The sequence below is a fragment of the Hemitrygon akajei genome, chromosome 11, assembly GCF_048418815.1.
Source record: "Hemitrygon akajei chromosome 11, sHemAka1.3, whole genome shotgun sequence".
NCBI lineage: Eukaryota > Metazoa > Chordata > Chondrichthyes > Myliobatiformes > Dasyatidae > Hemitrygon > Hemitrygon akajei.
Window position 1 is genome coordinate 45,310,693 of NC_133134.1, and position 72,089 is coordinate 45,382,781.

At 41.6% G+C, this 72,089-nt stretch overlaps 1 protein-coding gene across 2 annotated transcripts; it reads left to right on the forward strand.

The window, feature by feature from the left end:
- The first annotated feature begins 25,849 nt into the window (after positions 1-25,849).
- Positions 25,850-51,103, forward strand: lfng (LFNG O-fucosylpeptide 3-beta-N-acetylglucosaminyltransferase). Of its 2 annotated transcripts, none has more exons than XM_073060751.1 (8): positions 25,850-26,413; positions 39,762-39,810; positions 40,872-40,974; positions 42,702-42,855; positions 43,104-43,189; positions 43,964-44,129; positions 44,231-44,316; positions 49,112-51,103. In XM_073060751.1, the coding sequence occupies exons 1-8, from the start codon at positions 25,949-25,951 to the stop codon at positions 49,176-49,178; spliced, it is 1,176 nt and encodes a 391-aa protein (XP_072916852.1). In that variant the 5' UTR covers positions 25,850-25,948; the 3' UTR covers positions 49,179-51,103. The 2 variants fall into 2 exon arrangements, with proteins under 2 accessions (XP_072916852.1, XP_072916853.1); XM_073060752.1 differs by having other exon boundaries at positions 40,875-40,974.
- The last annotated feature ends 20,986 nt before the right edge of the window (positions 51,104-72,089 follow it).

Below are 72,089 nucleotides of genomic sequence, written 5' to 3' on the forward strand. Positions count from 1 at the left end.
CCAGGTAATGTGTATCTAGTGGTGGTGGGGTGGGTTAATGGGTGGAAGCGACGGCTTGGGGGAAGTAACTTTTTTTGAGTCTACTGGTCCTGGTGTGGATGCTGTGCCAGACATACTGATATACTGAAGTTACTCTCATTCTCGAGCATTCAGTTTTGTTCTGGTTTCAGCTAAGTGCAAATTTAATCTAAATATGATTAGTTAATTGTGCTTCAAGCAGTGTATTTTTCCTGTCATGGGATTATAGAAATGTACAACACAGAAAGAGTCTGAAATAAAAAGAGAAAATGCTGGAAAAACTCAGTAGATCAGCACTGGAAAGGAATGGGGAAGAAACCATAATAAGAAGGTGGGAGGAGGGGAAGAGTACAAGCTGAAAGGTGTTAAGTGAAGCAAGGTGAGGGGGGAATGGTAAGTGGGGGGGGGAGAGGGAAGAATGAAGTAAGTTGCTGGGAGGTGATAGGCGGAGAAGGTAAAGGACTGAAGAAGAAGAAATACGAAAGGAGAGGAGATTGGATCGTGGGAGAAAGGGGAGGAGGAGAGGCACCATAGAACAGTACAGCAAACAAACAGGCCCTTTGGCCTACAATGTTGTGCCAGACCAACTAAATTAGTAATCAAATGGCTAACTAAATTAATCTCTTCTGCCTACACAATGTCTATATCCTTCCATTTTCCTCACATTCACGTACCTATCCAAATGTCTTTTAAAAGTCTCGAATGTATCTGCCTCTGCTACCACCCCAGGCTGTGCATCCAGCCACCCATCACTTGCTGTGTAAAAACATGAAATGGATTGAAAGAAAAACATATGGAAACTGAGAGAGCATGTACACTTCATTTCTTTACTTTAAGCGAGGTGCACGTTTATGACATGGTAGCAGAATGACGTATGCCGTTCACATACTTTTACATATAACTCATAATGAACTATACCAACAACAAAGAATGCTCAATCAAACAATACATCTACAATACTACTCAAACTTTACTGAGATATTAAACACACAACTCTCCACTCTGCTTAGCTATAAATTCCAACTCAATAAAGAATGCATCTCAACTTATATAAATATATTATATACTATATAATACAACTACTATGTAGATATACATAGGAAGAAGAAAAAGAAGAAGATAGCCCTTAGCTCCGAGTGGAGTCATTGGGATGCCATCGTGACGGCTTTCTTATTTTTATGAGGCCAAGTTGCTAGCTTGATGCTCAACCCAACATGGATGGAAAGTGTGCACGGGAGCCGGCTGGATTCAAACTCGGGAGCCTTTGCTCCAAAGTCCAGCGCTGATGCCACTACGCCACCAGCCGGTATGTCCACAGCAAAGTAAATATTAAATTTCCCCATTCAGGCCTAAAGATTTTGTTGCTGTGGAAGATTTCTTATTCTTGTGGGATAATGTCTTTACTGGTGAGGTTGGATTCACTCTGTTTGGCAGGAGAGACATTTGGTTGTGAAACAATCCCAGGTTCTGGGGCCTCCTCTGTGTGGTTATACTCTTGGACTAAAGGAAGTAGCCCTGACAGCTGGGCACATTACTGTTTGGCACCCCCAACAGTGCAAGGTAGGCAGCTCAATCTGCTGATCTATCACAGGCCACTGGACAAAGCTTCAAACCAATAATTTTATTTTGATCTTGCCTAATGACCAGCATATAGCTCCTCCAAAACTTCAACTCTCAGCTTGGATGGTATAACAATTCTCAATCTCCACATATGGCAAACCCTGTCAAGAGCAAGTTCATCCCAGTGCTGGTAAAAATGGGGTAAGTGGAATTTCTGCTACACATTCCATCCATTTTGTGTGGCCATGTAGACCTGACACAAGTGAGGTCTTTGCTGGTTTCCATTTGAATCATCTCTGCCATAATAGGGAGACTTTTGATTTGCATGAGGGTGAATACATCAAGAGGAGTGTCCTCTTTTGTAAATTGTTCCGGTATTTCCTTTTCCTTGCATAAACAGGACAATCCATCAGCTTTACCATGATTAGTCAAACTCTTGATACAATCTTGAAATTGTGTCCTCCAAAAAATGATGCTCACACCTGCATTCATACTACTGCTTTTAATGGAACACCCTTGTCTGGTGGTCTGTAGATTGAAAATGGACACTAATAGTTGATGATCTGTAATGAGGGTAAACCCTTCACATAAAAGAACTTTCTGGTTGAAATGCTTTACACCCAAACCAGACTCAACACCTTTCTGCCAATCTGCAGCGGTAAGGGAATGTGATGCAACGATATCGGGTGTTCACTTCCATCACTCATAATGCGACAATAATCCTCTAATCTTCTCAACACTGTCTTGGGGTTTTGGAATAGTTCCTTGTCATCCTGTTGGATAATCCTACAATGATGTAATCCAGGTAACACTCATCCTGAGTGCCTGGGCAGCCTTGTAACACTGGGCCCATAGTGTTCTGCCAGAGTGCAGGTATAGGTGGTATCCAAAATAAGCCTATCATAGTGATAAAGCCCTTTGTGAGTGTTTAATGTGAGAAACACTTTGGACTCTTCGTCCTTCCCCATCTATAGGTAGGCCTCAGCTCAGTCCACTTTCTGAAGTGTTTCCCTCCAAAAGAGTTTGCAAGGATATCCTCTGTCCCGGGCAGAGGTCACTTATCTACTTTAATTCTTGGTTCATGGTGACCTAAAATGACCACAGATCCTGACAACACATTCTTCTTGGCTTCTAACACCACTGGCATTGCCCATGGGCTCCACTCAACCATGGACATAATACCTTCTGCCTCCATGTGGTCTAGCTAACTACCTACTATCTACTTTATCATGGATGGTATAAGGAACTGGATTGGCTTTGTGAAACTAGTGTGTGGCATTTTCATTGAACATCATTTTAATGTTTGAGTTTTCCAATGCCATCAGCCACTCACGACAATGCTGGCCCTCCTGTTTTCACCACATACAAACCCAATTTGCCTTGTTGGTTGTTGTATTTCACTGTTACAAATGTCATTGTCAAAGGAGTTATCTTTTCTCCAGTATAAGCTCTTTGTTGGATATCTGCAGATTTTAGTTCGGTATCTTAGAAATGACACCGTCCAATTCCATTTAAATTAATTTGTTGTTCATTTCTGATATAAGCCATACTGCTTGTCTCTGATTAGTTTTTACACTGTAAATCTCAAGAATACTGAGTCCTGTATCATTCTCATTATTATCAGATTTTTTCATCAACAGCATGCAGATTAGTGCTCTTTTGGAAATTGCAACTGGACTTTTCAATCTTTTTCTTTTCTCTGTGCAGTCCATTTATTTCTGTCTGCCTGATATGTCCTTTGTATGTGTCCTAATGTGTTGCATTTTATGCAAGGTTCACCCTTAAATCAGCATTGGTCTGATGTATGTGAACCCCTGCCACAATGATAACATAATTTGTTCAGTCAGGCAGGTTTCTGTTTAGAAGTTGCAATTTTTCACATACTGACTTACATTCCTGAATACAACACAATTGCATCTCTCTATTCAGTTTCCATTGATGCAGTGATTTCAACTGCTCTTTTGAATGTGTGTTATGCTTCAGATAGGAGCCATTTTGGTTGTTTTTGTTTAATATTTCACAAACTAAAATATTTCTCAATGCAGCATTAAGCCAATCAGTGAATTGACAATGTTCAGACAATCTCTTCAATTTAGTCACCGAATAAGTCTCCCCTTCCTTTTGATTGCATTTATGAAACCTAAAATATTCTGCAATCAACATTAGTTTTGGTTCTAAATGTTCTTACATTACTTTTACGATATCAACAAAGCTCATTTCAGCTGGTTTCGTTTGGAACAGGCAAACTTGGTCGGAGCAGTAAGCAACTCAATGCCTTTCCATCTAATGTACTCAGCAAAACTGGCATTTGCTTTACATTGACTATTTTGTTTGCTTCAAAATATTGCTCAGCTTGCTCAGTATACCTATTTCAGTTATATCTTGTTCAGTCAAATGCATCTATCTTTCCGATGTAGCCAGCTACTTCAGCTTTTTTAATATTAATGATTATTATCGCCAGGTACTTTCTGTTTATGAACCACTGAATGTATCCATTTTCTGTCCTTTTTTATCTCGTCCAACTCTGTCCTTTTTTGAAGAAACATGTGTTGTGTTTTTTTTAACTCAAACAATTTGCTGCTTTTTTTAAAACTTGAATGTCTCACTGTATTTCAACAGGTGAGCCGTAGTCTCAGGTTTATTTAAAACTTCTTCATCAGTACTATTATGTTCTGCAACTCCAAAACATGAAACTAATTGAAAGAAAAATACTGGGAGATCAAGAGAACATGGCAGTTCCTTTACTTTAAATAAGGCATGCACTTATACATGGTGGCATAATAACATATGCCATTTGCATACTTTTATATATAACCCATAATGGATTATGCAAACAATGAAGAATGCTTAATTTAAAAATATATCCACAATATTACTCAAACATTACTGAAATATTAAGTGCACAACACAAATAACAGGCAACATAGACAAAGAATAATTATTGGATGTTGTTTATTTGTATTTTCAGATTTGAAAGTTGAACTTGGTTACCACAGATCACAGGGACAGTTTCATTGACTGGATATTTATTCTTTGTATTTCAGATCGTACCAATTAATGTAAATATTCAATATTGAGTAGAAGCGATAAAGGTCATTGGTGCTAGTTTAATCTCAGAACACAGGAAATGGAAGTCCATGTAATAATTAATGCATGATATGAAAATACATAGAATGCATAGAATATAGAATATTGGGTGCAACTTTATTTAATGCAAGCTGTATGGGACCTCTCATACTCCCTGGGATTTATGTGGGAATTACGGTTACACTGCATTACAATACAAGGTTTAATGAAGACCAACACCATGTTGGAAAGCAGCAGTCACAGAAAGATTGATCTTGCTTACTGGTGATCAAACCCTGTCAGACATTGTGCTGAATTGTACTGTTGGCTTAAATTATTTTACCAGATAAACAGTGAGTTAACTGGTATTTGTCTAACATAAGATGTTTTAAAAGGAAAAAGAGCAGAATATGAAGACGAGAAAACTTGTTAACTTATGAAAACACAATCTATATTCTTAAAATACCCATCTGACATCATGTTACAGAATTCACCCAGCATTTTTAAGTGTTCGTTGCAATCCCATATAAGCAAACTTTGACAAGTTAATCAATTACCAGTTACCTATGCAATTGCCCTTGCATGCTGCTTGCCAGTAGAGATAGCCATGCAAACCATGGGCACGAGCAGCTATTTAAACAAATGGCAATGAAGCCCAGTGAATTACTATTATTGCTATTGTTAATATTGCTGCTGTGGAAGAGTGTTGGTGCTAGAACAGACAGATAAAATTTGTAGAAGTGACGATGCAAGAGAAAAGGTTTTGTCCAGTGGCTCCCACCAAACCTCTACTGAACTGTTTGATGCTTGCCCTTTCATTGAGGCTGCTGTGGAGATCAGAGGGGTTCCAGGATGTTGTAGCTGCATGGAGAAGATACAATGCAAGAGAATTCACAGAAATTCTTACCCCTGAGTGGAGAACAGAGCCATGAGCTGTTGTCAATAGTTGCGTGACAATTAGTGTATAGGAAGGCTGTGCTTTGTGTGGAGAACAACATCATCTGCTGCAGGAATAACTGCAGACAACCACAAGGTCAGAAGTACAGTCCAATGCCACTTTATTAGCTACATCCTGCACCTAATAAAGTGGCCACTAAGTCTGTGCTCGTGGTCTTCCTCTGCTGTAGCCCATTCACTTTAGTGTTCGAAGTGTTGTGCATTCAGAGATCCTTTTCTCCACCCCACTGTTGTAACTTGTGGTTATTTGAGTTTCTCTTTGCTTGGATCAGTTTGGCCATTCTTCTCTGAGCTCTCTCAGTAACAAGGCATTTTTGCCCACTGGATTTTTTTTGTTTTTCACACAATTCTCTATAAACTTTAGAGTCTGTTGTGCATGAAAATCCCAGGGGATCAGCAGATTGTGACATACTCAAACAACCCCATCTGGCACTAACAATCATTTCATGGTCAAAATCCCTGCTCTGATGTTTGGTCAGATCAATAACTGAACCTCTTGACCATGTCTACATGCTTTACTGCATTAGGTTGCTGCCACATGATAGGCTGATTAGGTATTAGCAATAACAAGCAGGTGTACAGGTGTATGTAAAAATGTGGCAATTGAGTGTATGTTTGCCAATGGCTCTTAAAGTTACTGTGACCTTGAACATCTGTGCTGCAGTCATTCAACACTATGGAGGTTATGTCTCCATAGCCAGCAAAGCAGCAGTGTTGGACTGCAGCTGCTTGAAAGCTTTACCTTCTCCTTCTTGGGCTTTTAGCTCCCAGTGGAGCATGGTCCATTGATGACCTCCCATCTTCAATGTCCAAAGTCGGTGGTATGGTTGGAGTTCATCAATGTTTCTGTAATCTATTGTATCCACTATACAGGGGATTGGCCTATGCAGCTTCATTGGCCTTACCCATTTCTACTTCTCACGATGGGGATGTAGGGTTGGACTTTGAGAGACAGAGTCAGCTCCGTACTTGAAATCTTGCAACAGTCACTACACTTCAGAAAATACTTCACGTGGTGCAAAATGCCTTTGAACAAACATAGGCTTTAAAAGGTGCATTTTACAGCTCTTCCTTGTATCTCTGCGCCCTCAAATTCTATAAGCAGCAAGTCAGACCCTGGGCTTTTCTAGGTTTTCCTCAAGTGCAGGACACAATTGACTCTGTTGGTGGTCTATCGAAAGGGGCTGGCACGTACCTAATGAGAATGTAAACTTAATCTTTGTATGATAGTTGAAAGACAGATATACAATATTTTTGCTCTAGGGTTCAGTGTTCTCTGATGGTCACAGTATAACTGTATGGGACAAGAAATCATGTACATGGGTAGGCAGTATAATAGAAAATGCTGAAAGGGGATAGAGATGGATAAGGAAACAAACAAATATTGTGCTTCCTGTAAATTGGTTCAGAAAAGGTTTGGTCGACCATGTTAATCTGGACTGAATTAGGAAATGTCGTTCAGCAAAAGCATAGATACAGCCGAGTCACAGGGATTTTAATGGATGGACAGAAGAGAGTACAAGCAGTGTAGAGAAGCAGGCTGATATTTTAATGAGTGGGTGGCAGAAACACACTTCTGTTTTCTTTCCACTGCCCTTCAGGTTTTAGTTTGAACTGCATGAACTTTTTTTTAAAAAAGGTACAATTCTTGGAGTTTATCATATCATCAGAAATGCAGTGTCAGGTAACTGATGGCAAACTTTCCGTTTACTTTCATGTTTAACTGGATAAACTGCAGTAATTAGCCTTACACTATTATCTATCATGCTTAATGATAATTATTTTTATCAACATTACACAGATCATCTTTCCTATGGCTCAGTGGAACAAGACCATCATGGTACCGTCAAGATGGCTGAAGAGCCTGTTCCTGTGTTTTTCTGTTCTATATTTTACAGTCTTGGACCAGAAATCTCCATGTGGGCTTCCCTATTTCTCAAGATCATGTCCTCTCACCTGCTGCTATTTCCATTTCCCTCTTCACTCATCTGCACGGGGCTTTTCTTTAAAGAACTTTGAAACATCTTACAGCAAGGACTTAAAAAAACGCACACTAATTGTGCCCACAATCTTACAGCAGCATTTCCTTGCTGTAGATGCACCAATAAAGTTATACTGCTGCCAGCTGTGTCAGTAGAAAGGTGGGAGGAGGTTTACAGCAAAAGAGGAAGGAAGTCAAATCAATAAAACTTTAAACTTTTAACCACCACCAAATAAAAAGAGTATAACATTTCAGCAATACGGCATTGAATGATCGATTAAAACTGTTTCATCTTAGAAGTTTCAGGCCTTTGTAAGTCTTATCTATTCATTAAAAAGAAACTCAGTGAGCAGCAGATCATGTATAACAGAACACTGAGAACATTCCTGCACAAAAAGGTAGATTGAGAATAAACAGCCAAAGCTGAAACCCAGTCTCTTCACTCCCTTGATACAGACATGTTACAGTAGTTCTGGGACATTCACTTTAATTGTTGCTCAATGAATGGATGTGATGGATTGAGGCTTAAACCTACATTGTTTGGAGATACGGTATTGCAGAATTCCCACAGAGGTACCTTACAAAGGGAGACATAGAACTTTCCCTGGGGATGAACATCTAATATGGGAGGTACAGTAGTAAAACCTCTTCACAGAATAGCAAGAATGGAAATCTTTCCAGCTTACCCATTATCAGATGACAAGTGAGACTGTGTAGGCCCAGGCTGATTTGCTTTCTACCCACACAGGCCCCTCAATTATACAGCACATAAAGATGAGCTGAATACAATTATCAGGGAGGTCAGTGAGTGTTTTATTGTCAGGCTTTGATATTTAAAGTTTGCAACATAATCCTCAAAACTGTACTTCGTACTATATCAAACTCTGGCACGCCGTAACATTGAAACTACAGTACCAGGAACAGTATGAAACAGCTCAGGAGATTATAACCAACCGGCCAAGTAACACTAGAGCAAAAAGGATAAAATAGTCATTGAGAAATTGATCTTAGATCCATTTAACAGTAACATTTTGTGTAGACTGAAGATTCAGTCCAACTTAATTGTAACAGATTGGAGAAACTAAATGGAGGGGGAAATCAATGGTTTTACTTATAAGGCAAAAACAAACAGTACTCCATACTCTTGTCAGATGAAGATGAATTATCAGAAGCTAGTTAGTAAAGGAGTGATTTTTTTTTAAATCAGTTTTGCAAAATAGGTTCATTCATACAGCAATAAATAAATAAACATCAGTTTACATGGTCATTCATCTCTCTGCAGTTTGTGGGACTTTGTAGTTCCTGGTAAATAACGGTGATTGTGTCTCAGTAACATCATATGAATGCACTATTAATTAGTAACAAAAAACTTACAGTACTGTTATTTTCATTGATTTGCTCATTTGACAAAGTGAATACAAGCAGGTGATTTTATTTGTGTTAAAAACCAGAGGAAAATACATTCTAGTGGTTCCATCCTACTTTCCAGTCAGCTGTGGCATAAACTGGATGTGTAGTGCAAAGAAAGTAGTGTGGAATATTACATGGGTCCTCATGAGTTTGGGGGTTTGCAGCAGTGGGGTTCCATGTAGCTTTTCCATTACAGCACAGCTCTGAAGAGTATTGAGGCTTAAAATGTTTTGCTTCCAAACGTCAGCTTTTGGCTTAGTTGATTCATAGGTTGATTCAGAATATTGACTGATTATACCCACTCGGCTCTGGATTTAAAACCCAGGCTGCCCAGCCATGAGAATTAACCATAAAACCACAAGACACAGAAGCAGAATTGGGCCACTCAGCCCATTGAATCTGTTTCACCGTTCTTTCATAGCTGATTCATTACGCTCTCAATCCCATTCTCCTACCTTCTCCCTATAACTTTTGACACCCTTACTAATCAGGAACCTATCAACCTCTGCTTTAAATATACCCAATGATTTGGCCTCCAATGAATTCCACAGATTCCCCCTCTGGCTAAAGAAATTCTTCCTCATCTCTGTTTTAAAGTGTTGTTTTTGTATTCTGAGTCTGTGACCTCTGGTCTTAGACTCCCCTACTTATAGGAAACATCCTCTCCATTTTCACTCTGTCTAGGTATTTCAAAACTCAATAGGCTTCAAAAACATCCCCCCCACCCCACCCCCACCATTCTTCTGAACTCCAGGGAGTACAGGCCCAGGGCCATCAAATGCTCCTCCTATGGTAACCCTTTCTTTCCCTGGATCATTTTCGTGAATCTTCTCTGGACCATCTCTAATGTCAGCACATAATTTCTTAGCCCAAAACTGTTCATACTACTTCTACACAGTCTAAACCAAAGCCTTATAAAACCTCAACATTACATCCTTGCTTTTATATTCTAGTCTTCTTAAAATAAATGCTAACATTGCATTTCGCTTCCTTACTACTGACTCAACTTGCAAGTTTAGGGAATCTTGCACTAGGACTCCCTCGTCTCTTTGCCCCTCTGATTTCTGAATTTACTCCCCATTTAGAAAATAATCTACACCTTTATTCCTTCCACCAAAGTGCATGGCCAGACACTTCCCTACACAGTATCCCATCTGCCACTTCTTTGCCCATTCTTCTAATCTGTCCAAGCACTCCGGCAGAGACCCCGTTTCCACAACACTACCTGCCCCTCCACCTATCTTTGTATCATGCACAAACTTGGCCTCAAAGCCATCAGTTCTGTCATCCAGATCATTGACATATAATGTGAAAAGAAGCAGTCCCAAAACCGGCCCCTGCAAAACACCACTAGTCGTCGGCAAAGCTAACCAGGAAAGGCCCCCTTTATTCCCACTCGTTGCCTCCCGCCAGTCAGCCAATCTTCTATCTGCTGGATATTGGATGAACTTGATGCTCAAATTCATATAAAAGATCCTGTACCACCATGATGAGATTATCAGGAAATTCTACAGCTGCTCTGCAAACATCATCAGTAAACCATGGTGCGTGGTGAATCATGTAACTGCAGAATCAATACACATTCCAAGACTTGACTTGTTAGACCTCACATTGGTGGACATGGCTGCAGTCCAGCAGACAAGAGATTACAAAATGCATGAAAAGAGTATGAGTAAGCGAAAGATCATTCTTTCACTTCTCTTGCTGTTTTCCTCTCCCTCTGAATTCCTCTCTGAATTCCTCTCAGTAATTCATTGCTGAGCCAGATCATTATTGATACAAGTTAGCTTTCCAAGCTGCTATCTGTGAATCGGAGCAGAAAGTATGAATGGTGTTGTTTGACCACAGGGACTATTTCAGCTGAGCCCAGCTGGAAATTCAGGCTTGTGTCCATCCACCAAAAGCGGGACTTCCCAGTGGCCAAACATTTTAACTCCCATTCCCATTCCCATTCTGACATATCAGTCCATGGTCTCCTCTTGTGCCAAGAAGAGCAACACCTTATATTCTGTCTGGGTAGCCTCCAACCTGATGGCACGAATATCAATTTCTTTGCCAATAATCCAATTTCTTCCCTCCGCCCCCCCACCCTTTCTCTGTTCCCCACTCTGAACGTTTTTACCTCCTCACCTTCCGATTTCTTCCCCTGGGTCTCCTCTTCCCCCCTTTCTCCTAAGGTCCACTCTCCTATCAGATTCCTTCTTCTCTAGACCTTGACTTCTCTACTCCCAGCTAGCTTCACCTATCTCCTTCCAGCTAACCTCATTCTCCTCCCCCCACCTTTTTCATTCTGGCAATTCCCCCCTTCCTACTCAGTCCTGAAGAAGGGGCTTAACCTGAAACGTTGACTGTTTATTCATTTCCATTGATGCTGCCTGACCTGATGAGTTCCTCCAGCATTTTGCATGCATTGCTTTAGAAGTTCAGGCTTGTTAACATTCAGCAAGAGCAGCTTTGACCAACCCACTATCATGAGGGCATCCTCAAATGCAGAAGGTCATGTAGGTAAACAGCACAGAAACGGGCCTTACAGTCCATGAGTCCAAGCCAGAATCAGAAACAGGTTTAATATCACCAGCATATGTTGTAAAACTTGTTAACCATCAGTCATACATTTAAACTATTCCTACACCAATCCTAATTTGTTTTCCCTAGATTCTCATCAACACCTGTAGAACTGCTACACATTAAAGCCAATCTAAATAGCAACTCACGTTATTAGAACTTGGGAGAAATTGGCAGAGCAGACTTGATGGGCTGAATGGCCTAATTCTGATTCTATGTCTTATGGTTTTACAACCAGGGCACCTGGAGGAAACCCATACAGTTCCAGGTTGAATGAGTAAGCCTCACATTGAGACCATCCAAGGTCAGGATTGGACTCAGAACTCTAGAACTGTGAGGAAGCGACTATGAGAGGGGCACAGTAGCATAACGCCTTTCAGCATCGATGATTAGGATTCAATTCCTGCCGCAGTCTGTGAAGAGTTTGTACATTCTCCCCTTTACTACGTGGGTTTCTTCCGGGTGCTCCAGTTTCTTCCCGCATTCCCAAAAGACTTAAAGGTAAGTTGTGGGCATGTTATGGTGGTGCTGGAAGCATGGCGACATTCATAGGCTGGCCCTAGCACATCCTCGGACTGCGTTAGTCGCTGATGCAAACAACACATTTCAATGTATGTTTCAATGCTTCAATATACATGTGACAATTCAATCTAATCTCTTTAATCTTCTCATATTTTACCACTGTTATGGAGGCAAACACCACAATTCAAAGATCAAACCTCAGCCTTCCAGTCTTCCCAAAAACTATGAAGAGTATTCTGGAATAACCTACGACAACTGTCCTTTTCATTGCAGACTATCAATCGTTTATCTGTGGCCTAATGAATTAGTGACGAATAAACCCTCTAAACCATCAAGAGAAAAGAAAACTTTCATTTGCTCACTACTTTGTTTATTTGTTTTTAAGTAAAAATAGATGAACTCAGTGCATCTTATTGGGTCTGGAGTTCAGTTTTAATGATTCTTAGAGTAACTACGGAATGAAAGAAAATCTCAACTCCCGTAGACCGTGCTTTTGGAACCAGCTGAACAATTAGTTTTGTGGAGTCCCAACAGAACTATAATTCTGTGTAATAACTGCAACAATCATTACAGCACCATCAGTTCTCAGAATGCAGCAAACAGAGATTGCTTGATTAGTTATTCTTCTCCCCTCCTGTGATGTAGCATCCTCTCCCAGAACCAGATGCCATCTGCCAGTCCCACCGAGAACAAAGCACACTTCCAACAGCAGCAGGTAACTTTGAATGATGACAGCACTATAATTGTGGGAATTGAAATCCACAGAAATCCTACAAGGAGGAGTTTAGTGAGTTCAGTGACTGGGCCGTAGCATTCCTGTCTCTTCAATTAATGTGAATTCCAAAGCTTTTTAACAACTGTGACCATATCAAGGAAGAATGCAGAGTTCCAAACAACTAACAGGACTTCAGCAAGTTGAGCACTCGCAGACCTGGTAACATCATTTGATACGACCAAAAGAAAGACTTGCATTTGTATGGTGTCTTTTATGACTTCAAAATGCCCCTGAGGGTTTTACAGACTTATGAACTGCAGTCACTGCTGAAATATAGAAAGCCTGACAGCAAACCTAGTACAGTAAGGTCCAATAAACAACAGGACATTTGTGTCTGTGATGAATGAAGGTTTAAAATTAGCCATAACATTCAACAGAACTTCAAAACTCCTCCAAGAAATTGTGCGATGAAGTTTTTTGCATCTGCTGGAGAGGGCAAAGAGGGCATCAATTTCAGAGAATAAAGCACGAGAAAGTCTGCAGATCCAAAGCAACACACACAAAAGGCTGGAGGAGCTCAGCAGGTCAGACAGCATCTATGGAAATGAATAAACAGTGCTAATACTTTGGACTGCAAGCTTTCTTCAGGACTGAGAGGGAAGGGGGAAGTTGCCAGCATACAAAGGTAGGGAGAGGGGAAGGAGGCTAGCTGGAAGGTTAAAACCTTTCCTAGTATCAGTGAGTCAGTGAATTATACTTATGTATACATACATGGGCCCGTTCCTCTTTTTTCATTTTGTGAAATCAGCCTGAATCCTCACCGTAGACTACTAAATAAACCATTATCCAGTGGGTCAATCCTATGTTCATCATCTCTCTCCCCATCCAAACTAGAAACCTGTGGGTACTTTGCACACAATTCAGCAGTAGTCACCAAAAAAAAAAAAGACCCAGTTCTCACTGGCTGGGAATATTTCCCACCATCACCTGGTTAAAATCTAACGCATGGTCTCATTTAGTTCATCTTATTGTTCAGCAATTCATATGGTGCACTACCAGACATGACCATGCACCCCACAGCATCTTATTGAAAGCTTCTTTATTGCATTTTCAAATGAAGCAAGCAATAGCAGAAGGAAACAATGTGGAAGAGGGTTTACTCTCATTTGACTTGAGATATTGTTTGCATCATAAACTATGTCTGAACTCAGATTAAATTACAATCTTGAATTTACTCCACAGCATTTTATTTAAAAGTGCATATAACTACCATAGTTTGTTACCATTCTGCAGTATATTTAGCTATTTTCATTCGACATAAGCATGATACACACTGCAAAATATTTTAACAATGTTTTGACAATGGCAGTGGTTTTGATGAATTTAAAACACTGTGGTTTAGCAGGCTTAGCAACTTCAGTAGACCATTACAAGGCAATACAATGGTGAAGCTCTCATATTTAACTTCTCTGCTTTTAGGCATTTTGTCAAACAGATAGATGGTGGTAGTTCCTAGGATCTAAAGTAATATGTGACCACAACAAATGAGACCATTGTAGAAACATACTTCCTGTTTGCATGCCCTTGATACAAAGTATTGCTGTTTGAAATAAGCATGTTCTTCTCAGAATGTATTCATTTCAGTACCTCCTTTCCATCTTCGCCCAGTAATGGATAATGACTGAGAGTAATATTGAGGACATAGTAACAGCAGTAAACCTGGGCAATGCAGCAGAAAGCATCCCAATTGCTGTCTCAGGCTTCTTCCCATTCCTCAATGATGAAGGAATTTGTCCTTCAGTTTTCAACACTCTAAGCATTTGTTTGCACCAAGATGGATTTATGATTTAGTTAGCATGAAATTCCTATTTGCTTTGTTCATAATTTTGTTTATCAATAAACTTTGGGTTATATTTTGGAATTTTTCTGACGTCAATTCTTATTATGAGAAATAAAAGTATCTGTGATTAATTCTATGGAAACTAGGACAACATGATATTATCAGCAATTAATATCTTTAATGATGTATGTTCTGTGGTGAATATTTGTTGTGCTTAAATAAAATTTTAAACACTAATTTATCATATGCAGACAAGTGTGGACATAACTCATCACAATGCAAAGTGTAGACATTTGGAGGTTAAAGTACTGAAAGCGGTCACTGCGGGCTAACGAGCAGGTGAAAGCTTCATGTAAATAAGGGCAAACAGAGAACCCTCACAGCAGTGCATTCTTCAGAAGCGACAATTTTTCCATTGGATGCACTTGACTTGAATAACCATTTCACAGATCCATTCGGTCGGAAACATCGATAACAAAGATGTTTAAGCTATTTTGGGGAGAGAAGTGTCTTTCCTGAATAAGATGGGGAAGAAATGGAGATGTGTTTTCCAATGACTAAATACACTACACTGAAAAAAACTGAAGCAAATTTACCTTTATATCCTTTTCAGTTTTATGCCATTCACAACCATCTAATACCTTTTTCTAGCATAATCACTGCAGGAAACATGCAGCCAATTTCCACATTGTAAGCTCCCACAAATAATATTACTGGTATAACATCCATACTGACCATGGCCACTTAATAATTAGGATACCTGTAAACTTGCTAATGAATGCAATTATCTAATGAGCCACAGTTCCTTAAGGTTGTCATACCTGAAGGAGGTAGTGAGGATAAACTCCTACTACCTATTAAATACTGTCTATGCCGTCCATCTCAAATAGCCTCTGACAACCAATACCAACTCCTGGCCTTCACGTGTGGCTTAGCTACTAAGTCCAGCAGAATAATTTCTATTGACAGAAGAAGGTGAAAGGCCGATTGCAAGTGCCTTAAAACCTGTTGCTTTGGGCAGATGGGGCTCAACTAGAAGGAAAACTCTGATCTCATACCTCCACTGCCTTGTGGCTATATCCACTCACGGGGAAGGCTTCGGGAGTAAACCCTAAAGAAATATCCAGAGCTGAAGCCCCTGAGGTAGTCTCATGTTAAGTTCAAAGCTGACAGGCAACTCCTGTGATACCACTGGTGCCAAACTGTATTGGTCTCAGCTGTTCCCTTGGATTCATCAGCTGCATGGAGTGGGGGAGCCTGCCGTGTGGGCAACAGCTTGTTCTCCATATTGTACTGCCCTGGCTTGTGCAACATGTATACAGCTAGGACACAATATCCATGGTCGACCCAACCTCAGAATCAGTCAATCATGTGGCAGCAACTCAATGTATAAAAGCATGCAGCCGTGGTCAAGAAATTCATTTGTTGTTCAGACCAAACATCAGAATGGGGAAGAAATGCGATACAAGTGATTTTGATTGTGGAGTGCTTGTTGGTGCCAGACGGGGTGATTTAGATATTTAAAAACTGCTGACCTCCTGGGGTTTTCATGCACAATAGTATCTGGAGTTTACAGAGAATAGTGCAAAAACAAAAAAGCATCCAGTGAGCAGCAGTTCTACGGGCAAAAAATGCCCTGACAATTAGAGAGGTCAGAGGGGAATGGCCAGATTAGTTCAAGCCAACAGGAAGGAGACAGTAATTCAAATAACCATGCATTAACAGCAGTGATATGCAGAAGAGCATCTTTGAACACACAACGTATCGAATTTTGAAGCACCAGGCCATGAACAAACACCCAGTGGCCACTTTGTTTGGCTGCATGAGGAACCTAATAAAGTGGCCACTGGGTGATATCAAGTGAGGAACAATAATGGCTAAAATTAACAGTATAATCCCTCAGTTCTTCTTCAAAATTGTGGCATATGATCTTTTACATTCACCTCAGAAAGCAGATGATGCCTCAGTTTAACACTTCATCTGAAAGACAGAATCTCCAGCAACATAATGTGGAGACACCAACTACACCAGCGTAATCTAGAGACACAGGAGACTGCAGATGCTGGAGTGAGAGTGGAGAAAAATGTTATCTGCTGGAGGAAATAGACAGGTCAGGCATCATCTGTGCCCAGAATTGGACAGTCAATGTTCGGATCAAGATCCAAGCGCAGACTTGGCCACCACTTTTTCAAATACGTGTGCATGTTCTCCCATAGCTTTCTGGAGCTCCAAGCTGCCAGAGCCAGTTTAATTCCCTTTCCCATTCCCATAATGTCATGTCTGCCCTCTGCCTCATCCACTGTCAGGGTGAGACCAAAAGCAAACTAGAAGAACAGCGTCTCGTATTCCTTCTGAGTAGGCTACAAACTGACTGCAGGAATATTGAATTCTCCAATTTCAGGTAACTTGCTTCCTTCCCCCCCCCCCCCCCCATTCCATCTTTTTTCCCTCTCCTCCCGATCTATGCAGTTCCTCCTACATCTACACTCCTCAGCTTCTCCTCCCCCCCCCCATTATCCTATTTCTTTCAACTCCTCCACCCACTTGATCTGTCTAACAAGCACACATTCCTTCCTCTGGGACCCCTCCCATTACTGTTCCCATCTGCCTACCCCACCTCCCTTATTTGGTCCCATGCTCCACTTCCCTTTCCCATCAGATCACATATCCATGACTCTCTGATGCCTCCACCTATCACCTCTCAGCCTTTCATTTCGCACTTCCCTGCTCACCTGGATCCACTTGACACTTGCCAGTTCTTGTTGCACGCCTTTATAATGGCTATCTCCTTTCTACTCTTTCATTCCAGATGAAAGGTCTTGACTTGAAATGCCAACTGTCCATTTCCCTCCATGAATGCTGCCTGACCTTCTGTGTTGCTGAAGCAGTTTGTATACAGCTCCATTGTTCCCCCTGTACTGCTGATGCTGAATGAACTCAGTAGAAAGACCCCATGTACAAATCATTGTCCTAATAACCTGCTTGTCAGAGAAGTGTGTGTGTGTGTGTGTGTGTGTGTGTGTGTGTGTGTGTTTGTGTGTGTGCGCGCGCGCGCACAGAAAAGAGTTATGAGGATGTTACCAGGACTTGAGGTACTGGATTATAGGGAGAGGTTGGACGGACTAGGATCTAGGGGAATGAGATGTGGTCTTACTGATGTATATAAAATCACGGAGGGCATGGCTAGAGTAAATGCACACAGTTTTTCTCCAGGATTGGAGCACAAGAATTAGAGGGCATAGGCTTAAGTTGATAAAGAAAAGATATAATGGTAATCCTGAGGGACAAATTTTTGCACACTGATTGTGAAGCAACATAAGGTATAAACTGCCAGAGGAGTGGCAGAGGCAGATGCAAACACAACATTTAAAGAGATTTGGACAATTTCATGGGTAAAATGGTTTAGAAGGATATCGGTCAAACTGAGGAAATGGGACTAGCTTAATCAGGCATCTAGGTCAGCATGGCTGAGTTAACTAGAAGAGCCTAACTTCATGCTGCATTACTGTGTGTGTGTGTGTGTGTGTGTGTGTGTGTGTGTGTGTGTGTGTGTGTGTGTGTGTGTGTGTGTGTGTGTGTGTGTGTGTGTGTGTGTGTGTGTGTGTGTGTGTGTGTGTGTGTGTGTGTGTGTGTGTGTCTGAACTCATGCATGGGTTCAGAAGATCTTCTCAGCCATTTTTCTATGGCACAGTCATACCAAAGGAACACAAAATGAAGGTTATTACATTAAACACCAGAGAATTGGGGCTGCCAGCAGAAAATGAACAAGGGAAGACAATGCAAGATGAAAATAACCTTGTTAATTGAGACACATGTCTGCCTCCTGATCTTTATTTCACATGACCATAGTAGCAATCTGAATGCTGCAGTGCAGTTTTGGACCTGGGTTTAATTTGCCTGTTGTCGCTATATGAGTTCTGGCCATGTGTCCTAATAAAAATTAGATGGGAAGTTTTTGATGATATGTTTTGTTATTTAGCTATCCTTACAAGAGATGAAATCCAAGGAAAACCCCACAACGTTACATGCATGTATATACCTAATTTCACATTTTTCAAAAGATTGGACATAAATGCCTTGTTTATAGTAGACATTGTCAGGTTCACTTGTATGGATAACAGTCATTGTTCACTGCATGTCTCTACACGTAGCTAACTAGAAAAGAACATAAAAGCCTACCTCTTTTATAATGAACTGTACTTGCCCAGGCTTAAGTAATAAACGCTTTCAATTTGCAGACACTTCTATCATCCAGTTCTAGCCACAAAGATCTGTAGATTGGAGCAATTACTACAATTTCTGATCAACCGGATAGTAAGCAAAATATTTTGTTCTGGTCAAATTTCATCCTTTAATAAAAGATTACAAATGGTGAGTTCATGTCTAATTTATAAATCACAAACCTGGTTCATGAAATCAACCAGATCCAGTATTTCCAGGCTTACAACAGTGATTATACAGGAAAAGTCAGTCCAGCCCTTTGGGACACCCTGAATTTGTAAAGCATGCTAAATAAATTCATATCTATTTCTTCCTTTCTCACAAGTATGGCTACATTTGGAGTACTGCAAATATTTAGCTCATACTGCTATAAGAAGAATATCATTAAACTGGAGAGGGTGCAAAAAAGATTTATGAGCATATTACCGGATCTGGAGGGCTAGGGTTATGAGGAGAGGCAGGATAGGCTAGAATTTTTTTCCATGAAACACAGGAGACTGAAGAGTGACCTTACAGAAGTTGATGAGATCTTAGGTGGCATAGAGAAGGTGAATAACCTTCTTTTCCCCAGGCTAGTGAAGCCCAAATCTAGAGTGCATAGCTTTAAAGTGAGATGGAAAAGATTTAAAGGGCATTTTTTTTATTACAGAAGGTGGTGAATGTACGAAACAAACAGACAGTGAGAGTGGCAAAGGTGGGCACCATTACTACGTTTAAAAGGCATCGGAATCGGTAAACTGGATATAAAGCATTGGAAGGTCTAGAGGGGCATTGACCAAACACAGGGAAATTGACCAACTCAGTAACGATTGCACAGACAAGTTGGATCGAAGGGTCTGTTTCAGTGCTGTATAGCTCTATGACTAAGTATTCCCTACTTATTGAAAACTCGTAATGACGTTTTCTTTGTACTTATATTAAACTGAGTATATGTGAATAAAAACAGTTTAAAATGACTAAAATGTAATCCTTGCCTTGCCCTTCTCAAATATGTAGTTGTCATTGCAGGACTGGAGCAATTTATATGAGCTGTGCCACTGAGGAAAAGCCATTTATCCTTCCCTTTATCTGGTCAGAAAAAAATTCAGCAATGACCTTTGAAAGATGCACATGATGTAATCTACACAGCAAATGAACCACCAACCTGTCTGAGCTTTAACAAGAGCTATTGTCAACATACTGCAAGGATCAGTAGCTGATCACTATTCGGGGAGGGAGGAATTGGAATACAAAATAATAAGGATAAAAAGTCCACTCACCCAAAAAAGACAAGGCAGCAGGGGGTGTTGCTTCCAGGCTGGTTTCTCATGCTTGTTTTTTTAACAGTTCTGGTAAACTCCTTGAAAGGAATGAATGAATCACATGTGGTGGAAGATTTATTACTTAAGACAAGCATTGTTGCTGTTCATCAACATATGTTTCACTGCCCTTTGAAACAGTTCTTCCACTGTTTAATAACATCTGTAGATATTTCAATGTAATTGCAATAAATTGGTTTTGCAAAAAATATAATTTAGTCTTGTCCTTCAATCTATTCTGCTCCTGCCCTGATGACAAGCATATGCGCTAGTGTGATGTTCTACAGTGGTTACCAGCCCCAAATCTATTCAATTATGGAATCACAGCCAAGTCCATTCATGTCTTTGGTTGATGTTTGTTTTTGTATGTCTTTGAGCAGGAATCATAAAATAGTGAACAGAAAGTGAAAACCTAATTGATTTTCAGCTTTATGTTTTCAGAGTCTGGGAGAGACTGAAGCCTGCAAAGCAGTATTGTTGACACCCCCAACTAATTCAACTGCTTTTCTACTGGTACATTACACTGATCAACCTGGGATGCCAGAGGAAACAGTAAATTTGCAGCCAGAAGCTTACAAGCTTCATTCGGTGCCTCTTTGCTGCCATGCTCAGCACCACTGTCAAGATCTCTCAGATTCAATGTTGGTATTAAGAACCTTCACTGTTTCAGTAAAAGCAGCAGAGAGAAAACTAAGTGGAAGGCTCATACCAAGTGGAAGCAATGGTGGACTGGGTTTGACAATCTCCCTCGTATCCACAATTGAAATGAAATGCAGGAGCACGAGCTAGTCTTTCATCCTTTCCATTCTTAGAGGTAGAAGGCTAATTAGGAAGATATCATGCATAAAAATGTCAGCTGTGTCTCTGTCCCATCTCTGCTTTTATAGGTTGTGGCCCAAGTCCCAATCCAGGTTGAAATAAAAATGTAGGCTATTACTCCAGTGTGGTCCTGCAGGATTGTCGAGGTGTTAGAGATGTTATCATTCATCTGAGAAATTGAACAGTGACCTTGTCTGATTTTCAGGTTGATCCCATATGTTTATTCTAGAGTCAAACAAATTGGGAGGAGGATTAGACATTTGACCATTCAAGGCCACTTTCACATCTATCAAGATCGGGCCTGATCCCCCTTTCCTATCTGTTGATTCTCTTCACACTGGGCAGCACAGTTGTAGAGTCAGCAGAGTTGCTACATGACAGCTCCAGTGATGAAATTTCAATTTTCCTTTCTGGTGCTGTCTGTGTGAAGTTTGCACATTCTCCCTGTGACCACATGGGTTTTCCCCCATGGTGTTCTAGTTTCTTCCCTCATCACCAAGATATGAAGGTTGGTAGGTTAATCAGTCAGCATAACTTTCACCTGGTGTGTGAGGCAGGATCATGGGGGAATTGGCCGGAATGTGGGGAGGCTAAATGGGATTAGGCTTTGATGGCTGACATGGACTCAGTGAGCAAAAGGGCCCTTTTCTGAGTTGCATTACTCTGACTTTATCCCCAAAAAACCTATCAGTCTCAGTTTTAAGGGAATTCCATTGCTGATACTCCAAAACTCTCTGAGGTGGCAGCTTCCTAAGATTCACCATCCTCTGCAGAGATTTCTCCTTATCTCAGTCTTTTAGTCTATCCTGGAACTTGAGACTGCATTCCCTAGTTCAAGACTCCTCACCGCGGGGAAACAACTTCCCTGCATCCAGTCTGCTGAGTCCTGTAAGAATTTTGGAAGTTTCAATGAGATCTGGATTTCTTCTTCTACACTGGAGTTAGAAAAATTAATCTTCATTTTGCTCACTCTGTGGCAAGTATATCCTTTCTTAGGTCAGAAGGCTAACACTGTACACAATGCTACAATGTTACAGAGCCAGTGGTCCAAGATAAATGCAGTAAGACATCTTTCATAATAAAGCCCAGCATGCCATTTGCCTTCTAATCACTTACTAATCTTAACTTTTCTAGCCAATATTTACCCCTCAAACAATATCACAAAAACAAATCTCCTTATCATTAACACACTGCAGTTTGAGGGAGCTTCCTGTATACACATTGATTGTATTTCCTATATTACAATAGAGACCACACTTCAAAAGTAATTGGTTACAAATTGTTTTGAAATGACCTAAGAATATAAAAAGTCCAGTATAAACCCGAACTTTTCTTCTATGAGCTCTACTAAGTGAAAGCTGTGAATAATGTATAAATGTTTATAAAATTCTGTGACTACCACCATCAAAGTAATTTCCAAAGTCTCCTACTGACTAAGCAGGCTTTCCCAGTGATTAGCTACTTAGATCATAAAACATGGGAACACAAATTAGGCAGGTGGCCCATAGAACGTGCTCCACCATTTGATCATAGCTGATTTACTTTCCCTCTCAGTCCCATTCTCCTGCCTTCTCCCTGTAACCTTACTAATCAAGAACGAATCAACATCCGCTTTAAATATACCTATTGACTCAACCTCCGCAACCATCTGTGACAATGAATTCCATAGTTTTGCCACCCTATGGCTAAAGAAATTCCTCCTGATCTCAGTTGTAGAGGGTGCTCTGGTCCTAGACTCTGCCCTCTGATCTAGATTTTTCCAATATTGGAAACATTCTCTCCACATGCACTCTATCTAAGCTTTTCAATACTTAAAAGGTTTCAGTGATATCCCTCTACCCTGCCCCCCCCCCCCCCGCAAGAATGATCCCTCCAGGATCATTCTTGGAGTTCTCCTCTGGGCCCTCTCCAATGCCAGCACATCCTCTCTTAGATATGGAGCCTAAAACTGCTCATAATACCTAAATTGCAGTCTGGACAATGTTTTATAAAGCTTCATCCACAAACTTGGCCACAAATTCTGTCAACCAGATCATCAACAAAAAACATGAAAAGCAGAGGACCCAACACTGACCCCTGAAGAACACCACTAGTTTAAAGTTCAAAGGAAATTTATTATCAAAGTACATATATATATATAACACAGATTTATTTTCTTAGCACTGTCAGCCAACCAGAAAAGGCTCCCTTTATTTCCACTCTTTGCCTCCTGTCAGTCAGCTAATCATCTAACCATGCTAGTATCTTTCCTGTAATACCATGAGCTCTTATGTTGTTTAGCAGCCTCATGCGTGGCACTTTGTCAAACACCTTCTGAAAATCCAAGTAAATAAGATTCACTGACTTTCCTTTGTCTATCCAGCCTGTTATTTTCTCAAAGAATTCCAACAGATTTGTCAGGCAAGATTTCCCCTTAGGGAAACCATGCTGACCTCTGCCTATGTTATCATGTGCCTCCCTGTACCAGGTCACCTGATCCTTAATAATGGACTCTGCAAACTTGCCAACCACTGAAGTCAGGCTAACTGGTCTAAAGCTTCCAGTCCCGCTCTCTCTCTGCTTAAAGAGTGAAGTGATATTTGTGATTTTCCATTCCAGAATCTAGTGATTCTTGAGAGATTACTACTCAATCTCTTCAGCTTCCTTTTCAGAACTCTCCAATGTAGTGCATCTGGTCCAGATGACTTATCTGCCTTCAGACCTTTCAGTGTCCCAACACCTTCTCCTTAGTAATCGCAACTACACTCACTTCTGCCTCTTGATACTCTCAAACTTTTGACATGCTACTGGTGCCTTCCACAGTGAAAACTGATGCAAAATACTTAATTACTTCATCTGCCATTTCACGTTCCCCATTACTATCACTTCAGTACCATTTTCCAGCAGTCCACTCCTCCCCCACTTTTACTCTTTTTAAATCTGAAAAATCATTCAGTATCCTCTTTTTATATCATTAGCTAGGTTACCCTCAAATTTCATCTTTTATTTCCTTACTGCTTTTTTAGTTGCCTTCTGGTGATTTTTCAAAGCTTCCCAGTCCTCTAGCTTCCCACTAAATGTTGCTGTATTGTATGCCCTATCTTTTGCTTTCATTCTGTGTTTGAATTCCCTTGTCAGACACAGCTGCCTTACCCTCCCTTTAGAATGCTTCTTACTCTTTGAGATGAACCAATTCTGCATCTTTTGAATTGCTCCCAGAAACTCCAGCTATTTCTGCTCTACTGTCATTCCTGCTGGTGTCCCCTTCCAATAAATTTTGGCCAGCGCCTCTCTCTTGCCTCTATAGATAACTTTACTTAACTGTAATACTGATACATCTGATTTTAGCTTCTCCCTCACAAACTACAGGATGAATTCTATCATATTATAATCATGACCTCTTAAGGGTTCCTTTACCCACTATTAAATCTGGTTCTTACAACATTCAATCCAGATTTGCCTTTTTGCTCTAGTGATCTCAACCGTAAGCCACTCTAAAAAGCCATCTCATGGGCATTCTACAGAGTCCTTCCCTTGGGATCTAGCACTAACCTGACTTTCCCAATCTACCTGCTTATTGAAATACCCAATGACAAAGAAAACAAAATCAAATAATGAACAGATTATCCCAAAATGGTGCAGTTAGTAATAGCTGGAAAGTAAAAATAAAATAAAACTGACACTGGAAATCTTGACATTGTCAGGATTTCTTAGCCTGTCAAACCAGCTGGAGGATCATTTATTCAATATAACCGACATCTGTTGGTTGTCTGTTGTATCCAATGATAACAGGAGATTTATGTGGGAGAGTTTTTAAAATGGAAAAGCTATTGTACTAGAGCAGTTCCACTCTCTTAACCCTGTTAGCCCCGGTCCAGTGGTACAGGTAGTCGTCACAACTGGGTCCTTTCTTGGTTGCGATGAATGATCCATGTGCCTTACTGTGCCATTCACTCTCCACAAAATGTTGCAGAACTGATTTCCTGGCAGTTAAATCTCACTGTTGATCTCATCTGCCAGAGTCGACTTCACATGCTAGAACAAGCACGTTCCTAACTCAATGGGGTCTGAGATCCACCAGCTACCTTCACCTGGTTTAGTCTGCCTGTTGAAGCACTGTACCGGGTGCGGCTGCTGTCATATGCTACTTGAAGCCACAGATGAGAGTTGAGTGTCGAGTAGGACCAAAGGTGAGTGAGCTGTCCTATGATAAGTTCTTCACTAGAGGTGCTAGCCCTCCCTGGACACCCCAAACATCCATAACCGAAATCTAAAGAGAGAAGAAAATACTAAATGTAATTGAGTAATCTCTAAATTCCATACTTGGACCATTCCTGTTTGGATTCAGACTCAAAGTCAGAAGAGTTGCCATTAAATGAAGAGCTAACAGACAACAACTGATACTAAAACAGGGCAGAAATAACCGGATGAAAATGCTTTGTAATTATATGTTTTGTAAGTGCTGCTTCTATTTATAAATAGTGAACTATATTGTAAATAGCAACATTAAAACTTTTTTTAATGGCATGGGTTGTCTCACAATTGCACCCTGTGCACACTTACTGAGCAAATTTCGTTCCACTGTCTTCCTCTGTTCACTCACGGTGACACAATTCCACTCACTGCCAGCGTATACGCAAGGCACACTCTCTCTGCGTGCTTTCACCAATCTCATGCTACACTAACACGGTGCATTTGCCACCTCGCATTACAAACCTGTCCACTACCGCTTAGCTCTTCACTCTGAAGCTTCAGAGTACCGCGCGGTGCCTGCTCTCTTGGCGCTCTTGGGCTCTGGTTTCCCCGTTACTGGGGGCCGCGGCTACAGCGTCGTTAGCGACCGGGAGGCGGGGCTCCGCGGCTGACATCAGCCGTATGTTTTATAAGGGACAGAGGAGCGGTGCGGCTAGCCAGTGACTGGGGAGTCACAGCGGGCTTCACGCACGGATTTCTCCCGGTGTGGTCCCCCGCCCAGCAGGTGCAAAGGATTCATCACGATGCCGCGGGGCTGTACCAGGAAACTGCTGGCCTCGCTGCTGGGGGCTTCGTTCACCTGGCTGCTGGTGCTGATGGTAGACCAGCGGCAGGAGCCCGTGCAACGGGGTCTGGAGCTGCGGAGCCGCTCGCTCCAGAGCTGGCAGAGCCCGGGGGACACCGGGCAGGGCGAGGAGGAAGAGGAAGCTGCGACCGAGCGGTCCCAGCTGCCGGGCGGCGTCCATCCACCGGCTCGGAGCTACAAGGACTATTTCAGTGATCTGAGCCGGGCCAAAGCGCAGGGAGCCGTCGGCGGGCTGGAACTGAAGCCGAGGCGGCAACTCTCGGAAGAGGCCGTCACTCCCACACCTTTCCGGGACGACATCACTATCGGTGACCTGTTTATCGCGGTGAAGACCACCAAGAAATTCCACCGCTCCAGACTGGAGCTGCTGCTCGATACTTGGATATCCCGCAATCGGGATCAGGTGAGAGGGGAAGACCCGGGACACTCTAGGAGGGCTGTTGCGGTCAAAATGTAACCAGATGGGTAATTTAGGCGAATTGTACTAAATAAGTTTTCCAAATCTGACGCTGCTGTCTTTTAACGTCAATATATGTGGTAGGGCTTCCTTTAATTCAAATTAAACGGCGCCGGTCTCAGCTTTCCTGAGACGCTGGGCAGCCAGCGGGGGTCTCCCTCGCTTTGTTGCCCAGACAGGTATAGCTACAGAGCGGGTCTTGGCACTCACACTGCCGCCTCTCCGCCGTGCCCAAGGTTTGAACCTGCCGGCTGCTCCCCGGGCGCAGGCGCTCTTCCAAATCGGCCTTACACACAAACACATACACACGCACATGCATCTCCATTCTCTTTGTATTTTCTTCCCGCTCCCTCTCTGCTTTTGCCTCCTAACCAATAGCTTGTTTGAGTTTCACATTTCTCCATGCTCCGGTCATATTATGATTATTGCAGCTGGTTCGACATACCCCGCTGTCTTAGCAAGTCTTTATCTCTCACTTAACAGATCGTGATCACATTGCAGTTCGTGGGCGCTTGCTTTGCTTTGCTTTTCCCGCATTAAGGCAGTGACTGCGTTTCTGAAGACCTTCATTTCTGTAGTGAGATTTCAGAGCTCTTGAAGGGGCGGGTTAATAATCCGAGTCTTCTCACATTCTGATTTCATGCGGGTATCGAGGACCACACTTTGTAGGTTATGCAGGTCATTCTAGGGCTAGGAGGTGTTTTTCCCGGTTTGGGGAAATCAGGGCTATAAATATTTACTGATTGTATTCTCAGGGTTGAGATTTTTCAGTGCTCTTGGATAGTAAGCTGAAATGCTCGCAGTGCACAATTATGGGAGTATGAGCTTCTTGTATCTTTATCATTTAATTAACATCTTTAAAGAGGAGTTATTCAGTCTTTTAAAAAAAAACTTCATGTTCAATTTTATGACCAAAAATCGCCAATATTCGTACAATTGTGATGTATTGCTTTGATATATTGTTGACCTAATTAGAATTGTATCATTAATTATATTGCCTAATTAGAATTGTATCATTAATTATATTGCCTCATGGGTGTAGGGAAAGGAGTGACCATCTTCTAATTTTTTTTTTGTTCTTGTCAATGCGATTGTGTGAAAAGAGCACAATATTTGCCTTTGCAAGACCTCTGGAGCCTTGAAACAAGGGCTTCCATGCTTTGTCAGCCCTAACCTGATTATATAGAGGGTTTAACAGAAACCAGAGGCTTTAACCAGCTTGCCTGAGCAGAATACAGAATTAGGCTGGGAGCACAGAGCTTTGGGCATGTGTTCCCAGAGAGCAGTAACAAGACAACAATGGGGGGGGGGGGGGGAAATGTTAAAGAAAGTGAGCATTTCAACTAACTAGGGCAGAACCATCAAACTTGCCAGGATTGAAGATTACATGAATGAAGCAGTAGAAAATAACTGGAGAATTTGATATCCCAATGGTATGTCTACCTAGACTTTCTACCAAATGGTTTTGATTTTTTCCAATAAGATAAAATCAATGCCCACTAACTAGTTTCATTGGAGTGAACCCTCCACATAGTGTAGTTCTGTTTCTCCCTGCTTCTACTTCTAGTTCTCCCCCTGCCCCCAATCCTGACTCCCTTCTCTCCCAGCCTCCTGGGAATTTGGAAAATCGAGCCATGTAATGTGATTAGTGATGGTGTTCACTCTTTGACTCGACCGCACTTGTCAGTTGTAGAACAGATTCTTGTTCATTGAGTCTGCTAGTATTTGTGGAAAAAGGCGGTAGAATTTGAACAGTTTCCATGCCGTGGGAAGATGTTGTGGGACAATTGTTCTCGCAAAGTCCAGGTACATTCAGAAACCATGCAGACTCGAAATGTTTAAAGCACACTTCTTAAAAGGTGAAAGGAAATTACTTGAATCACATAGTCAATACAAAGCCAGATAAATCCTTAAGGATGGTAATAAAGGCTGTGTATCTCAGTAGCAAATTTGGAAACATTGTCCAGACAGTTGCTTTGAAGTACATCAAAAGGTAAATTGAACTCTTAATAACCAATGAGTATACCTAATATATTAGATTTCTGCTTTCTGAATTGCTAGCACATATGCATTTAAATCTTTAATGTTACCAAAATTTAGTCTTAAACTGGTATGGGATATGTGGGGATAGCTTGCTATATGGATGCTTTTCTGTTAATGTCATTGAGATGCCCTATAAGTCATGTCAAAACCTGAAAAGTAATCACATTAGTATGTGGGGTTTATTTATCAACAGAAGCTCACATAAAACGAATTACAGCTGGGCATTTGGATCCTGACACCTGGTGACCAGGCTTCTTTTCAGAGTTGGTTAGTGACATCTGTAGAGATGAACCATTTAGTCCCAAAATATTGCAGGATCCCACAAATGTTGATCTTGTAATTTCTGAAACTAACACATTTTGATTTTCATTCATGATGTTGAAACTATCCAAGCATGCTAAATCAACCAAAAATTCACTCAAAGTAAGATTCTTTGCTTTGATATGACATCACCATTGAAAAGATTCTCTCTTAATCCTGTGATAGATTTTTTTTCTTGGTGTAAATTGTATGTGATGCTTGTAGCTTTGTAGTCGTTCAGCTTGTATCCCAAGCTTGAGCGACCGTAGTTCAGCTCTCACGCTGTCTCCTTGAAGGCTAACAAAGCCCTTTTCTGAAACCAGAGAATGGAGCCCTGGCCTCTTGTGCTGGGCTTTCCATGGGAACATAAGGGATGAAGCTATGGATTTGGAAAGAAGAGAAGCTGAGGTCAGGTTGCCTGGCGATGGGAAAGGTTTCCCAGCTTATGATCTTTAGAGTGACAGTCACAGTTTCCTCCTCTGCTCTTCACAGCCAGCTATTGCTGATGGCTTTAATATCAGTAGTCATAAAAGATGCAAGCCTACAGTATTGTAGCCTGTAAGAGAAACACAAGGTTGTCAGGTCTTTTTACATACATTTTATTAGAGAAATTAAGAACATATAAATGTACCGAATGGTTATCAGTGGCACTTAGTTTCCTGCACAGGCTTTACAAGGTATGCTGGTCAGAAAATCAACCTTCCTCTGGTTATTGTTTGAGATAATATTTGTAGCTGTTATAAAATGAATTATACACATAACCCAGCTCGGGCTCAATATACAGTGCCGTATAATATGCCAAATAAATATTGTGCTTCATGAATTCAATTTTAAAAATGTATCATACTATCCAATACTGAAAATCTGAAATAAAGGCCAAAAATGACAATCACTCAGCAGATTGACAGGATTTGTGGAATGAGAAACAAAGTTATAAGAGCCAGCTAGCTGAAGCAGGGGTTCCCAGCCTCGTTTGTCATGGGCCGCAACCATTAACTGAGGGGTCAGTGGTCCCCAGGTTGGGAACCCCCGACATAAAGCATTAACTTTTGCTTCGCCTTCCACAGATGCTGCCTGATCTGCTGAACATTCCTAGGGTTTCCTGATAGCATTCTAGTCAACTTGTGAAATAATTGGATGATGTACATGTAAAACGACAAAAATAATAATGACAGCAATAAATGTTACATTAGTTCTGCAGAGTCACCTTATTCCCAAGTGTTCAATGTTGCCTTGGTGTAAATTTATCAGCCTGTGGTTAGTAACCTACTTGTAATGCAACTTAGTCAATGAATTGAAATATTGTAAATTGATTGAGCAGTGAGGTAATTAAGTTAAAGATGTCATCTGCCTTTGCTACATATTTGCAGCATCCTGACTCCATTCTGCTCAAGTTGTTCCTCTGCCAGGGTTCTGTGCAAACTGTGGTAGAAGGATTTCCCGTTGTCTATTTTGAGCACATCTAGTCTGGACCCAAGAAAGTGATATGAAGGGTTTGTATATGATTAGCTAGGAACTATAGAGGAGCAGAGGGACTTGCTGAGTTCAATACAGAAATTATTAAAACTTATGGATAGTTACAAAATGCAAGAAAGGGCTAATGAAGTGCTATCTTTATCTCAAGGGCAGGAGAATAAAAGGTTCTGCTACACATGTTGGTTTGACCTTTTACGAAGTACTGCGTTCAATTCAGAGTGCCACACCTCTGTATTGGTCTAAAATGGATTGCACTGTACATGCAGCAGAGTGACAAAAGGACTGATAGGGTAATGGATTTGTATTTGCTTGGATTTAGGAACCCAATGCATGTGTTGTTCAAACTGAGATTTGAATTAGTTAGGATAGATGGAAAGAGAAAGAAACTATTTCCTCTGGCATGTCCAGACTGATGCAAATCTTAAATTTGGAAGTAAGGTGCTGGAGGCAACTTGTCCCATCAGCTGTAGGGCCTAAGTGAATGGGCAGAAAAAGAAATAATAAGGGATATGGAGCAACGATGAGCCATGATTTAATTAAATTTTGACACATGCTTGATAGCCTGAAATCATACTTAGACTTTGAGCATTGGTTGCCAATAAATGAAAGGGGCTAGATTGCAAGTCTTATCACATGACTGTTTTCAGCATGAGCAGCAGCATGGGGTGATCTACTGAACAAGAGTGGAGTGAATCCCGGTGAAATATTAGCATGTAGGCTAACTCTAAACATTCTTGCAGCTGCCACCTGTGGTCCCCTGTGTATCATCTATACAGTGTCTGCAGCAGCTGAGTCACTGCCGTATTGTTTCTTTTGACTTCTGTTCAAAAATGTTTTTTTTTCCCCTTTTTTTTAAAAGTGGTATTGGAGTCAAAAGGGGAATTAATAGGCAGGGGTCCAGGTTATTTTTAGCTATTACTTTAAGCTAACCAGAAGTTCATTTTATTCAAAGTACAGGCAAAAAGCATTTTTTCTGTGCACCAATGTTTAACAAAACACTGCAGGAAGTGTGTGCTAGCTGAGTTTGTTTTTTTGGAACAGCGGGCAGGTGTTGGGATGGAGTTTAGTTTTTGAGGGAACGCCTCCTCTACTATCTAACAATAAAGCATCTGTCAAGTATTTCTGCATTCTATTCATCAAACAAAATGTATTCCTCCCATTTTGGTTTCTGTTCCCTTCTTTCCCTTCTTCAGCCCCTGCTCTGTAAAAGATGCTGTGGTCTGCACCTACTAAGTGGGTGGAGTGAGGAGATGAGGAGAGGATGGTGGAGGTTGGTTAGCTGAAAATCTATAGCTCTTTGCTCAGTGCTCCCCTTCCCCTTCAACAAGCAAACTCAATGGTCAGTTTAATACCAGAAGAGAGGTTGTGGCTGCATTGAATTTACTAATTGCACTGGATAATTTTAGCTTAGCCAGCAGACAAAGGATTAAATTGCTGGGATGAAACAGCTGGTGGAAATAGCAGAGGACAAAGATTTGGGAGGGTAAGAGGTGTGGCTATGAAAATAAGCAGTAGATGTCCAGGTGAATGCCCCTTTCCTTGCACTGTTGCACTATTCAGAGTCTCTGCCTTTCTTCATCTCTGCTTCTGTCCCTATTAACATTTGATTTTTCGGCTCAGTTGGTAGCACACTTGCCACTTAGAAAATTGTGAATTAAAATCCCTCTCCATTGGCAGGAGTATAAAAGTCCAATCTAGTGCTCAAGTACAGAATTGTTTAAGTGCTTCACATGGAAATGCAACTTTTGCATCATAACATTTCCATTCAACTGACAATTTTCCATTGTCAGGTGAATGGAAAAAACAATGCTGCTTCCAAGAAGAACAAGGGAGCATTGGTGCCTTAGTCATTCTTTATCTTAAGACGATATGCCTCGACAGGTCATTATCAGATTTTTGTGGGAGCTTTCTTTGCACAAGTCAGCAAAACTCATTTCCTACAATACTATGATAAGCCGGTTCTTGATTAGCTCCAAAGAGCTTTTTGGTGCCAGAAAGAATATGTGAAGGGCTGAACACGTCTTGTCCTTTCTCTCCATTTCTGCCGATTTATACGATCCAGGAATTCTGTAGTAACTCCCTAGGTGGCCTTAAGTGTGAACCTAGACAAAGCTACTTTATTGTAGCAGGAAATTGGGATAGCATGAGAAAGGGTTACTTGGTAAACTTTTTTAAAATCAGGATTCAATGGATAGTAAACAGGAGTTGCATCCCCTTAATTGCAGGTGTTTTACTATCTAAATTATCCCTGCAATATAGAGCATGAATAACTTGTATACCCTTCTTGCAGAAAAGTCTGAAGGCTCTTGTGGGATCATAAGCAGCCCAAATATGACTCTGAGGTAAAGGAGATTGTAACGGGATATGTTACAGAGGTGCATTTTAAAGAGAAACTGAGAAGATGGAGTTTCTGCTAGGAATTCTAGATCTTAAGTTAATGGTTTATGGGCCTGGTTGTAAATTGAGGAGCAGGATAAATAAAAGGATTGAAACTTTTAGAAAGAATCATTCTTCATTGTTTATTCTTAGAGCAGATAAAAGGTGACACAAGGAGTAAATGCATCCCCAAAGAGGAATCTAGCGAAGACTTTGGGAACTTGGGGCTATGAGCTGTCAGTGCTTGATCATAAAGTATGGGGAGCACGACGTCGAGATGGAGGAAACTATTGTTTGGGAAGACTGTGGGACTGGCAGAAATGGCCAGTGCAGACAGATCAGTAATAGCTATTTGCGAAAGTTGTGGGTTTGTTTTGAAATTATTCTCCCCACAAGGACCTGCAGTTTGAATATTTTCATTGCTCTGACCTCACACCAGCTTTTTTCAAGATGTACATCTGCAGCCCAACTGTATTTCTGTTGATGTTGCATTCTTGTCTTGGTCTGTTCTTCAAAGTCTGGCTGCTGGACCACTGTATTCAGTTTACAGTATAAACACTGATCTGCTGTCTCAGGAGCCAAAATGCACCTTGGGCCAGTTCGAGCTGGTTCTAGCTCTGTTCCAACTGGTTAATGGCAACAGGTTTTTTTGCTTGAGCAAGCACGACAAAAGAAAGGCAACTTCTTTTCAGTGTTTACCTTGTGGACTCTGGAATGTGCTAAACATGAGGGAATATTAGCTGACTGCTGTTTGAGCGAGAGTGGCAGCATCTGGAGCCTCCCTTCTGGAGCTATCAATTCACCTGTCATAGATGGGGACGAGGGCAGGCATGCAGCTCCAGGCTTGGCGTGTGCTGCACTGGGCTGGGATCGTCTCAGCTTACAACAGGCACGCTCTGCACCCTGGGGCACACAGAAGTGTTAGCAAGTTGGGAACAGCAAGTGAAAGCAGCCACTGGTGCATATAATGTTTTGTCTTTTAAAGCACTCCACATTCTTCCAGACTCTGAAATCTGTTACAATAAATGATTCAGCTGTCAAATGGTCACACAGGGGTGAAGAATTGACTTTGGTCACACACTTAAGCATTAATATTCATTTTAACTCCAGGTGGGTCTGCAATTTGTGCCGGGACAATTAGCTGTTTAGTTGACTATCTTCCCTGTGTCCTGATGCATACCTTCGAGTTAGTTGTCCATCCTTCGACTGGTATCATTGCCATTACAAAACCAGCATAATTTTCATGCCAGAGTTCAGACTGGATATCATGGACTCTCAAAAATAAAGTTTGTCGGGTTGCAGCGAGGTCGATAGCCACATGGTGCAATTTGAATTTTGGAATTATAGCTTTTCCACATCCTACAATCCTGATGGTTTATGGTAACCCATGCTTAATTTACTGAATGGAATAGCAGTTATCGGTCAGAATTACAAATCTGAGAGGGGCTGAAAACTGGGGGTCTTTAGTCCACTAACAAGATACTGAATCTCTTTCCAATGTTAATGCATTGTTTCTGATCAATGCTGTAGTGGCCATTTAAAATAATACTTCAAATTAAAATTCTATACAAATTATTATTTTAACATTACTGAGCTTCCTATATTCCTTTCCCGGCCTTGTGTTACTTAGCTTATCAATAGAAAATGGTTTCCTGCCTTTTTCTCAGATTTGGCGGACTGCATTGTTCATAGTTCCTCCAGCCTGCCTTCCTGTGTTGGTCAGAATGAATGCTGACAGAAAACAAAGACAATTCCCAGTTGAAAGAAAAGAATAGGTTTGGAGTGACAATGGGACCAGAAAACAATGAGTGCTTAGTTCAAAATTTAGGTATCTTATGAGTGGATTTGTGTGATACAAGAGATTGATTTTGAAGGAGCTAGATTGGTGGAGCTGTGCTGAAATGAAACTACTTTCTGGATTAAAGTGATATTAGTCACTAATTGTACAGGTATTTATTATACAAAGGGCCAAGATAATGTGTGTGACTGCACTTCATAGTTGTTCCATTCAATTTGAGATATTCTAAAATATCCCTTAGTTAATTCCTTTAGTAGTGTAAGGTATGTTTATAATTTTAATTTAATTGCTGGCAGTGCTGCATAATATGAAGAGGTCGGGACTCCTCCTTGCAGTTGATTAGTATTATAAGCACACAGATGTTCTAACGCTCGTGATTGATCAAGCCCTGTATTTGAGAATCAGAACATGAAGTGTTAGAACAGAACAAAGCTCTGCACTGATCTGAAGTTGAGCTAATTACAGGCGATTAACTGGAGAGTTAGCCATACTGCTTTTGAGGTGGGTGTTTCACCAGGCGCAAGACTGGACTGTATGGTATGGAACTGAGCTAAACTTGTAATGGTGGGTGGGTGGCTGAGGGGGGGTGCGTATCAATGGAAAAACCAAATGAGCTGGCAGGCTGTTATTTGTGAGATTTCTGGCTCTGCGCCTGAAGAGTCCGTGAAGCCTGAGCAGGAAGAAGGGTGGGAGTGTGCAAAGTGATAACTGCAGGACTCAGATACTGGCTCCAAAGGGGCTGACTTTGCCTTTCCTGCTGAGTGTCTTTTCGAGGCAGAGACAGCCGGCCCGACTGCTGGCTTCCGCAGTGGAGATTCAGAAAGTCAATGCAAAATAGGCAGTGGAGACAGCTGCCTTAAATTCTAGTTGCAGTCTAGTAGTGTCAGAGACCAGTGCTGCCTACTGCTTTAAACACATGGATGAAAGCCATTGTATTATTTGCTTGTGTGGATTAATTCTTTCTCATAGTGGAGTTGGCTCGTTTACCTTGGTTATCCCACATTTTAAAATCTATCTTAAACCTGAATACTGCCCATCCTAGGATTCTGAATTGCAATGGGAATACACTCTCTGACAACTCATCCAAACTAAAGAGCGTTGAAATCAATTAGATTTTCTGAACTGTTTCCTTCCCTTACACCTGCTGCACACCCCCCTCCCTCAAAGTGCTAGAATGCACACACGGACGAGCCAGTAGAGAACTTGCGTCCATTAAAGATCTGGCCGAATTTTGATGTTCTTTATGTGACTTCAAGCTGACGATTCAGCTTTGAAGTGCATCACAACCTTGTCAGTTCTTGTTTTCCAATTTACAGTAGGAGTTGTGGGTTAGTATTTAGGAAATGACTTATTTCTCTCCTACTTCCCCCCTCCCCCCCCCATTAAGTTGCATAGAGGCCTTGTCACCCAAAAGAGATCAGTTAATGCAAACTGCTGGTTGAGCTGGATTCCTTTTTGCTCTGCACAATGCCATTGAAAGCCTTGCTTTTTTTTTGCAGAAACAACAGTTGGCATACATGATAAAGATGTGGACAGGCTAGATCATTGGTCTGTGTGGTTTAATGCGAACAAATGCAAAATGTTAGGCTTGATGTGAAGCATGTAAGTGAGTGAGCACATTTCCATAAGGGCAAAAATATCATTGAAAGTGGAAGGGGAGGCTGAGAGTGGCTTAGGAAATGAGTATCCTGAGCTATATAAATAGAAGCCAAAAATATAAGAACAAAGAAATCGTGATGAGCTTTTGTAGAATACTTATTCACAACCCGAGAGTAGGGAGCCACACTTCAGGAGAAATGTTTCTTAAAGGCAGCAGGGATTTGCCAAAATGATCTCCAAGGACGTGAATCTTTTAAGCGAATGCACCAAAGGAGCTGGGGTTACTTTCCTGGAAAAACTGACTGTGAAGGGATCTGATGGAGATATTCAAAGTCGTGAAGAAAACAAAGCAAATGGAAAGGAAGTTGGAGGCGTCTGGAGGCAGGAGACTTCAAGTGAAAGGGAAATAAACATGAGAAACAATAATTTTAAGGTCTGGAATGTGCTGCTAGAGTAGAGGTATTTCTAAATTTGGGTTTCAAAATATAGCTGGATAGGTACTTAAATAGTGTTCTGGGGAGAGAGACTCACCAGATTTCCCTTACATAGGGCCAAATAGTCTCCTGTGCTACTACGTGCCATGAGTTTTTGAATGCCAGTTTACCTCTAGAAGCCAGTAGGCAATTGGGAATTCTGCTAGACTTGCACTGGTTGACACTTAGAACATAGAACAGTACAGCACAGAAACTGGCCCTTCGGCCCACAATGTTGTACTGAACCAGTTAAAAACCAACTCTGACACTAAACACTGATCTTTCCTACCTACACAATGTCCATATCCCTCCCTCCATCATCCTTGCAACCAAATGTCTCTTCAAAGCATCTAATGCCTTTGCCTCTGCTACCATACCAGGCATCCACCACTGAGTTTAAAAAAAATCTTGCCCCTCATCCCCCTTAAACCTAGCCCCCGCTCCTCACCTCCAAGGCATGCTGCCTGCTAGTAGACATTTCAACCCTGGGAAACAGATATTCCCTGATTTGAGAAACCTTTCTAAATACACTCAAAAAATTCTGCCCCATCTGTTGCTGGATCCTACAAGTTGTATGTAGGCAGACTGCTGGGAAGATGGATGTGGGCACAGTAATGATGCCCTTCGTGTTGGCCTTGGCCGCTTATCCTGGTTGTCAGTCAATTACTGATGCCGTCTCATTGCATGTTTCCAAATTCTATGGAGACAGGCAAACAGTTGTGGAAATTCATTTTCCCTCTAGTGTAATCCAGTTCTTCTATGACAAGATCTAGTTGCACAGTGCAACATTAACTTCATTGAAATTATTATCCTGGAATATTTGTGAATGACCAGCAGACATCTTGTATTCCTAAGTAATTCTTCTGCAATTTTATGTCTGGTGTGAAAAGCTTAACAGGCAACCCTTTATTTTGGAGGAGAAAAACTGGCAGCAGACATTTGGGTTATTTAGTGCACTTCAGGAATGAGAATGGACCATAAACAGCTAAATCTGTGCACGCTTTTAAATAGTTGGTCTTCAAATTCCGTCGGCCCCACCATTAAAGGAAGGCAGCTGAGTGACATGATGATTCTTGCACAGTTATTGACCAAAATAAAATGTGTTCTGGTTAATGGAGCCAGCAGGTGGTCAGAAGGAGTCTTTTTAACTAAAGACTAAGTTTACCCTTACCCCTACCACTCCTTTGTTTAAATTGCTCAGCTGTATGCTAATTGGTTAAAACATTTTTTTAAAGTTTCTTTGCTTGGCGACTTAATTCAAGCGCGGAATCCTTGCTATTGTGAGGAGTGCTTAACGCGGGTGGGTAGCGGCATGCCTTGAATACACAGACTTGTGCGGCAGTAGAGCAGAAATTATGCTTTTTGTTTTTTCCTGGGTAGTTCCTTCCTGCTTCCCCAATTGTTCTGTCCGTTGTTCTCGACAGCTGTTTCTATAACACAGGTTCTCCCTATTCTTCGTAAGCATTCTACTCTGTTGGGGAGCTGGATCTTGGCCTGCCCTACCTTACTGCACCTTCTATTCTCTCCCTGTTCCCACCAGCAACGTGTTGGCCATCTGGATTGGGTTCACGCAAGTTGGGCTCAGTTTAAAACTAGGTAGTTTATAGCCTGCACTTGGACATTCAGAAGCTCTGAAGGCCGTGTCACTGTGTAAATATGCATAGTGTTAGCTGTATAAACATGCCCGGCTTGACTGTCAGGAGCTGAGTGGCTGGCGGCCCGTGCCACTGCCTGAGGTGTTGGACTCCAGGTGCTGTTCCAAACACAGCCAAAGTAAATAGTCTCAAAGGAATGTGTTTCAAGGTTGAAGAAGCCCTAATGACATCAAAGTAGTGGCAGGGCTCAAGTCAGCGTCACCTTATTTTGAAGTAACACAACCTCTTGTGTCCAGAATAAAGAGAAATGATTGGACTTTGTTTTTTTAAAAACTATATTCTTGATCAGAGGGTTTGATTGCAACCTGTCGTTTGGCGGTTAACGTGCTTGCACTTTTAAACAGTAGTAGCAGGGTTATTTCTTGCCGAATGGCATCATTCCTTGGTGACAGGCTACACTACAATGGCCCCAATGTTGAAGGAGCCCAGGGGTCACCCTCTTTGTCTCGCTTTAGTTGTGAGGCTGGGATGCTGGGGAGATCAGAACCGGTTGCTATGGAAAGGCTGCGGCAAAATGCAGAAAGCAAGACAGCAGATCTTTTTGTGGTGAGGCTTGCTTTTTTTAACTTCCTCCCACCACTCCCACCCTTCACGTTTTAAGCTTGTTTGACTTGTTTAAGCAGCAGTTTGGAATAAATTTTGCTTTAATCGGAGCCGGTGGAAACTCGGAGCTGGTGCAGACAGTGAAGAAAAGTTTAGGAAGAGGAGGGGGTGGATAAGGAGTGGAGGGAAATGAGAATAACCAAAGATGCTAAGACTGCTAATGTTGGGGGTGGGGTTACTTGAAGGAATCTAAGTTGCCTTGCACGGATTTTCTCTGGTGTAAAGTACCCACTAAATAATGGTATTTTAGATTTCCATGGTATTGCTCGTGAAATGATAATTCATCATGCAGATGGTCTAATTAACATAATAGACACAGGATATATGTAATCAGAATAAAGTTTAATATCATTGGCATATGTCATGAAGTTTGTTGTTTTACATTACAGTACATAATAAAACTATTAATTACAGTAAGTATAATACAAAATAAATTAATGCAAAAGAGAGGGAAAAATACTGAGGTAGTGTTTGATTCATTGTCCATTCAGAAATGTGATGGCAGAGTGGAAGAAGCTGTTCCTGAAAAGTTGAGTCTTAAGGCTCCTGTACTACCACCTTGATGGTAGCAATGAGAAATGGGCAATTCCCAGGTGATGAGGTCTTTGATGGATGCCACCTTTTGAAGATGGCCTCAATGTTGTGGAGGCTCATCCCCATGATGGAGCTGACTGAGTTAACAGCTTTCTGCAGCTTTTTCCAATCACGTGCAGTTGCCCCGCCGTACCAGACAGTGATACAACCAGTTAGAATGCTCTACATGGTACATCTGTTGAAATTTACAAGGATTTTGGGTGGCATACCAATTCTTTTCAAACTTCTGATGAAATATAGCTGCTGTCATGCATTCTTTGTCATTGTTACTGATAAGTGATAACTATATCAACAATACTCTACATGAAGCAATAAAGGAACTAGAAACAGCACTAAAGTTCTTGAACACTGAACTTTGTTTATTTTTCATTTCACAGACATACATCTTCACTGATGGAGATGATGAAGAGTTAAAGAAAAAGTCAGGTGAGCCATGGGATCATTTTATGGGGTACATCAGGTCTCAGCTTTTCCCATACCTTAGTCTGGAAGGAGTCCTAGAATCATTAATGAGTCTAGAAATACTTATATCCACAGTGTTTTGGGTGTTAATCTGTTACCTGCGATTTTATGGCAATGTTGGCATAAATGACTCTTGATTTTAAATGGGAATATCTAGTTTGCTAAGATTGTAAGCAACTGTGCATCTAATACTTTAATTACTGAAGTTTTCCCAGGGTACATCTGTACTGAATTACCAAAAAAGAATAGATTGGAATGAGACATTTTTTGTTAAATAGGACCACTTCAAGTAATCTACAAATAATTGTTGAGGCGTGATTAAATATCTGTGCAAAGTTACTTCTGAAAACGAAAGCTGTGGTTCGGTGAAGGAATCTGGATTATATTGGTGGATTACTGAGATTTCTTAATATCATCCAGTAAACTAGCAGATCACCAGCATTTGCTGTTTGAAATTTGAAGTGTATTTGGTTGCTACTGCTTCGGAACTACTACTGCTTAGTCTCTATTCAATTAATACTTTCCCACTATCAGCCACCTGTTGCATGGGATGGCCTTGAATAAAATTGATTGAGAGAGAAGAGAGGGACTCGTTGCCATGGAGATTGTGGCTGACTTGACTCCGGGCCTGAGGAAGAACATCAAAAGTGATTCAATGCACAGACCAGCTGAGCTCTGACCCAACCCCCTTACTACAAGGCTGCAGCTGTCTGCAAATTCAATTATGTTGTTATCAAAAGCTACAGCTTAAATACTTTTAAGCCCGTTAACCCCTGGGTCATTTTGTATGGATCTTGGAAATCCTTTTAAAAATGGTGGAGTAAGTTTTCCTTCTGTTTTGGGATGAGACTATTCTGAGTTTTTTTTTGTAAAATGATCTGGTAAGCTTTATTTTCATTTGTTCGAATGGGATTGTTGACTCCTCCTTTCCTCTGAAATCAATGCACATTTCAGATGTTTGTTTTCATTGTTCTTCAGCTGCTTCCCAAGTGTGCTGTTGTTTAAAGCGTTCACTTTCTCACCAGCAGGCCACATGATCAACACGAACTGCTCGGCTGCTCACAGTCGACAGGCGCTTTCCTGCAAGATGGCAGTGGAATATGACAAGTTTATTGAATCGGGGAGAAAGTGAGTACCAAAGCAGAAAGGCAAGTCACGTGGGTGGAGTGGGGGTGTGGTGGGGAAGGATAAAGTAACCCAATTGCTTTCATTGCTGGGCCATGTAGATTCAATGGCCCTAAATTCACGTTCTGTATGTGATCTCCAATCAGTAGTATATCTAGAATGTTATTATTGGTTCTTGAGGAAGGTAGAATGCTGCCAGTGGAGATTCTTTATTTCAGATTCAGATTCAGTTTATTGTCATTTAGAAACCACAAATGCAATGCAGTTAAAAAATGAGACAACGTCCCCAGAATGATATCACAAAAGCATATGACAAAACAGACTACACCAGAAAATCCACATAACGTTTGGCAATCCCCAATCCAGAGTCCGGAGAGGCTGCTGCGTATTAATATCGCGCTACCGTCTTAGCGCGGTCCCTGGAAAGAAGCTCCAAATCCACCAGACAAACAAGAACAAAAACTAAAGCTACAAGACCGGCACAAAACCACATAGTTAAAACATATATTTACAACAGTGCAAACAGTAGCATAATTGATAAAAAACAGACTATGGGCACAGTAAAAATAGTCCAAAGATGTTAAAGGACTATAAGTTCAAAAGAAATCACCACACAGTTTCCACAAGTCCCGAGGGTCCCGACAGACTCGCCATCCCACGCCAGCGGCAGAAGGGAATACCCCCGCTATGGACTTCCACGGCGCTGCCCAACTCAGTCTCGCAGACGCAGCACACAACGATAGCTCCGTTGAAAGCAGCCTCGCAGATCCAGCACACACCGAAAGCAACCTGACCGCAGCAGACTCCGAGCCGATGCTAGAATGCTAAAGGGTTGAAGTCATCACTAAAATAGAGAGTCAGCAAGGGGAATGAAAGGGAAGAACAAAAATCTAGGCAAAGAATCTGAGAATTTGAATCCTTAGCGATTTACATTTTTTTTAAAATGAAGGTCGCACAACAGTTGTAGAGGCAAATGGATGGTTAATGTTTCATATTGAAATCCTGTACCAGGACTGAGAGTGGAGAGGGAAGAGAGCCAGTACACAGAAGTAAAGGAGGCAATTTTGTGGTTTAGCTTGTAGTGCATCTGGATACATTAAACCTCAATGCTAGAAATAACTTGCTTTGGTAACAAAGACATCACGGTCATGTTGGATGCGTTACAGTACATCATCAACAATCTGCTGGAAATGATCGCAGGATAAACATTTTAATTTAGGTTACACTTCCTGCTGTGCTTCTCCTCCACTCAGCCTCACAACCCCAAAACACAAAGTGTCAGCGAATGGATCGTCTTTCCATCGATCTTGGGTACTGGGGTGGGTGGGTGGTGTGCCTTTGTATCCCAAGTAAGCTCATTCACTGTTTTGGGCCAGTTGGACCTGTGGTCAGCCAGTTCTGTCTGGGGCATCCAATACCAATCATGATGAAAATGACACAAAGATTTCCACTCTAGGGAAATGGTGAACAGTGTTTAATAGAAAATTATACATAGTACGGCTCTGATTAGAATTACATTTCCATTCTGCAACAACATTGTTTCAAAACCCAGAAAAAAACTTCATTACAGATCAATGTTGTTGTTTTGCAACTGCAGCGGAACATGGGGAGGTGGGTGGGGGTGAGTTTGAATGATTACAAATGAGTGTCAATGTGGTATCGCCACAGGGTTTGTGCGATAGGTTCACACCTTTTCTTTAAATGTTTATTTGTTCACTTTCACCTTTTAGATGGTTTTGTCACGTGGATGATGATAATTATGTGAACACCCGCACCTTGGTGAAGCTTCTGGCGCAGTACCCGCACACTCAGGACATTTACATTGGGAAGCCGAGCCTAGATCGCCCTATTGAGGCCACTGAAAGGATCAGTAATAATAAAGTGGTAGGTATAATGATGGACAGATTAATATAGTGATGGAAAAAAAGAATATTTCCCTTCATGGGGGTTTTGAACTTATGGGGTATAGTTTCAAAATACCTGGTTTCCATTTAAGACGGAATTTCTTAGCATTGTGCATCTGTTACGTGCTGTACACCAGGTAGCTGTCAAAGTCGAGACTAGAAGAAAGTCCAGGCATCCTTCGGGCAAAAAGGTGATTAACGATGTAGTTGTAATTTGTTTCCTTTCAGCGGCCCGTACATTTCTGGTTTGCGACTGGAGGAGCTGGGTTCTGCATCAGCCGAGGCCTGGCACTGAAGATGAGTCCGTGGGCAAGGTAAGGGTTATGACAGCAACTGGACTTGTTTGATTATTGTCATTGAAAATAAGGGTGGCGCAGTGACACAGCTGCTGGAGACATTTCTTTGCAGGGTGAGTTCAATCCTGACTTGTGGAGTTTGCACATTCTCCCTGTGACTACAAGGTTTCCTTCCACATGCCAAAGACATGTTGACTGATTGGTTAATTGGCAACCTATTGTAGGTGAATGGTAGAATCTGGGAGTTGATGAGAAAGTGGGGAGAATAAAAGAAGGTAAAATGTGATTGATGGTCAGCATGGATTTAGAGGGGAAAAGGGCCTGCTGCTATACTGAATTTTCCGACTTTATGATGTGTGAATTGGCTTTTTAACTGCAATTTTTTTTCTCCTTGGGAGTCTTGTATAATCAATTAGTCACCCTGTTTTATTAAATGAAATCAAACATGTGTATTGATTTGTTTAGAGTTCTCCAAGATAAATCAGAATCATGTCTCGTGTTAACAGATTAATTGACCATTAGTTTGTTGAGTGTTAGAATCTGATTGGATGTTGAAGGAATAGAGGGATCAGTGTAAGGTTTGTGTTGTAGCTGATTGATGATGGGTAAAGCCGGTCTCCACTTCAAACTTACAAATATTCTGAAAGTTTCAAAGAATTTAATCGCAATGTAATCTAAATGTTTCTGTTAAATATAATGTACACACACAATCCTTTTAGTTTGAGCCAGATGCTGGGGTGTGCTTTATGAATAGAGTCCAGCACTCAATTGTTGCTTGCTCTCTCTCCACAGCGGAGGTCACTTCATGAGCACTGCAGAGAAAATTCGTCTCCCTGATGACTGCACCATTGGTTACATAGTTGAGGCAGTACTGGGAGTGAAATTGATCCGGAGTAATCTTTTTCACTCACACTTGGAGAACCTGCAGCAAGTAATGAGATCTGACATTCCCAACCAGGTAAGCCGCGTAAGTAGGAAACAGCTTGATGACATTTTTAAAATGCAACACACCTACCCCTTGGATTAACAGCGACTTGAATGTACTGGTCTTCCTTTCAGGTTACACTGAGCTATGGCACATTTGAAAATAAAAGGAATGCTATTAATCTGAAAGGGGGTTTCTCTGTTGAGGAGGATCCATCTAGGTAAGTGTTCTTCACATCCAGCACTGTCTAGGTGGACATATTGGTAATTAAGATTTTTGTGGGTCCATTTCTGATTTCTCAACAACGCAACACAAGCATGCACAAAACAGTTAGGAAATTATTTTTCCAATTTGCAACTTAACTGAGAAGCTAATAAAAGGAAATGTAGAAATTGTATTAAACAATTTGTGATGTCATATATTTAGGGTAGATCATGGGCTGTGTTTTTCACTCAATTGAGGCACTTTATCAAGTGTCTGTCTAGTACTGTGTTTTATAGTCTGATTATGCAGGTTAATGGAAGAATAGGAAAGTGCTTTGGGGTAAATTGCATTCATTCTCTTGGATAAAAGCCCTAGAAAGTAAAAACATTGTGCATTGGCCATGATTTTCCTGTTAAAATAAACAATCAGATTTTTGTAGACAATGCTCTTCTAATTTCTAATGTATGCACCCTCTAGGCAAAGTTCTTTTCCAAGGTGCAGGCTTGTTTGAATTCGCTGTATATATGATCATAGATTGTTGCTTTAGGCAGTGAATATACAAGAGTCAACAGTTTTTTTGGGTCGTTTAACCAAATGTAATTTCCTTCAAAGCACTTGGAGTAGACAAGGCAACCTGATGCTGTAACACAATTTGCCTGACACAGCAAACAATATTGTCTGGAGAAAAGGTGTTTTTGGATAAAATCTTAAGCATGTAGATAAAGTTTAATATGGCCAAATACACCCAATCTATTCCAGTGATCTGTTATGAAACAAAATCTAGCAGCCCCATGAGAAGATATTATAGCAGGTATCTAAAACTTAATCTGAGAAGATGTAATATGTGTCTTCAAGGAAACTACTGAAGAATTTTTGCAGAGGGAATTCCACAGGCTCAGACCTTGATAACTGAGATCAGGATGAAGCCAGGCTTGGAGGGGATGAGAGGCTGGACAAACTTGGGTTGTTTTCTCTGGAACAGCAGAGGCTGAGGGGAGATCTGATAGAGGTTTATAAGGTTAAGAGGCATAGATAGAGTAGACAGGGTGCATCTTTCTCCCCCATGGGTTGAAATGTCTAATACCAGAGGGCATGCATTGAAGGTGGGAGGGGGCAGGTTCAAAGGGGATGGGTGCGTGCCTGGTGTGATAAAGACAAATACATTAGAAAAATTTGAGAGAGATTTAGATAGGCATGAATGAGGATGATGGAGGGATACAGATATTGTATAGGTAAGAGGGATTCGTTTTTTGTTTTTATTTTTTTAGCTGATTTTGCATTACACTGTGGGTCAAAGGGCCTGGTCTTGTGTTGTACTGTTCTATGTTCTAAAGCTCCCAGTGATGGTGGGATGTAACTGGAAATAAAAATGGCCAAGAGGAGGAACTCTGAAGCCTAGACTGGAGAGTAATTCAAAAATAAAGCTTTGAATTTTAAAATTGGGATCTTGCTTAACCAAGAGGAAATGTATGCTAATATGCAGGATAATAATGAACAATAACTGAGCAAGTACAAATTAAGATGAGGGCAGAAGTCTTTGGGTGACCTTGAATTTACCAAGGGAAACTAGATATGAGCACGTGCAGTGATCAAGCTTTGAAGCACTCTTGAAGATGCAAACTGTGGTCTGAATCTCATTTTGGGATCAAATATAATAGTAGCATAAAATGCTGGAGGAACTCAGCAGATCAGGCAGCATCTACGGAAAGGAATAGTCTTGATGAAGGGTCTCGGCCCAAATCGCCATATCATTATTAATTGCTTTCTATAGATGCTGAAGCTTTTTGTCTGTGTAACTCTGGATTTCGGGCATTCACAGAATCGCTTCTGTTTATCAAATACAATATCCATATTGCACGTGTTTTGAATCAGACATTTTGTCAGGGAGAGGGATAGACCTGGAGATATGAGTGGAGTACTTGTTGGGGAAGGGAGCCAAGGGTTTTGTTCTGTTTTTTTTTTCTGAATATTTAGAGAAAATTAAGCAGTCTATTTGCAGTTGGTGATCAGGAGAGGTGCTGGTTATTAACTTGTACATGAGGAGGTAAGCAAAGGTCTTCGGGATGGTATAGGCTGACAGGAGGTATTGCAATCAATTCTCAGATTTGACTGGTTGGGTGAGAGGCGAGCCGGATGTGTGCCTCTCACGATGGTAGGGCTGACGGAGTGTGTTGACAACAGGCTGCAGATTGGTCAGGCAGGATAGAAAAGAAACAGGTTGTCATAGTCATTACTGCAAAGCAAAGGGAGGAAGAGACAGGAAGGTAATCTTCAAGGGCAAATGTATGGTACTTGAGGATGGGGGTAATGGCATATAAGGAGAAAGGGGGAGAAAAGGGGATGGGTGAGGGGAGAAAACTTAATCTTAAGAATCAGAAAGATTAGACAGTCTGAAGTTTGGGAAGCATGGCGGTGCAAAAGCTGAGATGTGGACAGATTTAGTTTGGGGAGCATGAAGGGAAAAAAGGGAAGTAAGAAAGATGTAGCTTAGAACAGGAACCTCAGTAATTTGGCTTAGTTGATCTGAAGAAGGAAGTAGCAAAGACAACTGACCAGATGGCATCTCACTTGGTGGAACCAAGGGTGGAGGAGAGGGAAAAGTGAGTATGCCCTTTAAAAAGCAGCACAGAACATAACCCAGTGATTAACTCTTCATTACAGATTCACTTTAAAAGTGATAAATGGCTAAGCTATTTGCCTGCTATTTTCATTCAAGATTTTGACAAGCTCGAGTGAGTGTGGTTTTGATGGGGGCTCTAATGTGGAAGGGGAAGACAGTAATGTAGTGGGGCAGACTGGTGACTGGAGAACTGATGTGATTAGTACAGTTGGTTTAGATTGCAGAAGTGTGACCAAATGAATTGGGAAGCTGCCTTACCCAGGAGTAGACTCAAAGGGAAGTCTGATTAGAAAGATGTAGCCTGAGGCAGTCCTCTCTGCAATTAAGTGGAAGGAAGTAGTGGCTTAGCAAGATCAAGTGAGACTTTAATATAGGTTGAGGTTTATATTCAGGAAGTCTTAAGAACAAAGGAAATTAAACGGAGAACATAAATTGAGTTGGAGTTTGAAAATGTGGGTAACAAGTAACTGTTTTCAGGAAGGGAATGCAGAGAAGATGGAGAGCAAGGATTTCAAATGAGGCAAAATGTTTCTATCCAGAGGAATTTTTGATCAGACCATTTCCCAATTATGTAGCTAGATGTTCAGGAACTATAGGTAGAACTGTCTGCCCTCCAATTAGATCTCCAATCTACTCTTTAAGAAGAGAGGGAGGCAAAAGAAAGAAATTTATAGGCCAGTTGGCCTGACTTCAGTGGTTGGAAAAGTGTTGGAATCCATCATTAAGGATGTGATTTCGGAGTACTTGGAGTCACATGATGAAATAGGCCAAAGTCAGCGTTTCCGTGAGGGAAAATCTTGTATGACACGTCTGTTGGAATTCTTTGAGGAAATAACAGGCGAGGACCTGAAGGATGTAATGCTGAGGCTTTATAAGGTATTGGTCAGACTGCATTTGGAATATTGTGAGCAGTTTTGGGCCCCTTATCTAAGGAAAGATGTGCTGGAATTGGAAAGGGTCTAGAGGAGGTTCATGAGAATGATCCCAGGAATGAAAAGGTTAACATATGAGATGTGTTTGATGCCTGCACCCACTAGAGTTTGGAAGAATGAGGGGAGATCTCATTGAAAACCTGTAGAAATATTGAAGGCCTAAATAGAGTGGATGTGGAAAGAATTCTTCCTCTAGTGGGTGAGTCTAGGACTGGTGGGCATAGCCTCAGAGGTATCCATTGAGAGAGATTAGAAGGAATTTCTTTAACAAGAGGAATTCATTGCCATGTACATTTGTGGAGGCCAAGTCATTGAATATGTTTAAAGCAGAGGCTGATAAGTTCTTGATGAGTCAAGGAGTCAAAAGTTAAGGGGAGAAAGCAGGAGAATAGGATTGAGAGGGATAATAAATCAGCTAGGATGGAATGGCAGAGCAGGCACGATGGGCTGAATGGCCTAACTCTGTGCCTTTGTCGTGTGGATTTGCGACATGTGGAAGGTGTAATGTGTATTTAAAAAGGAGGAATTATTTTCACTGGATGGTTAATGAGCATATAGAACAATCTCATTTTTCTATACGGTTGAATTTTGGCCATGTGTGGTGCTAATCCATTAATGTGATAGAAATGTTTCAAAATGTCCCTTTTTATTAGATTTTATCCAAGACAATATCAGTACACAAAATTGACATTATTTAGTTGTGCTCTTTAACAGTGTTAGAATAGAAGATGGAACTCCAGGTGATGTGTATTAAAACTAACAGAAGTCACTGAGGACAGAGGCAGTTATGTTTCCAATTAACTAAATATTGACATGAGTATGACTCACAAAGGGAGAGTAACAGTTATTCCGAAATGTAATTATTTTATAACATGAGCAACCACGGCAGGAGGAATCCAGGGAGTGTCCTGTCCAGCCGTTGTCACAGTAACCAAGTCAAACATTAGTAGAGGAAGAAAACAAATACCTGTGCTGTGATAAGAACTGTAGGTAATGTTGCTGCCCATGTAACTGATCTTGATAACTAGTGTGATTGAAAACTTTGCTCCAATTGTTTAAAAGCATTGAAATGTTCATATTGCAACATGGGTTAAATAAACAAAGCTTTATTCCATTTGATTATAAAGCTCCGCATTCTTTTAGGATAACTTCATTACCTAAAGTGGAAACAATACTGATATAACTACAGATTATTTTACTCTGAAATTTATTTGATGCCAAACCCAACTAATCAAATAATTTATTTTTGTCTTCTCCAGGTTTCGATCGATTCATTGTCTCCTATATCCTGATACGCCATGGTGTCCTCGAACTGTTATTTACTAATTGCTAACCTCGTCCCAAGTAACCCCAGGTTCTGCAGGGGTTGTGGGGACCACTGTACACCTGGCTCTTGTGTAGCTTGTTGCTGGGTGGTAAGGCTGCTGTGCGGCCTGGATGTATCAATTAGTCTTGTAGTATCTCCTCCTGTTCTTTGTCTTTTATGGGACAGAGCCATGTTTTAATTCTGATTCAGAACAGGAAGTGGCAGAAGACAAACAGACATCACAAAGAATGAACAATTCTTTCTGCCATGTAATTATTTTCCCCAAGTGTGAAATTAAGTGTTGCTGATATATCAGTGAATCTTTTAGAATGTAAGCTTCTCCTCTTCAAGCCAGTTTTAAACACTTGCTATTTTTTTCTTTGTGACTTTCAGACCATGCATCAGGAAGGTATTGTTAAGCAAGCTGATGTGTTAAACCATAAATACAGATTCTATGCAATATAATATTTACAAGGTTCCATTTCAGCTAATTCCACGACAGACAGGATATGTTGGAACTGATTCAACATTCTTAAAACTTATGAAGTTGGGGAAGTTTTTATTTCCTCAAAACTATCATGATGCCAGATAGGATTAAAAATAATTGAGATATCCTGTAAGGGTTTCTAATCTTTTAACAACTGTGTTCATCAAACATTTCAGAATATTATGGATAAAGCTTGTGTTCAAGGCTGGCTGCTGGGGGCTCTCAGGCATGGCTTCTGATTCTTCCTGAGGCCTGTCTGTACATGAAAGCACTTTCCTCCCTACTATTAAAATCCTATGATTATTAATGGCACAAAGTAGCTGGCTACTCGAGACAATTCTGGGATTAATTTAGAAAATGTGCTAATACTTAATGCATGACTAGCTGATGAAAAATTGTTTAATTCTATTGATAGTAATGATTAATATTTCAAACTGACATTTGAAAGTAGCTTTAAAACAGTGTTACTAACTGAAATGCAGTGTTACAAACTGGAATACACATTCACACTTTAAGACTTAAAGGTTAAGGCCACATTTTCTATACAAGACATTACAAAGGTTTAAGAAACTGTAGTGAATTTTAGCATTATATGTTGGAAAATATCTCTTACTCCTTTTCTCTGCTTCTCCCCCTCCAAATGAAATCAGTGGTTCCGCAGAAAACCATTTGTGAGATCTGGGTAGATTGTAGAGTTACATGGTCATTGAGCTGCATTCTGGATACCACACTCTAAAATTGACTAACTGTTTGGCCAGGGGAAGCATCTCAGATGATCTCACTCCTGTTTTTGTACTTGCACTGGCTGGAGATCAGAAGCTGGAACCCTGGCTACATTTTCCCATCCATATCTGAGGGCCTTGAGATTATTTGTAGCGATATCTCCTCCAGTTTGAGATAAATTCACAATTGAGCAATTAGTTCGCACAGATTAATCCTGAGTATTTTCCAGTGGGCAATCTATTCTCCAGGGAAGCATTGTTTAATATTTTGCTAACATTTTCACTCGCCTCTAATGGTGCATATTTGTGACCGTCCATCTATCTTTCTTCCTTATTCATGATAAAGGAAGGAAATGAAAAGCATAAAATTATCTGATCAAGTTTGTAGCACTTAGAGCAGGAGGTGTCAGTCATGTTATGCTCTGTGGCAGTGACCCATACTGGGTTATTTCTGATGTGTATATTTATATGGACAGTATTTTCTGTTCTCTTGTACTACTGTATATTTGAAATGGTTCCTTAATATTCAGAAATGGTTCTGATCTGTAAAAACGTAATGTTTGAATTTAGATTTCATTGCTTCTTTTATTTATATTCCAGCATCTGGAAACAATATTGTAAAGCACTGTAAATATAATCACTGATACTCAGGGATGGAACCTGAATGGTTACAGTGAAAGCTGATGGGGACCCATCCTTTCCTTTCTAATAAAGGATTTTATTGCTCAAAGTGAAACGTGCAGTAGTTGTGTGATTTTGTTTTTAACTTTCTGAGAGATGGTCACTAAAAGATATCCTTGGTCTTCTGCTGTGTTTACATCTCTGGAATAATGCAGGGGATAGTTTGTCTTCTCTCAGGATATGGTAAACCATACACAAATATGGTGTTTGCCGTTTAGTGTTGTTTGAGGTCCAGCATCTGTGGATTATATAGTACAATTACACTTTGTGTGTAGAAATAAACATTCCATATAACTGTTGTGGGAAATCATTATAATTAAACATGACCGCACAGAAATTATACACAGATGTATTATTGCTGATGACATTGTTTAATGGGAAGGGCACCCACTCTCCTGACCAGGAGGATTTCTTTACATTTTCCAGTTAAAGCAATACTCTGGAAGCTGGTCTTCAAACTCTTATACTTAGTGGAATGGAATTGCATTGGAGCTCCTCCTACTGGTGTGACAATATATAACATTTCACCTACTGGGAGTGGTCCGAACTTGGAAGGTAGTTTCAGGTTGGAACAGAAGGCCTTGTACCGATACTTTTCCCAGTGCTTTAATATGCATAATTTGCTGACTATTGCAGAGACATCAAACAGTGTAGAATATTAGCCTTGCATTATTTGCACAATACAAAGATGTGGAGGGACAAGTAGTATTGAGGAAGCAAGAAGTCTGCAGAAGGATGTGGACATATTAAGAGAATGCGCAAAGAAGTGGCAGATGGAATACCGTGTATGAAATTGTCATGAAATTTGGTAGCAGGAATAAAGGTGTAAACTATTTTCTAAACTGAATGAATTCAGAAATCAAAAGGTGCAAAGGGATTTTGATCAAAGTGTTCCCTAAATGTTAAAATGCAGGTGGAGTTGGGAAAAGAAATACATTAATTTCAAGAGGACTAGAATGTAATGCTATTACATAAGGTTTTAAGACATTGGGTATACCATATTAAGTATTGTGAGCAGTTTTGGGACCCATATATAAGAAAGGATATGTTACCTTGAAGAGAGTCCAGAAGAAGTTTAAGAATTATCCCAGAATGAAATGGTTAATGTATGAAAAGGTTTTGATGGTTCTGGACCTGTACTCGCTGGAGTTTAGAAGAATGAAGAGGTGATCTCATAAAAGCTTACTGAATATTGAAAATCCTAGATAGAGTGTATGTGGACAGGGTTTTCTCATATTGAGTGTGTCTAGGACCAGAGGGCACAGTTTAAGAAAAGGACACCCCTTTACAACAGAGATGGAGGAATTTCTTTCACCATAAGGTAATGAATCCATTGCCACAGATGACTGGAGATCAAGTCATTGGGTATATTTAAAGCAAAGATTGATGAGGAGCTTAATGTTATGGGAAGAAGGTGGTGAAATGGGGTTTAAAGATCTCAGTTGTTACTATTGATGCCCATGCTTACTAAAGTTTCAAGCTAGGTCTGAGGGCTGTAATCTTAATTATCTTTGATTCAGCTCTGTTAAACACCTTTCAAATTGATCCCTTTCACTTAAGGAGGGAAAGATAGGATAGAGCAAAATGAGTGGATTTTATAACGAAACAATGGCATCCCATTATAGTTAAGGGAATATTTGGTACAGCATAGGATTATATCCATATTGGCTGTTTTCAATTGCTTCAACCAGGAGAATGAACCATGGAACAAAATCCCCAAATTACCTGCACAGGTTTGAACAGCTGGCAATCTGATTGGGATCACGAGAAGAGGTGAACCTCAGGTCAACGAGTGTGCATTAAAAAGTGGTACTTTGAGAGAGGTTCAGTATTTGAGTGGTGGCCAATCAAGTGATCAGGATTCAAGGGTAAATAAAAATAAGGAGCCTTTGTTGGAATAAATAGTGTTAAAGTGGGGGTTTGAGTGAGAGAAGGCAAAAAGCTGTAGGTAGATATTTTTCAGTTCTTTTACTGTTTTCTCCAATATAATTGGACTGTTAGAGTAGTAGGGATGATAGCTATCCAGGCAGGATAATTGAATGGTCCGCATGTGAGATGTGGGAAGGCTGGGAGATTTCGTGTCCCTGACGACTTCCCCTGCAAGAAGTGCATCCAGCTGCAGCTTCTAACACTCCACGTTAAGGAATTGAAGGTGGAACTGGATGAACTCTGGGCCATTCGAGAAGCTGAGGGGGTGATGGAACATTTAGGACGATGGTTACTTCCAAGGTCCAGGACATAGGAAACTGGGTGACAGTCAGGAGGGTGAAAGGGGTCAAACAACCAGTGCAGATTACTCCTGTGGCTGTCCCTCAACAATAGGTATACCATTTTGGATGCTCTTAGGGGCGGAGGTGTGGTGGGGATGACCGAGCAGAGGAAGGTCACGGTGGTCAGATCTCCGGCACTGACTCAGAAGGGAATGATGGTGAAGTGGTAAGCTGTGGTGATTAGTGATTCATTAGTTAAGGGAACAGAAAGGAGGTTCTGTGGATGTGGATATTTCTGAATGCTCTCAGGTGCCAGGGTCCAGGACATCTCGGATCAAGTCCTCAGCATTCCTAACTGGTAGGGTGAGCAGCCAGAAGTTGTGGTCCATAGGTAGGAAGAGGGACAAGGTTCTGCAAAGTGAGTTCTGGGAGTACGTAGGTGCTGAGTTAAAGGACAGGATTGTGCTCTCAAGACTGCTATCCGTGCCACGTGCAAGTGAGGCCAGAAATGGGAAGATCATTCAGTTTAACATATGTCTAAGAAGTTGGTGTAGGAGAGAAGGGCTTCAGATTTTTAGATTGTTGGCCTCTCTTCCAGGGAAGGTGGGACCTGTACCTAAGAGATAGTTTGCACCTAAACTGCTTAGTAGGAAGGTTTGCTAGTATTGCATGGAATGGTGGTTAAACTAGATTGGAGAAGGTTGAGAACCAGGGTGCCAGGAAAGAGTGGTGTGGTTGTGGAGACAAATGTTGTTAAAACCTCAACCAATGTCAGGAATCAAAAGGTCGAGCATGGTGGGACTAATGTTCTGAATTGCATATATTTCAATGCAAGAAGTATTGTAAGAAGGCAGATGATCAGAGCATGGAATTATGATTTTGTAGCCATTAGTGAGACTTGGTTGCATGAGGGGCAGAACTGGCAGCTCAATATTCTGGGGTTCTGTTGTTTTAGACACAGCAGAGTGGGAGGGATGAAAGGGAAAGCTTCACTAGTCAGGGAAAATGTCACAGCAGTGCTCAGTCAGGACAGACTGGAGAACTCATCTTGTAAAGTTTATGGGTGAAACTGGGGCTATATTATAAACCACCCAACAGTCTGGGGGATTTAGAGGAACAAATTTATAGAGAGATCACAGACTGTTGCAAGAAACATAAGGTTGTGATAGTAGGTGATTTTAACTTTCCATATATTGACTGGGACTCCCTTAATGTAAGAGAACTAAATGAGATAGAGTTCATCAAATGTGTTCAGGAAAGTTTCCTTAATCGGTACATAGAAGTCCCAAAGAGAGAGTATACAATACTTGATCTCCTATTAGGGAATGAGATAGGGCAGGTGACAGGTGACAGGTAGGGGAATGCTTTGCATCTAGTGATCATAATGCCATTAGTTTGAAGGTAATTATGGAAAAGGATAGGTTTGGTCCTCAGGTTGAGATTCTAAGTTGGAGAAACACCAATTTTGATGGTATCAGAAAGGATCTGGCAAATATGTATTGGGGCAGGCTGTTTTCTGGCAGAAGTGTACTTGGAAAGCATGAGGCCTTCGAAAGTGAAGTTTTAAGAGTACAAAGCTCGTATATGCCTGTCAGAATAAAAGGCAAGGATAACAGAGTTAGGGAACCTTGGTTTTCAAAAGATACTGAGGTCCTGGTTAAGGAAAAGAGAGATGCATAGCAGGTATCGGCAGGGAGGAACAAATGAGGTACTCGAGGAGTATAAGAAATGTAAGAGAACACTTAGGAAAGAAATCAGGAGAGCTGAAAGAAGGCATGAGGTTGCTCGAGCTGGCAAAGTGAAGGGGACTCCTAAGGGATTCTACAGATATGTCAGAGTCAAAGGATTGCAAGGGACAAGATTGGCCTTCTGGAAGATCAGAATGGTAATCTATGCGTGGAGCCAAAAGAGATGGGGAAGACAAATGGAGTTTTTGTATCTATATTTACTCAGGAGATGGACACGGATTCTAGAGAAGCAAGACAAAGTAGCAGCAAGGTCACAGACCCTATACAGATTACAGAGGAGGAGGTGTTTGCTGTCTTGAGGCAAATTAGGGTGGACAAATCCCCAGGTGTTCCCTCTGACTCTGTGGGAGGCAAATGCAGTAAATACAGAGGCCCTTGCAGAGTTATTTAAATCATGCTTAGTGATAGGTGAGGTACCAGAAGGTTGGAGGATAGCAAATGTTGTTCTGTTGTTTAAGAAAGGCTCTAAGAATAAACCAGAAAATTATATGCCAGTGAGTCTGACATCAGCAGAGGGAAATTATTGGAAGGTATTCTCAGGACTAGATGGACCCGATAGTCATTATGGCTTTGTACATGGTAGGTCATGTCTACCCAATCTTATAGACTTTTTTGAGGAGGTTACCAGGAAAGATGATGGAGGCAAGGCTGTGGATGTCGAGGCCTTTAGCAAGGCATTTGACAAGGTCCTGCATGGGAGGTTGGTCAAGAAGGCTCAGCCACTAGGCATTCCAGATGAAGAAGTAAATTTGATTAGACATTGGCTTTGTGGAAGAAACTAACGAGTGGCAGTAGACGGTTGCCTCTCTGGATGGAGGCCTGTAACTAGTGAAGTGCTGCAGGGATTGGTGCTGGGTCCATTGTTGTTTGTCATCTGTATCAACTATCTGAATGATAATGTGGTTAACTGGATCAGCAGATTTGTGGATGGCACCAAGATTTTGGGTGTAGCAGAGAGTGAAGAAGACTATCAAAGTTTGCAGCAGGTCTAGACCAGCTCAAAAAATGACAGATGGCATTTAATGCAGACAAGTGTGAGGTGTTGCACTTTGGGAGGACTGACCAGGCTAGGTCTCACACAGTGAACGGTAGGGCACTGAGGAGTGCGGTAGAACAAAGGGATCTGAGAATACAGGTCCACAATTCATTGAAACTGTTGTCACAGATGGATGGGGTCCTAAGTAAATCTTTTGGCACATTGGTCTTCGTAAATCGAAGTATTGAGTACAGGAGATGGGATGCTATGTTGAAGTTGTATTAGACACTGGTGAGGCTTGATTGGGAGTATTGTGCACAGTTTTGGTCACCTACCTACAGGAAAGAATAAGATTGAAAGAGTACATAGAAAATTCACAAGGATGTTGCCAGGATTTGAGGACCTGAGTTATAAGGAGATGATTGAATAAGTTAGAGTTTATTCACTAGAACATAGAAGACTGAGGGGAGATTTGTTAGCCGGATACAAAATTATGAGGGGTATGGATAGGGTAAATGCAAGCAGGCTTATTCCATTGAGGTTGGGTGAGACTACAAGTTGAGGTCATGGGTTAAGGGTGAAAGGTGAAATGTTTAAAGGGAACATGAGGGGAAACTTCTTCACTCAGAGGGTGGTGAGAGTGTGGAACATGCAACCAGCACAAGTGGTGGATGCAATTTCGATATCAACATTTAAGAGAAGTTTGGTTAGGAGCACGGATGGGAGTGGTATGGAGGACTACGGTCCGGGTGCAGTTCGATGGGACTAGGCAGTTTAAATGTTTCTTCGTGGATTGGATAAGCCTAAGGGCCTGTTTCTGTGCTGTAGTTTCCTATGACTCTATGACAAGGAGCAGGAGTAAGTTGTGACAGCCCTCAGTCTTACCCCACCAATTCAGTATGATCATTGGTGATCTATGCTGGCCTTAACATCTTCTGTGCCAGTTCCCCATTACACTTAGTTCCTTGATCTTTAAAATAACAGGCAGGGTAGACAAAGGAGAATCAGTGGATGGTGTCTACCTGGATTTTCAGGAGGCCTTTGACAAAGTGCCACACCTAAGGTTGTCTAACAAGTTAAGAACACGTTGTGTTACAGGAAATAAAATACCATGATAAAAGATGGATTGACGGGCAGGAGACAATGAGTGGGAATAAAGGGGGCCTTTTCTGGTTGTCTGCCAGGAACTGTTGTGGAATCACTTATTTTCACAATTTATGTCAATGATCTGCATGATGGAATTGATAACTTTGTGGCCAAGTTTGTGGACAATGTGAAGATATGCAAGAGGGACAGCTAGTGTTGAGTGAGCAGGGAGTCTACAAAAGAACTTGGGTAGAATGGAAGAACAGGCAGATAGGATATAGTGTAGGTGATTGCATGGTCATGGACTTTGGTAGAAGGAATAAAGGCATAGACTATTTTCTAAACAGGGAGAAAATTCACAAATCAGAAGTTCAAAGTGATTTGAGAGTCCTTGTGCAGGATTCCCTAAAGGTTAACTTGTAGTTTGAGTCAGTGGTAAGGAAGACAAATGCAACGTTAGCATTCATTTCAAGAGGACTTGAATATAAGAGCAAGGATGTAATGCTGAGACTTTATAAGGGAGTATTGTCTTGTTTTCGCCATGGACGTCCAATCCCTATACATCTCCCTCCCCAATCAGGAGGGCCTTAGAGATCTCCAAATTTTTCTAGATAACAGACCCAACCCAACTTGGAGTATTGTGAGCAGTTCCGGGCTCCTTATCTAATGAACCTTATGCTGGCATTGAAGGAGGTCCAGGCGAGGTTCATGAGAATGATTTTGGAAATGAAAGGATTAACATATGAAGAGCATTTGATGGCACTGGGCCTGTACTCACTGGAATTTAGAAGAAAGAGGAGGGGATCTCACTGAATTCTATTGAATATTAAAAGGCCGAGATAGAGTGAATGTGGAGAGGATGTTTCCTATAGTGGGGTCCAGAGGGCACAGCCTCAGAATAGAGGGACATGCACTTAGAACAGAAATTAGGAAATCAAAGCAAGAAGGTGGTGAATCTGTGGAATTCACTGCCATGAACAGCTGTGGAGGCAAGTCATTGAATACATTTAAAGCAAAGGTTGATAGGTTCTTGATTAGTCAAGGTGTCAGAGACTATGGGAGAAAGTAGGAAAATGGGTTTGAAAAGGTTAATAAATGAGCCATGATGAAATGGCAGAGCAGATTCGATGGGCTGTATGGCCTAATTCGCCTCCTATGTTTTATGGTGTAATAACAAAAATCTTTCCTCCAATGTCAGGAAGAGAGCTAGTGTTTGACTTCAAGAAGAAAGGTATTTGCATAGAATCCTGTCTACATCAAAGACATTGAGGTGGAGGGGGTTGAGAGCTTTGTTCCTAGGTGTGAACATCACTAGTAACCTCTCTTGGTCCAACCACGTAGACATTATGGCCAAGAAACCTGACCGAGCCTCAACTTCCTCAGGAGGCTAAAGAAATCTGGTATATAAGATGATGAGAGGCATTGATCGTGTGGATAGTCAGAGGCTTTTTCCCAGGGCTGAAATGGTCGCCACAAGAGGACACAGGTTTAAGGTGCTGGGGAGTAGGTACAGAGGAGATGTCAGGGGTAAGTTTTTTACTCAGAGAGTGGTGAGTGCGTGGAACGGGCTGCCAGATATGGTGGTGGAGGCGGATACAATAGGGTCTTTTAAGAGACTTTTGGATAGGTACATGGAGCTTAGAAAAATAGAGGGCTATGGGTAAGCCTAGTAATTTCTAAGGTAGGGACATATTGTGGTGTAAGTTTTCTATGTTTCTATGTCCCAGTTGACCATTTCCAATTTTACCAATGCACCATAGAAATGTTATCAATCCTATCCAGATGCACAATACTTGGTATGGTAACTGCTCTGCATGCGATCACAAGAGGCTGCAGACAGTTGTGAGCATAGCTCATCACATCATGTACTAGAATTTAATGAGTACTTTAGATCTGTTTTCACTAAGGAAGACACAAGCAATCTCCCAGATGTATGGATGGGCCAAAGACATAGGGTAACAGAGGAAATGAAACAGATTGACATTCGGAAGGAAACGGTGATGAGAAGACTGATGGGACTGAAGGCTGACAAATCCCCGGGTCCAGATGGTCTGCATCCTAGGGTACTAAAGGAGGTGGCCCTGGAAATTGCGGATGCATTGGTAATCATTTTCCAATGTTCCTTAGATTCAGGATCAGTTCCTGAGGATTGGAGAATGGCTAATGTTATCCCACTTTTTAAGAAAGGAGGGAGGGAGAAAACAGAGAACTATCGACCTGTCAGCCTGACATCGGTGGTGGGAAAGATGCTAGAGTCCATTATTAAGGATGAAATAGTGGCATATCTAGATAGCAGTGATAGGATTGGGCCGAGCCAGCATGGATTTACCAAGGGTAAATCATGCTTGACTAATCTGTTGGAGTTTTTCGAGGATGTAACCAGGAAGTTAGATGGGGGAGATCCAGTGGATGTAGTGTACCTCGATTTTCAGAAGGCATTTGATAAGGTCCCACATAGAAGATTGGTGGGTAAAATCAAAGCTCAGGGCATCGGGGGGAAGGCATTGACATGGATTGAAAACTGGTTGGCAGATAGAAAGCAAAGGGTAGCGGTGAATGGGTGTTTCTCGGAATGGCAGGTGGTGACTAGTGGGGTGCCACAGGGCTCGGTATTGGGACCACAGCTGTTTACCATTTACGTTAACGATTTGGATGAAGGCATAGAAAATAACATCAGCAAATTTGCTGATGATACTAAGCTGGGTGGCAGTGTGACATGTGATGAGGATGTTAGGAGAATTCAGGGTGACTTGGATAGGCTGGGTGAGTGGGCAGATACTTGGCAGATGGCGTTTAATGTGAATAAGTGTGAGGTTATCCACTTTGGGAGTAAGAACAGGAAGGCAGATTATTATCTGAACGGTGTAGAGTTGGGTAAGGGAGAAATACAAAGAGATCTAGGAGTCCTTGTTCATCAGTCACTGAAGGTGAATGAGCAAGTGCAGCAGGCAGTGAAGAAGGCTAATGGAATGTTGGCCTTTATTACAAAGGGAATTGAGTACAAGAGCAAGGAAATCCTCTTGCATTTGTACAGAGCCCTGGTGAGACCACACCTGGAGTATTGTGTACAGTTTTGGTCTCCAGGGTTAAGGAAGGACATCCTGGCTGTAGAGGAAGTGCAGCGTAGATTCATGAGGTTAATTCCTGGGATGTCTGGACTGTCTTACGCAGAGAGATTAGAGAGACTGGGCTTGTACACGCTGGAATTAAGGAGATTGAGAGGGGATCTGATTGCAACATATAAGATTATTAAGGGATTGGACAAGATAGAGGCAGGAAATATGTTCCGGATGCTGGGAGAGTCCAGTACCAGAGGGCATGGTTTGAGAATAAGGGGTAGGTCATTTAGGACAGAGTTAAGGAAAAACTTCTTCTCCCAGAGAGTTGTGGGGGTCTGGAATGCACTGCCTCGGAAGGTAGTGGAGGCCAATTCTCTGGATGCTTTCAAGAAGGAGCTAGATAGGGTTCTTATGGATAGGGGAATCAAGGGATATGGGGACAAGGCAGGAACCGGGTATTGATAGTAATTGATCAGACATGATCTCAAAATGGCGGTGCAGGCTTGAAGGGCCGAATGGTCTACTTCTGCACCTATTGTCTATTGTCTATTGTACTCCAGACTCTCATTTGTGGACTCCGTCTATATTTCTGGATTGCTTCTGTAAAGCAGCCAGCATAATCAAAAACCCCAAGCAACCCAAATATTCTCTCTTCTCCCCCTCCATTAAGCCTAAAAGCAGGTACCACCAGGCTCAAGGACTGTTTCTCACCTGCTATCATAAGGTTATTAAATGGTCCCTTAGTAGTATTGTAGCGCAATGTATTTGGGAGAAACATATATAATTCATAACCACCAACACTGAGTTGGGGTTTCACTTTAAGAGGCTGGTCTGACATGTTGACATTTTTACGTAAAGTGTTTTAGCGCGCTGTTACCTGTAGGTTTTCGAGTTCAAGAAAACGTGCTATATGTTAATGTTGTAGCGTGGATGAAATCACGGGAGAGCGAGTTACTGGTAGGTACAAAGCAGCTTCTTTATTTGACACAACAAGGTACAGCGAGCATCATACAGAGACCCTTTGGTGGAAAAGGTCTGCTAGCCCAATGTGGGGTCGATATTTATTTGCTAAACACAAAGGGCAATCCGTATTTACAAAGTATAGACAATTTGAAGCTTTTGAAGCTACATACAAAACATCACCACCTTCTGACTTCATCCTTTCCTCCTGATGCCCATATGTCTGGGTTGGTCTTCGCAGCCTTTAGGAATGCAAGTTAAATCCACAATACATATATTTGGTATTTTACGTGCTAACATAGAGGACAATTCATATTTATAAAGTATAGATAATACAGTCTTCGAAACTACAGCATCTCCAAACTACGGCGTCAGCAGCATCTGGTATTCACAGCTTTTAGGAAATGCATTGTTATGAACTCAATCCACAGTACTTTGTCAAACAGAAGACTGGTGGCCAAGCCATTTGCTAAGTGTGAATGACTTAAACCCAAAATTTCACTCTAACACAGGTTTCATTAAACATAAAATGCCTCACTTCGTTTTATTTGAGAAAAACTATACTGCTGACCGTGATGCTCCAGGACCATTCCAGAGTTATTGAACGAGTCAGCCAACGCAGTCACTTTGAAACTGCTGGAGGTTTGGGAACAAAATGACGTCACTTGGCTTGTACAAGCTGAGGCCCCATTCACTTTGCGAGAAATCCCCAGCGACGACACCAAATTTTACAGCATGGTAGTGTCACTCAGCAATTCCACAGTAGTGAGCATGCAGAGTCTGCCTGAACATGATAAATACTAATCGCTGAAAATTCATCTCTTACAGACTTTTGGCCTATCAGTGTCTGAGTGCGTCAAACATTTGCTCTCCTTACCCGATCTCACCGATGCTTGGCCTTTGGAGCTAATGGACCCAAAAGAGCTGGTAACCGTGAAGGCTAAGTTCGGCAATTTGGAAAGACTTGGAATTGTATGCTGGTCGAATAGCCCCTGGGCTTCACTCCTCCATATGGTCCCTAAGTCCAATGGTGGTACTGCCCGTGTGGTGATTACCAATGCCTTAACAAAGCCACCACCCCCCCACCCCGATCGTTACCTGGTTCCACAGAGCAAGTGCCACACCTGCCCCTACACCTCCTCCCTCATTACCAATCAGGGCCCCAAGCAGCAGAGGCCACATTTCACCTGTGAGTCTGTTGAGGTCATCTACTGTATCTGGAGATCTCAGTGCAGCCTCCAGTATATCAGTAAAACCCATCATAGATTGGGAGACTGCTTCACCGAGCACCTATACTCCGTCTGCCAGAAAACGTGGGATCTCCCAGTGGCCACCCATTTCAACTCTACATCCCATTCCCATTCTGACATGTCAGTCCATGGACTCCTCTACTGCCATGATGAGGCCACACTTAAACTGAAGGAGTAACACCCTATGTTCCATCTCAATAGCCTCCAACCTGATGGCATGAACATCAATTTCTCGAACTTCTGGTAGTTGTCCTCCCTTCTCCATTCCCATTCCTGTTTCCCTCCTTACCTGCCCATCACCTCCGTCTGGTGCTCCTCCCCCTTCCCTTTCTTCCATAGTCTTCCATCCTCTCCGATCAGATTCCCCATCCCCAACCCTTTATCTCTTTCACTTATCAGCTTCCCAGTTCTTCACTTCACTTCTCCACCTCTCCTGGTTTCACCTATCACCTGCCACTTCTTCCTCCCCTACTCTAACTTATCATCTTTTTTTCCAGTCCTGGTGAAGAGACTCGGCCCAAAACATTGACTGTTTCCTCTTTTCCATTGATGGCACCTGGTCTGCTGAGTTCCTCCTGCATGTTGCTTTGCTTTTTGTTTACCTGGATAACATCCTTGTCGCCAGCGCGTCCAAAGCCGAACACGTATCTCGTCTCCGCACACTTTTCAAGCACTTAAGCTCACATGGGTTCATTACTAACCCTGCTAAGTGACAGTTTGCATTGTCAACCATTGACTTTCCCAGCCGTCGCACCTCAACAGAAGGCGTGAAGTAGCTGCTGTAATGGAATTCCCAGTGCCCCACACCACTAAAAACCTACAGGAGATTTTAGGCATGGTGAACTTCTATCATAGCATCATTCCATGAGCTGCTAAACTTGTGCTCGCCCTGTATAGTGCGCTTAAAGGCAATACCCCTGGTCATGTGTTTGACTGGTCAGTGAACATGACCAGAGCATATGATGATACCAAATGGACTCTTTCTAACACGACCCTACTGGTGTACTCACTTCCCCAAAGCACCCATAGCCATTGGGGCTGACGGTTCAGACTATGCTGTGCACGGACAGTTGGTCGGAGGCGCATGGTAGCTGCTCATCTTCTTCACCCAGCAGCTCCATCCCTCCCCGAAAGAAAGTACAGCACTTTTGACTGGCAGTTTCCCAGACTCTATCTGGCTGTCCACCATTTTTGTTTTCTTCTATAGAGTCACCATTTCACAGTGACCACAAACCCCTTATGCCCGTGATGGCCAAAATATCAAACCATCGCTCTGCACGGCAGCAATGCAACCTGGCCTACATATCAGAGTTCGCAACTGATATACAACTTATCAGGGGGTAACATAATGCCGTAGCTGATTTCCTGTTGAGGCTGTACACATAGGGGTTGAATATACCGGTGTGGCAGCCAACCAAGTCAATGACCCAGAGGTCCAGGCTTACTGAACAGCAAATGGCTGACATTAAGCTCCTCTGCAATGTCTGAACTGGTCGCCCTTGCCCCACCATGCCTGTAAACTGGAGACAGACTGTTTTCAACTCTCTCATCTGGGCTAGAGGGCCTCACAGAAACTGGCTGCACTAAAGTTTGTTTGGCATGGCCTCAGAAAAGAAATGCATGATTGGACTGCAGCTTGTGTAGAGTGCCAGCAGGCAAAGATTAACCATCGTATTCCGGCACCATTGACATCTTTCGAGATCAGACGTTCATCAGCACCTGGGTTGCTCGGTTTGGCACCCGATCCGATATTTCCTCTGACCGCGGACACCAATTCATTTCAGAACTCTGGGCTGTAATGGCCCAGAACCTCGGCACCAGGCTACAGCACACCATAGTGTATCACCCACGGTGCAACGGCCTACGTGAGTGGTTTCACCGCTCCTTAAAGGCTTCCCTGATGGATGAGTGTTGGCATGATCATCTCATACGGGTCCTGCTGGGGCTCAGAACAGCTCCAAAAGAGGACCTGCAGTCGCCTGTGGCAGAGTTGATATACGGGCAGCCGTTACAAGGGCCAGGTGATTTCATTCCAGATGCCACGACCGCCTGATCAGCCTCTCAACAGTATTCCACCCTCCTCAGTAAATTGGATTCCTTTTCCTACCTCCCACCATGTACAGCACTCTTGGGTTCCTGTTGATCGACATTCCACCTCATTTGTTTCCATCGCCATGATAGATAGATAGATAGATAGATAGATAGATAGATACTTTATTCATCCCCATGGGGAAATTCAACATTTTTTCCAATGTCCCATACACTTGTTGTAGCAAAAACTCATTACATACAATACTTAACTCAGTAATAATATGATATGCATCTAAATCACTAACTCAAAAAGCATTAATAATAGCTTTAAAAAAAAAAAAGTTCTTAAGTCCTGGCAGTTGAATTGTAAAGCCTAATGGCATTGGGGAGTATTGACCTCTTCATCCTGTCTGAGGAGCATTGCATCGACAGTAACCTGTCGCTGAAACTGCTTCTCTGTCTCTGGATGGTGCTATGTAGAGGATGTTCAGGGTTTTCCATAATTGACCGTAGCCTACTCAGCGCCCTTCGCTCAGCTACCGATGTTAAACTCTCCAGTACTTTGCCCACGACAGAGCCCGCCTTCCTTATCAGCTTATTAAGACGTGAGGCGTCCTTCTTCTTAATGCTTCCTCCCCAACACGCCACCACAAAGAAGAGGGCGCTCTCAACAACTGACCTATAGAACATCTTCAGCATCTCACTGCAGACATTGAATGACGCCAACCTTCTAAGGAAGTACAGTCGACTCTGTGCCTTCCTGCACAAGGCATCTGTGTTGGCAGTCCAGTCTAGCTTCTCGTCCAACTGTACTCCCAGATACTTGTAGGTCTTAACCTGCTCCACACATTCTCCATTAATGATCACTGGCTCCATATGAGGCCTAGATCTCCTAAAGTCCACCACCATCTCCTTGGTCTTGGTGACATTGAGACGCAGGTAGTTTGAGTTGCACCATATCACAAAGTCCTGTATCAGTTTCCTATACTCCTCCTCCTGTCCATTCCTGACACACCCCACTATGGCCGTGTCATCAGCGAACTTCTGCACATGGCAGGACTCCGAGTTATATTGGAAGTCAGATGTGTACAGGGTGAACAGGACCGGAGAGAGTACGGTTCCCTGTGGCGCTCCTGTGCTGCTGACCACTGTGTCAGACCTACAGTCTCCCAACCGCACATACTGAGGTCTATCTGTCAAGTAGTCCACTATCCAATCCACCATGTGAGAGTCTACTCCCATCTCCGTTAGTTTGTGCTTTAAGATCTTGGGCTGGATGGTGTTAAAGGCACTAGAGAAGTCAAGGAATGTAATCCTCACAGCACAACTGACACACACCAGCGTCCCCTTAGGCCACCCCCGCCCCCCCCCCCCCTTCCGGAGGCCCGTTCCACGTTTTGGAATGGGGAGAAAAGACTTTTATCATAGATAAGAGGGGTAAACCTGAGCATATTTTGGTAGTTTGCCTCAAACTGGCCCACCAAGCTTTGGAGGATTTTGCTACCGTGTCCCTGCCGTCACAGCATGGCCATAAGCAAGTCAACGCACCTCTGGACAAGCCAGATTCACCTGCCGTTCCCCCACCCATGGAACACGGGCGTCTCCTCTGAGCTCCAGACAATGCTGTTTCTAGTAAACTCTGCAGGGGGGGTGTGAAGGGTAACGTAATTGGGAGAAATGCACATAATTCACAACCACCGACATTGAGTTAGGGTTTGATGTGATGAAGTTATCAGATAAAGAGTTTTAGCGTGCTTTTGTGCTTAGGTCTTGGAGTTCAATAAAATATGTTATGGTCTTCATTAAACATAAAATGCCTCACTTCATTTTATTTGTGAAAACCTACAGTATAAAATAGACTTTGACCTCACAAACTACCTTGTTATGATCTTGCACCTCATTGTTTATCTGCACTGCACCTTGTCTGCAGCTGTTACATATCATACCAAGTTATTGTTTTACCTTATGTAGGAGCCACGTGTCTATTTTCTGTCTGTCTGCATTGTATTCTGTGCTGCACATTTATTACGGGTAATTTGTCACATGGGTTGGGGTGCGGTGGTAGCAAAAAGTATAGTTACGTATTTAGGCTTTGTCTTCAGTTCAGATTTTAGTCTGGTTAGAATTAGAAGGTGCTGGAAAAGATTTTTTTTTGTTAACCACTTTGCTTAGTTACACTTCGCTTCATATATCATTTAAATACGCTTAAGAACGCTTAGCTTAAGTACGTTTGAATATGCTTAGACTGCTTATTTTGTTATATTGCTAGTCTTAGATTCACTGGTTTTATCAATTACAAGATAGTTCGCCTTTGCTGGTCTCTCAATAAAGGATCGAACACACTTTCTGTGTTATTTGATGGATAGCGAATCACACAGAGTCAAACCCCCATGCTTAGTCTCTTAGTGGTTTTGATTTGTTTTAAAGTAACTGCTGTACCTTATCCTACCTGAATGCACGGTGTAATAAATTGAGCAGTATGAACAGCATGCAAGACCAGATTTTCAATGTATCTCGGTATATAAACAGTATTCAACAATATTAAACCAACTCCAATTCCAATTCAAGGTAAATGATAAACATATTGGTGATCTCGTAACCAATAGGCCAGATCTGGTAAGGGTGGGAAATGTCCTCTACTGGCAACCCTGTGATTTCATGGTTATTATTACAGAGACGTAATTAATTAATTTGACTTTAAATTCCCTAGCTGCTGTTGTGGGATTCGAACTGATGCCTCTGTGTCAACGGACCTGTTCCCTGAGTAATAGTTCAGTAATGTAACCACAGTTCTGCCAAGGCCCACTCAAAGAGTAGATTGAGCCTCTCCTATTCCAGTTGTTATGTTCTTATTTAGTTCCTGTAAAGCACAGTATCAGGAAAAGTAAGATAAATAGCAAATTATTTTCAAAAAGAGCTCTTGCTGCAAGAAATTTGAGGACAATTGATTTTAACATTGTGCCTAATGAGGCCTGACTAAGTACTGATTATTATACAATTCGGCTTTATTTTCTTTCTCCCATGTAAAATGTGTATGGGGGATCAAAGAACCGGATATCCTGCAAAACTGAGATTGGGAGATAACTTCCATGTTTCACTCTTCCCTGAGGGAAATCCTCTATTTGTTTAAGGATAGTTTAAACTCATTTAAGCCTGCAAAACTGCCATTTATTTTTGGCTAGGACGTAGGATTCCTATTAATAGGACTGAAACTAACTGCACGGAGTCAGGGTGTGGTTGCTCATCATGACTGATATAGGTGCATTGTTTAGAACTCGGTCTTTAGTCAAAGTGGGAGCTGGCTGATCATCACTTGAAAGTCTCATTTACGAAAGCATTTAGAAACTCACTTAAAATTGGCTACATGAACCCTGCCCTTCTGGTGCAAAAATAAAATTATAACTTCAATCATCTTTTTGCTCAAGATGGAAAATCAAGATTAGAATGATTAAAGTAACTTTGCCTGTGTGTTTACTTACTCAAAGAAGCAGCTCTGAAAATGACAAAATACAAGTGCAGATATTTTTCAATTCTTCAAAATCAAATTCCTCATTTTGCAGTTCTCCAAAAATCCTGTAAAAATCTTTAAGCCTATGACACGTACTATTTATATATAATTTATTTTTAACAGTTAATGAAAAGATTTATGACTAGTCTCTGAAGTATGTTTGAATATTGAAGTCTAGAGAACCTTAGCAACAATTCCTTGATCTTCAATTAATTTTTCCTTCTGTCATGGTATTTCTTTCTGAAGGGATTTGAGGGCACCTTAAGCTTTTACAGCAGAAGGAGGAGGATGTTTGCCCATCATAGTAGTACTGTCTCTCAAGTTATTCACCCACCTTTCCTGTCAGTCGCAGATTTGGAGTGGTTTACAGTCTGCAGAAGAAAGAGAACCGATGTTAGCTCCTTGGAAGAGCAACTCCCCACTCCCACTCACGTTTTCCATATTCTTGCAACTTTTTCCTGGTATTTATTCAATTCCATTAAGACCATACGATCACAAGACACAGGAGCAGAATTAGGCCATTCAGATCATCAGGTCTGCTCCAGCGTTCCATCATGGCCGATCCCGGATCCCACTCAACCCCATGAAAGATGCAAGACCTAGCTAAGTCTGTTTCCACCATCAAAAGGTGCATTGAAAATAATTGTAAGTCATTGCAAAAAAAGATATCTTTATTTCACTTCTGACACTTCTTCTCACTACCTCCAACAATCTCTTCTTCTTTCTGACCTTTATGACTGTGGAAAACTTTTGGCTGACGTATACTATGACGGCTTTTGTAATTACAAAGAGTTCTATGAAATTGGCTAATAACTTTTTTCTGTTCTACGGAGTACACCATGTTTTGTTTAGTCTCTCATCCCATGTATCAAGAAAATAAATCTCTTCAGCATCATTCCCATGTGTTGACATTTTTTTTTCTAATGTGTAGTTCCTTGAACACAATACTCCATCAAAGACCTAATCAATAATTTTTCACAGTTTAGCTGATCTGCTTTCATGCTATGTGATCCAATTTAGAGAGATCAAAGCAGCATCCATGCACTGCCAGAAAGATTTGCATTGACCTAGAATCTTTCATGACCTTGGGACTTTACAGTCAATTGAGTACTTTTGCAGAACTGCCAAGTTTTGACTTGGCTCGAGGGATGCTTATTGATAGGCATACAACTGTTTGGAAGTAGTCAAGGTGTGACAGTGCTCTTTTTCTGGCACCAGTTTCCTTCCTAATGTAGTTTAATGCCTTTATCAAGTTGACCTGCTGCATAACAGGGTACGGTAGCATAGTGGTAAGCGCGACGCTTTACTGGTTTATAAAGCTCTGAATGACCTAGGGGCAAAATACGTCTCCAATTTCCTGCTGCATCATGAATCTTCCCGAGCTCTCAGGTCAACTGGGGCTGGTCTGCTTACCATCTCCAGAGTCAAAACGAAACATACTGAAGCAGCCTTTAGTTACTATGCTCCAATCTTCCAGAAGATCTGAAGTCTGTTCCAACTTTAAGCTCTTTTAAATCAAGGTTTAAACTCCTCTTTTCACTTTAACTTTTAATTAGAATCTCCTGTACTGTAACTTCTATTTAACATATCTATTTCTTGTGGGATTTTATTCTCTTCTATATTGTCTGAAATTTGATGTTCGATTTTTATATCTTGTTCTATGTAAAGCACTTTGAATTGCCTTGTGTTTGAAAAGTGCTATACAAATAAGCTTGCTTGCTTGCTTTACACTACAGGTGACCCAGGTTCAATTCCCACCGTTGCCCGTGAGGAGCTCGTACATTCTCCCCGTGACTGCGCAGATTTCCTCTGGGTGCTCCAGTTTCCTCCCACAGTCCAAAGACAGACTGGTTGGTAGGTAAATTGACATTGTAAATTGTCCTGTGTTTACGCTAGGATTAAATTGGGGGATTTCTTAGCAGCAGAAGGGCTTACTTCAGGCTGTAAATCAATAAAATAAATAAATTACTTCTGTATGAATACTTCGGCTCTGTGATCTTGCTCCAATTTAAAATTATACCCATTCATAGCTTTAATAATGCCTTTTCTTCAATTGCTTTATCAAGAAACGCCCTTCTAGTTCTCGGCAGGCAGTATAGTGTCAGTGAGCTGTTAAACATAAGGTAGTCACAGCAAGTCCTGCCCTCTGCAGTAGAACAATGGTTAAGTACGGTAGTCACAGCAAGTCCTGCCCTCTGCAGTAGAACAATGGTTAAGTACGGTAGTCACAGCAAGTCCTGCCCTCTGCAGTAGAACAATGGTTAAGTACGGTAGTCACAGCAGGTCCTGTCTTCTGCAGTTGAACAATGGTGAAATATTAGTTTGCAACACTTCAATATAAATATTAACCATTATTATTGGATATATTTGGAGACAGTAGTAGGAAGGATTGCTGTTTCAGGTAAAAAAGGAACTGCTGTAAAATATCAGCTATTGGATCAAAAGGATTTATAAACATTAACAATGGTAGCTGTTTGATACTGCAGGACATTCATGATAAGCCATTTTATGCTGTAATGAGCTGGCAGAGAGGCAGAACTAGTGTGTATGCTTGCTTTTACTTTTCAGTAAAAAATACAATTGAATCTAGAAACAGCACACACAAAATGCTGGTGGAACGCCGCAGGCCAGGCAGCATCTATAGGAAGAAGTACAGTCGACGTTTCTGTCCGAGACCCCGAAACATTGACTGTACTTCCTACGGATGCTGCCTGGCCTGCTGTGTTCCACCAGCATTTTGTGTGCGTTGCTTGAATTTCCAGCATCTGCAGATTTCCTCATGTTTGCATGAATCTAGAAGCAACCCACTTGGGAGGTATTTTGGATGCAGAAAACAATGTGTTTCAACTAAAAAAGTGAACAAAACCGACAGTAACGAACAACAAAACACTATAATAACCACATAGGACTGATAAGGTGTCTTTCCACTTGGATATTTGAAGACTGGATCGATGAAAGGGAACCTTGAACAATTCATAACATGTCAAAACAAGCTTGCTTTTTGCTTTGACTCCCATTGTTACACATATGAATAATATACTATTCTGTTCAATCACTTCATCAAACTCGTCCCAGTCAATATGAAATTGATGGATCTTAATCAGCCAGCCTGTGGCATTACAATCGACTTCAGGCCCTGGTTCGGCCCTGTGGACGAACTGATTCCTGGCCAGTGTGTCTCTCCCTCTCTGTTAGTGGGGGAGAGTTTGCTGCTGATTCTCGAGTCAGAGAACTCAAGAAAAAACGATGCAGCAGACTTTAACATCGTAATCAGCGAGTTCTTTTGTTTATGTGTCCCCTCGTGCTGAGTGACACCTCTCTGCCCCTTTATTAGGGAAAGAGAGAGGGCCTGTGGAACGATTAGTTTTTGCTGTATTGCAGATCATGATCTCTCTTGGGGGCTTTGCTATTGCTTGCTTGGTGGGTGGAGGGTGCTGATGCTTTTGCTGAAAGAAAAGGGGGAGAGGGAGGGTGGGGTTGATGCTTGTGCATGGGGGGGAGAGGAGGGCTTTGGGGTTCTAACGCTTTTACTGTCACTCGTTCTTTGCGGTACCCTTCTCCTTGCATGGATGTCTGTGCGGATCGAGAATTTCAAGTTATATATCGTATACATTCTCTGATATTAAATGGAACTATTGAACTAATGGTTATGGAGGAGTAAAGTGAACCATGCTCCGTAATCCTTTAATAAATATTGAAATATTGAAAAAAATCCAGCAAGCCAGTCAGCTTCAATATAAAGAGAATCACAGTTAATTAGATCCATAGAAGACTACAGCACAGAAATGGGTCCTTCAGTCCATCTAGTGCATGCCACTCTGGTCCTGGGCCTAGTTCCATGTACCTGCACCCCGACCATAACCCTTTCTGCCTCTCTCATCCGTATATCTATCTTAAATTCCTCTTAGATGTTACAATTTAACTTGCATTTACCATTTTCATTGGCAACTCCTTGCACATCCACACCACCCTCGGAGTGAAGACGATCCCCCTCAGAACCCCTTAAATGTTTCCCCTTCCATCATAAATCCATGACCTCTAGTTCCAGTCTTATCCAGCCTGAGGGGAAAAAGTCTGGAAGTGTTCTCCCTGTCTATAACTCTCATCGTTTTGCACAGCTCTATGAGGTTTCCCCTCTTTCGCCTGCACTCCAACAAATAACCTTTGAGTTTCTTCAACCTCTCTCTGTAACTCAGCTTCTCACATCCTGAAA

Bases quoted from the DNA above. Each gene is read 5' to 3' on its own strand.
- lfng (XM_073060751.1), top strand. From the start codon at position 25,949: ATGCCGCGGGGCTGTACCAGGAAACTGCTGGCCTCGCTGCTGGGGGCT. The intron at 43,190-43,963 runs GTAAGGGTTATG...CTCTCTCCACAG, and splicing joins AAGATGAGTCCGTGGGCAAG to CGGAGGTCACTTCATGAGCA. The intron at 44,317-49,111 runs GTAAGTGTTCTT...TGTCTTCTCCAG, and splicing joins GTTGAGGAGGATCCATCTAG to GTTTCGATCGATTCATTGTC.